At 35.7% G+C, this 72,089-nt stretch overlaps 2 protein-coding genes and 2 pseudogenes across 2 annotated transcripts; 3 read left to right on the forward strand and 1 right to left on the reverse strand.

The window, feature by feature from the left end:
• Positions 1 to 19,358: 19,358 nt before the first annotated feature.
• LOC131659782 (uncharacterized) lies at positions 19,359 to 25,478 on the reverse strand. Its single transcript, XM_058928922.1, has 3 exons — positions 25,420 to 25,478; positions 19,839 to 20,905; positions 19,359 to 19,732 (listed from the first exon to the last, which is right to left on the reverse strand). Exons 1-3 carry the CDS (start codon positions 25,476 to 25,478, stop codon positions 19,359 to 19,361), a joined length of 1,500 nt encoding a protein of 499 aa, XP_058784905.1.
• Positions 22,087 to 41,834, forward strand: LOC131593370 (putative disease resistance protein At3g14460). The gene is made up of 5 exons (XM_058865849.1): positions 22,087 to 22,222; positions 22,315 to 22,368; positions 24,978 to 25,030; positions 29,327 to 29,380; positions 38,097 to 41,834. Exon 5 carries the CDS (start codon positions 38,103 to 38,105, stop codon positions 41,463 to 41,465), a length of 3,363 nt encoding a protein of 1,120 aa, XP_058721832.1. The 5' UTR covers positions 22,087 to 22,222; positions 22,315 to 22,368; positions 24,978 to 25,030; positions 29,327 to 29,380; positions 38,097 to 38,102; the 3' UTR covers positions 41,466 to 41,834.
• Positions 41,835 to 44,023: 2,189 nt separating this feature from the next.
• LOC131659783 (putative disease resistance protein At3g14460) lies at positions 44,024 to 49,299 on the forward strand (annotated as a pseudogene).
• Positions 49,300 to 68,834: 19,535 nt separating this feature from the next.
• LOC131659785 (putative disease resistance RPP13-like protein 1) overlaps positions 68,835 to 72,089 on the forward strand; it is a 5,151-nt pseudogene continuing 1,896 nt past the window's right edge.

A 72,089-nucleotide genomic window follows, 5' to 3' on the forward strand; every position in this document is an offset into this window, starting at 1 on the left:
CTGTCAATGCGGCTACCTTTATGGTAGCCAATTTTGTCCGTATCATAGAGACCGATCATACACCTTTACTTATAGGAGGCTTGGTTACCATGATAGCAAATGCCGTCGGAATGAGACAACCACTTCTAGGATTAAACCCCTATGGCGGAATTCGACCTATGAATATCCGTTTCTATTTTAATACTCACCTTATAGGCGACCTTGGACTGCACGAGTTTGAATTGCTAATTAATCATAGAAATGTCCACCAATTTGTCTTGCCGTCTTAAACACAAACTACGTAGAGAGTCGATGAATATAAGTGAATGATCCATATAATACGAGAAAATAATTTTTCCTTCCTCTTATGTTTTACTGTTATAGGGAATGTACCAACTAAGTTAGGTGACCCTCACCCGGTCATTTAACCATACAATGACGGAACCTAAGGTATTTGATAAAAGAAACTTGTTGTTGGTTGGTTCGGAAGTACTCTGGTACTGAACTTGATAGGGAGGACTACGGTTCGATCCCCCGCAACCTGCAATTGAGTAAATAAAAGGAGTATACCACGTAATTGTGCCAGAACTCCATGCTTAAAAGGATCATAATCACTATCCGACTACTCTACTATGTGTGTGATAAGATAATGGGCTTAATGTGATTGCACGGGAATGAAAATGGGTAAAACAAGCGAAAAGGATAAGGTTGAGCTATAATGGCATGATTCGGATTGGTATGCATATGACGGAGTTGTCTAGTGTCGTTACTGTATTTTTGGTGTTGAGATTGATCTCATAATATTCTAACAATAACATTCCGTAACCAAGTACAACTCGAGCAGTGTCATGAGTTTGCATTTAATATGTATTGTCTAACTATTTTAATGATTACTTGCTTGAGGACAAGCAAAGGTTCAAGTATAGGGGAGTTTGATAACACGAAAATATATTGTATATTTGATTCAATTAACATAAATTATGTCTTTATTTTATATTTATTATATTATTTTATTTTAGTATTATGCTGGTATTTTCATTTTATTTCAGGTATTTAATTTTTCCCGAGTTCGATTAAAAAGAAGAGAAATAAAGTATTTTCGAAGAATTATTCGGTGAAGAAATGAAGAAATTCAAAATCCCGTATTGGAGACCCATTATTTGATAAGAAAAGAAGAAGAAGAAAAAAATAAATAAATAAATAAAGCAAGGTGGGGCGCCCACCCTTCCTACAAGGGCCCCCACCTTAGGGTCACATGCAGCAGAAGAAGAAGAAAGAAATGAAGTAGGGGGTGCCCACCCTTCCTACAAGGGCCCCCCGCCCCATAAGGGCACGTCACCAGCTAGAAGAAAAGAGACGTTTGTCCCTTGTGCTTGTGGCCCCTGTAGCAACCTGCCTAAAAATTATAGCTTAGAGAGTCGCCACCTATTCTGAAGGGCGAATAGGAAACCCTACGCAGTATAGAGATCAGGGTAAGATACTATATTCAGGTCGAGGGAAGGTGTTAGGCACCCTCAACCCTTTCCTATGGCTTTGAATCTAAGGTCAACAATTTTATGGCTAAGAGTATTAAGGTAAGGTTTATGCTTTCGAGGGTTAAATAATTAAGGGAAATAAATCGGGAAAAATGAGATTTAGAAGGAAGGGGACTCGCCTTGTTGCCAAGTGTCTACGTATCTCCTTAGGGAGAATCAGAGTCAACGTAGTTCGGGGCACAGGATTGTACGCCTTAGAATTGATTATAGAGATTGTGTGAAGTTGTTTTGAAATTGTTTTGAGGCTCTTCGAATTGCCTATCGCAGTTTGAATTTGATTTGAAAGGGCATTTTGAGTTGCCCAGGATAAAAATCCTTTAGTGTATTTTAGATGTTTCGGGCGTACAACCCTGATTTGGCACAATTAACCACAATGATCAATAGGTTTGATCACCATAGTTAAAAGATTGGGGTTTTGCACCATTACCAATTCAAATCGATTGATTCGATTATCACTAATAATGAATTAACGTATTTTATTATTTTATGAATTTGTATTTTTATACTGTTACCTCTCATAACCGATTAATACGGTTACAAATAATAACAAATTAAAAGGTATGATAATCATCATAACCAATAAGATGGTTAAAACCATTTAGCAAAATAATGTGTATTTTAATTTATAGGATTTGATTAATTAAATTAATCGATTATTAACCATCGCGACCAATAGATTTAGTCGGAACGAATAATAAATTGAATCCTAAAACCTTAGCCAGGTAATTAATGGGATTGAGCGAACCCTAATATCTCATGTCACCGTTTCTAGGGTTTTCGTGATTAAAATTAATTAAATAATTAAGTCGAATAATCGGGGAAGAAAATCGAGATGATCCTTAATTAATTACAATCCTAATCCTAATTTATAACTAATCCTAATCAAATAGGTTAATTAAATTAAATATAAATCATTAATCTTAATCTAAATAAATAATAAAACAAATAAATAAAAATGCATATATATATATATATATATACCTGGCAATATTCAAGTGTGGAGAGTCCTTGAGGATGTATGGTAACCCCTCAGCTTGCTGTACGTTAGATTAGGATTCTAGGAGATCTGATGGTGGAGCATTGAGCGTGCACAGTAGGCGTGAGAAGAAGCAAATCACAGGATTTGGGTTGAATAACACACAAAAAATAATGCTCCTGCCTGGGATCGAACCCTGGACAAGAGCCTCACCACATCTCACGTTTCACCACACAGGCTATACTTGCCATTTGTTTATTATACGCCTCAAAACCATTAAGTACAAAAGATATAATTAAATAGCAATTTCAAAAAGCAAGTCAAACCTGGGCCCCAGTATTCACATCGAGGTCCAATAGGAAGCAGAGAGAGAAATTTGAATGTTTGACCAGCCATTTAATGGCTTCCACGCGTGATCAGATGGAGAGAGAGAAAAGAGAGACTTTGACTGGCCAATAGGATTCGCCAATCGTGCCACGCGTGTCCCAGAACCTCATGCAGCCACCGGAACAGGGTTTCTGGTCTCCCTCTCCGGTGAGACCTTCATTTTCTCCGGCGAGAAGGGATTCGAAGCCTGCGAAATAGCCAAGAAACAAAGGCGAACTCCGCCCAGATCCACTAAACCGTGTGCCCCGATTTCAATGAGATGGTTAGTTTTCACAAATAATGACTGTAGCTATGAAAACGAACCTGCATAGGTTTTGTGCCCTAACCATGGCAAACACCCAAACACACTCGGAAACTCGCAAACGATGACATTAAAACGTTCCAAGCACCAATATAAGTGAATACATGTACATAAAAACGATTCAGAATGATCAGAATATAATTTTGAATCTCAAAAAGTTACCTCCGCCGGTGCAACTTAAAGAAGGCGTTTTGGTGTGCTCCGAGATTGAATAACGACTGGTATGGGCTCCTTAGACCTTCAGAAACTCCATGGGACGATTCAAAGTGGCTGCAACTCCTTGTGCGAGAACTTTCACAATGCCCTAGATCCTTGACTTTTTGAAAGTCTTAAAACCCTATCTTTGCAGCCTCCACCTCTCAACCTCGTCCTCCCCTCTTCTCCATGTTTTTTTAGAATATATATGATCTTTTTAGGGTTTCTAAATGGGCTCTTGGATCTCTTGTATCAAGTGAGAAAGAATTCTCTTAAAAAATCATGAAACTTTCTATATTGAGACCCTCCTTTTTTCTAACCAAATGCCATTGAATTTGGACCTCTTGAATTTGTTATTTGGGCCCCTTGGATGATCTAAAATGATTCATACATTTCAATCCATTTATTTGATATTTTTCTAAGTTTAATTTATATTTAAATGGATAAAAATCCATAATATAAAAAATCATGAAAGGGTGGGAAATCCTTGGGATCGAAGCTTGATAATTTCCATGGAGATACCTTGAGGCATATGGAACACCTTGAGACCCATCTGAGACCTTAGAAATTCAAACTCCTTTGATAAAGTGCAAAACCCTAGTCTTGGATATGAGAAAATGACTTGAGACAACCTTAGAGCCTTGAGTTATCAGAGATGTGATGAAGAACCTTTGATTGAATATAGGAGGGCAAATTTCGGGGTATGACAGCTGCCCCTGTTCAATCTTCTTAAACCTGAAGAGTCAGATAGGCACGTCTGCCTATCGTGGTCTAAAGGTAGAAGATGATTGAACACTGAAATGCCCTGGAATTTGCATTTATTGGGAAGGATGTTCTGCGGGAGATGGGCTTGAAGATGCCACCCAAGGTAAATACCATTTTTCGGCACATGAAGAAAATACTTTCTGGAAAGAAACAGATGCTTTGATTGTAGCATAGCCTAAAAAGGCAACCTGAATTTTATACAATGTTTATGATGCATGCGATGCATGATGCAGTGCACTTCTCAAAATAAATGAGAGCCATGTATGTATATGCGTAATGTATGAATGAGGTTGGTTAGTTGAAATGATGCATGATTGTTAGTTACGTTAATCGAAGTATGTTAGTAATTCTGAAAAGAAAGATAGCACCTTTGATTGTTTGTTGATGATGTTTTGGAAGATATCACTGCCGAGGGACTAACGTGATAAACCCAATTGAAGAACAGTTTAAAAATCTTGTGTGCCTGAAAAAGCTCCTAGAAAGGATGGAATACGCTTTAAAGAAGACTGCCTGAAAAGGACTGCACCAACAGGGTTATTTGCGAGGGTTATCGCAAAATTTACCTGCACCAACAGGGTTATTTGCGAGGGTTATCGCAAAATTTACCTGTGCCGACAGGGTTATTTGCGAGGGTTATCGCAAAATTTACCTGCACCAATAGGGTTATTTGCGAGGGTTATCGCAAAATTTACCTGCACCAATAGGGTTATTTGCGAGGGTTATCGCAAAATTTACCTGCACCAACAGGGTTATGTGCGAGGGTTATCGCAAAATTTACCTGTACCAACAGGGTTATTTGCGAGGGTCATCGCAAAATTTACCTGTACCAATAGGGTTATTTGCCCTGGTTCGGACAAATTTTACCTGCACCAAAGGAATTACCTGCCATGGTTCTGACAAGCGTACCTGCATAAAAGTAATCGTTTGCTATAGTTCTAGCAAACATACCTGCATGAAAGAGATTCACCTGTTTGGAGACTCACGACTCGAGGGTCGGAGAAAATACACCTTTCACAACACGAGGGTTGGAAATTAGGCTTTTGTGGCGTGATTTGAATTTTGATGTAATAGTCAGACGGGAACTGACTACCAAACGAGAATTGGATTTGATGGTTTTCCAGTATGAGAACTGGACTTTGTAATGATTTGGATTGCCAATAGAAATTGGGCTTTTTGTATATGCTAATGCTAATGTGTATGTATGTATGCTAATGCCGATGCAGCCCCGAGATTTTATCTCCTTAAACCTATTGAACTTGTTTAATCCATGCTTGCACCTACACCATGACTATGCTTATGTTGGCTTTGTAATGTGGATAATGCTTATGCATATACGTATGTTTTGTTGACTTAATGAGTGGAACGAAGTAATGTCTTCTGTAAGATTACCTGAAAAGGTCTTTTGAATGGATGTGAATGTTTGTCTTAAAGAAGACTATCTGAAATGATTTTTCGACATGGTAGCAATTTGTCTTTAGAGAAGACCACCTGTAAAGGTTCTTAGCGTAGATAGAAATTTGTCTTAAAGAAGATCACTTGAAAAAGTTCTTAGCAAGGGATGAAGAATTTCTTTAAAGATGACTACCTGAAAAGGTTGAAAGATGTCTTAAAGAAGACTACCTGAAGAGGTTCTTGAGAGGGATGACGAATTGTTTTTTTTTGAAAGGGACTACCTGAAAAGGTGCTTAGGACAAGAATGTCTCGAAGAAGGCTACCTGAAAAGGTGCTTAGAAAAGTAATGTCTTAAAGAAGACTACCTGAAAAGGAACTTAGAAAGAAGGGAACGTCTTGAAAAAGACTACCTGAAAAGGAACTTAGAAAAGTAACGTCTTGAAGAAGACTACCTGAAAAGGTATTTAGAAAAAGAATGTCTTGAAGAAGACTACCTCAAAAGGTACTTAGAAAAAGAATGTCCTGAAGAAGACTACCTGAAAAGGTACTTAGAGAAGGAATGTCTAAAAAAGACTACCTGAAAAGGTACTTAGAAAAAGGATGTCTTGAAGAAGACTACCTGAAAAGGTACTTAGAAACAGAATGTCCTGGAGAGGACTACCTAAAAAGGTTTTTTTTGGAAATGACGATGACTGTCTTAGAGAAGACTACCTAAAAAGGTATGGAGTAATGTATTGACCAATGTATGTAATGCATGATTTGTATGTATTTGTATGATGCTCCAATGGTAGGTTATTAATAACCAAAGCGTATATAGTTCGCTGGAGTTGCAGGTCTGTTTGTTAAGATGGGGTGTGATGCTAGCGCGATTTCCCAATACCTGTTTTGTTTGAGCTTGGAAGATCGTAGTTAGGAGAAGTATTTGTTCGATGTTGTAAAGTGCGAGAACGCCTTTTTTTATGCTGTGCGCCTTATGGATTTGATATCCATTGCCCCAATATTTTCATGGAAAAAGATGCTTATGAGGGAAGTGCCCCAGGAAATAGCCTCGTCGGATGCTTTGCCGTTTAGATTAAAGGGTGTGCCCTTGGTTTCCATGATATGGAGGACTATCCATAGTGTGTTATCCTTCTGAATTTGAATTCTTCCCATGTTTGACGTGCCCCTGTTTGAGATTGCTTCGAGATGTGCCCCGAGTCGATTGAACCTTAGGAAAAGTGCCCCTAGTGAATAGGATGTTTGATTGCATGCCCCTGTGATCTTTGAAATTTTTGCCCCTGTTTAGGAGAACCCTCTAGATGTGGTTCCCCCGACTCCAAGGTCTTTATTAGAAATGATCACCTTTGATTAAACCAATTTCGAGATTTCCTCAATGCTAAGTGTATACTCGTAAATGACGTTGTACCCTTCGAGAAGTAACTCCAACGCGATGCGTATGCAAGTTTTGAAATCGAAGTCCGTTATGAATTAAGACTGGATTGTTTTGAAAAGAATGCTTGAAGAAGCACATTGGTTAGAAATAGTTTTAACAAACATAGGAGTCAGTATAACAAATCCTGCTTAATATGCTTTCATAGTTAACCTTGCCTCAATTAGGACTTTTAACTGTTGTAACTTGGCCTGGTTCATGTTTTAAGAAACAATGGATATAAGGCTCGAAATTTTATTTAACCCACCCCTTTCTCCTTGATGTTCTCCAGATCCTAAAAATTCGCCTAATCCAATGGATGTGCCTTGTTTGTAAGAGAATCAATTTTGATGTTGAGCAGAAGCCTTTAACAAAGACCCAAGCGTTTGATAAAAAATATTGTAAAGATCCAAGCATTGTTGTGAAGTTTTGATGGTTTGGCAGTCATAAGATTATCATTTGTATTTCGCCTTTGTTTTTATCCCTTATTTTTGCATGAACCAACTCTCTTGAGTTTGATCCATCGGGATGCCCTAATTTTTGCCTAAGTCGTTCTTTTGTTTTCATGGAATTTTCCATTTTGACTTAGCGGGCGTTTTTCTCCTTTTTCTTTTGAATGCTCCTTTTGAAGTACTTGATCCTTGGATATTGCATGTTGTGACTGCCATGTCGATTTTTGATTTGTAAGCTTCGCCTTTAATACTTCCTCGATCTTGAATGATGTAATGAGGAAGAAGATTGTTGTGAATGTTATCTCCATTGCTTCCTCAATCTTAGATGAATGCGAGGAAGAAGATATGCTTGAACCTTTTATTTGCTTGATCCTTTGCTTGGATTGACTGATTCTCTTGACAACCAAAATACACCATTGAATTAATTGAAATCTACCCTGCCCCTGGTTAAAATCAAGGTTTTTTTTGAAAAGTAGAAAAAAACTCCAACTCCTGGCTCGAGGGGGTAACGAGGGATTAACATCCTTATATCTCCACTGTTTGGGAATTGAAGCAATGCCTGTACATCCTCGGCTCGGTCTTACCTTGAAAGCATATGTTTAGCTGGACTTAGTTATTTGTAATCGTCATTCTCCCTCAAGTTTGTCAATAACCCTAAAAATAGAAGTGTGTGACTGGAAAGTCATGGTAGTGAGTGAATGAATTGACTCCAAAACCTGCATGGTTGTCCCATTAGAATTACTAATCCGAAGGTACAACTTTTATCTTGAGTAACACTTAGCGGTCGTAAGGGTTGAAATTGTGAGCACGGTAAACACCTATTGATCCTAGGGATAATCTCCTTTGTAGATCCACTGACCTTGTTTCACTCCGTAGATTCTTAAACTTGTAGAAGTGAGGGCAACCTCGAATTTTCTTTGGACATGTCAAACCTGGCGGGAATAAATCGTTAGCGGTGGGTTTTCGTCGTATCGGAACTTCATGAGTTTCCTTTGACTGAACCTCTTTCGCTTTTCCTAAGGATAGTATCACCTATGACCCTTTTTTTTTCTTGGTGTGGGGCTGACATATGTCGAATTCCCTCCATCATGGTTATGCCTCTTTGTTCAGGATATTGCCCCAGTTGGACTAATCCTTGCCCCCAGGTTATCGTAGAGCGTCCTCAAAAGTTTGATATGTTCTAAGATGAACCCCTTTATAACTAGATACATCTTGAGTGTATCTATGAGGGAACTCTTTGTTGAACTAATCCTTGCTCGATGACAACCTTCATTGTATTCATAATCCTGTTATGACAAGGCATGGACATGCGGCTGGCATGGCGAAAGGCATCTTTTTTTTCTTTAGCAAGACTAAGATCTTTTATTCTCCTTGCTCCGTAGTCTAGGATCCTTTGATTTTTTGGGAGTTTCGGGAAACCGGCTAGCATGGTTGGTATGGCTGCGGGCGAAGATAGAAATGCAAATGTGAATGTATGAATGCATGAAAATGCAAATGCACGCGTAAGCGAGAGACTCCTTATATTGTAACTCCGCGTATGCAATGCAGACGTGTAACATATGATCCTAGGAATAGCCTTAGAGGCGACATTAGACCCTCTTGGAATCTTTACAGGGTAAATGTTATGACACGCTAAGGGAAATCCCTTGGATTCGAGAGTATGCAGAAGATAGAGGCTAGTGACTGTTCAAGACAGTCACTCAATCTCATGGCCATCGAGAGGCCAATCAACGTGTACCAATGAATTTGTCCCTCGCAGGAAGGTTCTCTATGCGGAACACAACCTATCTAAGGACGATATGGTCGAAGAGCAATCCCTACAGGCTAGGGATATGATGTGTAAATGGAGATCCAAACCCTACAAGTTAGAGGGTGCGCGGGACTGAGCATGGAGTGACCGTTCAGGACAGTCACTAGATTTCATAGCCATCGAGAGGCCAATCGAACGCATGCTAGTGAAGTTGTCCTTCGGGGAAGGACGCGTCGTTGCAAAAACACGTGAATGTAACAGAAAATCCCTATATGCTAGGGAGTACGTAGTAGCAAGCACGGGGTGACCGTTCACGACAATCACCGAATCGCATGGCCATCGAGAGGCCAATTAACGTATGCTAACAAAAATGTCCTTCGGGGAAGGACACGCAATTGCAAAATACAAAGATATAAAAGGAAACTCCCCACCGGTTAGGGAGTGCGTAGATGCGGGCGCGGAGTGACCGTTCATGACAGTCACTTAGTCTCGTGGCCATCAAGAAGCCAATCGACGTGCGTAGGCGAAGATGTCCTTCGCGGGAAGGACACGGTCTTTAGAAATTTGAGTCCCTACAGGCTAGGGACCACGTAGGGATACCTGCAAAATCCAAACGCATAGATATCCAAAGCAAATAAGTTGCAAACATATAATAAGCACATGAGCACGAAAGTCCTAGATTCATAGGTTCGACGTAGGGGGCTCTAGGGAGCCAACCTTTTTATGGGAGTGTTCTAGAAGGTCTCATGGGGTCGTTCGTAGCCTCCGAGACTTTTTGTCTCTTCGGATTTTAGAACAACTCATTTTATCCATGAGGTTCGAATTTTTGGGGTAGGTTCCCGGAGAGATCAGCTAAGTATCCAGTCCAGCCCTCCACAAAGTCAAGCTTCGTTTCGGACCTTTCCAAATACCTAACCCACTCCGAGTGGAGTTATCAGAGAGACTCGTAAGGCGATTCATGTCCCCTTTTGGTCTCAAAGTTAACTCTCACACTTAAGGTTTTAACACTACATAATATATCCAGCAGTATATAAAAATATAATAGTTAACAAAAATATAAATATATTCACATAGCCAGTTAAATATAAACATATTATAAATAATTAAATATTTTTAGACAAAAATGAATAAACAATTTTTAAGAAATAAAAAAAATAATTGTAAACCCTGAACAAGGCGCGTTAGCCAAACCCTACAAAGCTGCCAAACCTAAACCCTGCCAAAACCTAAAACCTATAGGAGCATAGTAATTCACCGAAATAGTTATCCCCAGCAGAGTCGCCAGCTGTAGCAACCTGCCTAAAAATTATAGCTTAGAGAGTCGCCACCTATTCTGAAGGGCGAATAGGAAACCCTACGCAGTATAGAGATCAGGGTAAGATACTATATTCAGGTCGAGGGAAGGTGTTAGGCACCCTCAACCCTTTCCTATGGCTTTGAATCTAAGGTCAACAATTTTATGGCTAAGAGTATTAAGGTAAGGTTTATGCTTTCGAGGGTTAAATAATTAAGGGAAATAAATCGGGAAAAATGAGATTTAGAAGGAAGGGGACTCGCCTTGTTGCCAAGTGCCTACGTATCTCCTTAGGGAGAATCAGAGTCAACGTAGTTCGGGGCACATGATTGTACGCCTTAGAATTGATTATAGAGATTGTGTGAAGTTGTTTTGAAATTGTTTTGAGGCTCTTCGAATTGCCTATCGCAGTTTGAATTTGATTTGAAAGGGCATTTTGAGTTGCCCAGGATAAAAATCCTTTAGTGTATTTTAGATGTTTCGGGCGTACAACCCTGATTTGGCACAATTAACCGCAATGATCAATAGGTTTGATCACCATAGTTAAAAGATTGGGGTTTTGCACCATTACCAATTCAAATCGATTGATTCGATTATCATTAATAATGAATTAACGTATTTTATTATTTTATGAATTTGTATTTATAGGATTTGATTAATTAAATTAATCGATTATTAACCATCGCGACCAATAGATTTAGTCGGAACGAATAATAAATTGAATCCTAAAACCTTAGCCAGGTAATTAATGGGATTGAGCGAACCCTAATATCTCATGTCACCGTTTCTAGGGTTTTTGTGATTAAAATTAATTAAATAATTAAGTCGAATAATCGGGGAAGAAAATCGAGATGATCCTTAATTAATTACAATCCTAATCCTAATTTATAACTAATCCTAATCAAATAGGTTAATTAAATTAAATATAAATCATTAATCTTAATCTAAATAAATAATAAAACAAATAAATAAAAATGCATATATATATATATATATATATATATATATATATATATATATATATATATATATATACCTGGCAATATTCAAGTGTGGAAAGTCCTTGAGGATGTATGGTAACCCCTCAGCTTGCTGTACGTTAGATTAGGATTCTAGGAGATCTGATGGTGGAGCATTGAGCGTGCACAGTAGGCGTGAGAAGAAGCAAATCACAGGATTTGGGTTGAATAACACACAAAAAATAATGCTCCTGCCTGGGATCGAACCCTGGACAAGAGCCTCACCACATCTCACGTTTCACCACACAGGCTATACTTGCCATTTGTTTATTATACGCCTCAAAACCATTAAGTACAAAAGATATAATTAAATAGCAATTTCAAAAAGCAAGTCAAACCTGGGCCCTAGTATTCACAGCGAGGTCCAATAGGAAGCAGAGAGAGAAATTTGAATGTTTGACCAGCCATTTAATGGCTTCCACGCGTGATCAGATGGAGAAAGAGAAAAGAGAGACTTTGACTGGCCAATAGGATTCGCCAATCGTGCCACGCGTGTCCCAGAACCTCATGCAGCCACCGGAACAGGGTTTCTGGTCTCCCTCTCCGGCGAGACCTTCATTTTCTCCGGCGAGAAGGGATTCGAAGCCTGCGAAATAGCCAAGAAACAAAGGCGAACTCCGCCCAGATCCACTAAACCGTGTGCCCCGATTTCAATGAGATGGTTAGTTTTCACAAATAATGACTGTAGCTATGAAAACGAACCTGCATAGGTTTTGTGCCCTAACCATGGCAAACACCCAAACACACTCGGAAACTCGCAAACGATGACATTAAAACGTTCCAAGCACCAATATAAGTGAATACATGTACATAAAAACGATTCAGAATGATCAGAATATAATTTTGAATCTCAAAAAGTTACCTCCGCCGGTGCAACTTAAAGAAGGCGTTTTGGTGTGCTCCGAGATTGAATAACGACTGGTATGGGCTCCTTAGACCTTCAGAAACTCCATGGGACGATTCAAAGTGGCTGCAACTCCTTGTGCGAGAACTTTCACAATGCCTTAGATCCTTGACTTTTTGAAAGTCTTAAAACCCTATCTTTGCAGCCTCCACCTCTCAACCTCGTCCTCCCCTCTTCTCCATGTTTTTTTAGAATATATATGATCTTTTTAGGGTTTCTAAATGGGCTCTTGGATCTCTTGTATCAAGTGAGAAAGAATTCTCTTAAAAAATCATGAAACTTTCTATATTGAGACCCTCCTTTTTTCTAACCAAATGCCATTGAATTTGGACCTCTTGAATTTGTTATTTGGGCCCCTTGGATGATCTAAAATGATTCATACATTTCAATCCATTTATTTGATATTTTTCTAAGTTTAATTTATATTTAAATGGATAAAAATCCATAATATAAAAAATCATGAAAGGGTGGGAAATCCTTGGGATCGAAGCTTGATAATTTCCATGGAGATACCTTGAGGCATATGGAACACCTTGAGACCCATCTGAGACCTTAGAAATTCAAACTCCTTTGATAAAGTGCAAAACCCTAGTCTTGGATATGAGAAAATGACTTGAGACAACCTTAAAGCCTTGAGTTATCAGAGATGTGATGAAGAACCTTTGATTGAATATAGGAGGGCAAATTTCGGGGTATGACAGCCCCCACCACAAGCGTAATTGTTTCCAGATTTCCAATTTTTTCTCACTCAGCAACGGAAGTTCACACGTTCAAAGCCACGGTTACTCTACCAAATTTCCGGAAGAACTATTCTTCAGTTATTCTTCAGGAAACCGTCCACTTCCCCTAAATTCTCTCCTTCAGCAGTTACGACCCTCACAGTATAAAAGGAAGCTGAATGAACATTTTGAGGGTCCGCCGTTTTTACCCAGATTTTTTATAACAGTTCAGAGCATTTTATTTTCAGTCTCAAATTTTCATTCTTGTTTCAGCGTTTGATTTCTACACTGGAAATCAAGTGCCCCTTAGTTTTCTTTTAAACTTCCAGAGTTAGTTTTAGGTTTTACTATTCGTCCTATTTTCTTTTTCTGCATTTGATTTGTTATCCGAGAAGAGAAGAAGCAAAAAGCCTACCGATCTGTGGAGGATTTGCATCTGATACTCAAAGTATATTTCAAGCTTCAATTTTATTTCCAGGTTTTAATTATTTACATGCTTTGCAATTTTAATTTTATATCTGAGAATATGTCTGAAATTTCGTCTGCTATTTATCGCTTTGAATCTGTTATAAATACCATGTCTGGCTAAATATATTAACTCCGGTATGTAACATTAAACCGAAGGGATTCGGTAACGAATTGGCACAATTTATTATATATTCAAATCTCTTTTCTGGTTCGATTCTTATTATTAATATTGAAATTGTTTTATTACGAGAGTAAATGACAGTATAGAGGTTTAAATTAATATGAACGAGAGTTTCAGATTTTAACTGGACAGTAAGAATGAAACGTTAATTTTGAATACAGCGAAAGCGCTTTAAGATTAATTGAACTCTATTTGTTTTCAAAAAGTATTTTTGGATATTTAAATGACACAACGAGAGCGATCATCTAGGTCCAAATATATAGTCGGAATCAATAAACACGAGAGTGTAAGACAAAGATTTTTAAACTAATAGTTTTCACTGAAAGAAGTTTTGTGACATTTGAAACAATGCCAATAAATTACCTAACCCCTGAAGTTAGATAAATTACATATCGGCATTTGCTTATAATTAATTTTAGACTCTTTTTAATTACTTCGCCCCTGTTTATTCGTCAACCGAATATTATTAGCCTTAGATTTACACCGTAACATTAGATAACGGTAGATTGATTTTTGGTTCTTTGGGTTCGATAATCTTTAAATCTACGCGATACGACTGTGCACTTGCAGTCACAAATCTATAGACATACTAAATCGTGATCAATAATAAACACAAAAGTCAATAAACATCAAAAACACTTAATAAAGGTTGAAAATAATAAAAAGGGAACGGAAGCTCTCGTCTCGCTTTCTTAAGGGAGTCACTTGAGTGGAAGTTCCCAACCCTAAAAAAACACCAACCAAGAGTCGCTCGAGTCTCGCTTGCTTAAGGGAGTCACTTGAAATGCTCGACATACTTTTCTTTCGCTTTTAAGAGCATATTACTTCCACTTCATTCCCAGCTTAAGTCTCCAAAGGTCGAGCAGTGGAGTGTGATGTAACTGTTCACTAAAAAATACACAACAAATAATAAAAAACATAGAAAATATTGAGCAGAACTACGGCACTCTGATTCTTCATAAGAGGATACGTAGGCATAGAGGCAACTCTAGAGAGCACAATAATTATTAAAAAAAACTCTAAGTTAATCATGCATTGCATTCCCTTTTAGTAGCAAGTAAGTAGTAATAGACACCCTTTAGATAGAAATAAACATAGGTGGATACCGTCGAGTACGACGGATGTGAGGGGTGCTAACACCTCCCCCTTGCATAACCGACTCCCGTACCATGTTCTCTGGTCGTAAGATCTTGTTCTTGGTCTTGTTAGGTTTTCTAATATTCCTTTCCCTCGATGGGATAAATATATTAGTGGCAACTCTGGTTCATTTTTCGCGGTACGGCATTCGTCACTCAAGAAAAATCAAAACAAGATATGTGAAATTTTGGTATCAGATATGTGATGTTGAAGGAGATGTCATGACATAATTATCTGAGAACTGAACATTATAAAAATAGTAAACAACGTAACAGAAAGTAAAGGACACCAGAAAGTGTTAATCTAGTTCGGTGTGCAACAACCCCTACTATAGGGGCTACCAAGCCAGGGATAAGTCCACTAAATAGTATCAATTCATAGACCCTCATCAAACAACCTGTTTACGATCCAATCACTTAATCACTACCCATGCTATACTTCTATCTAATACTCACCTAGGTATGAGGCCCTCCCCAAATCCCTTTCAATCACAACCAGTGATAAATGACAAATAATCAAATATAGAAGACACTCTTCAAAGACACATAACCATCTTTTGCTTAAAAGCTTATAGATGATTAACAAATTACAATTCACCTAAAATACTCCAACTCTAATATTAAAACAATATAAGAGAGAATTACAATTAACAACAGACTCACGACTAAACACGATAAACACACAGTCTTCAAAACTTGAGTTACGGCACAAGTTGGATTATGCAGTCTTTATAAAGTAGCAGCAGCGGCAAACTTGGGCTTCGGCCAAGAGCAAATTAGGTTTTAAGGTTTCCCATAATCCAATATTATTGGTACAGCTCGTGACAAGACTCCTCCTGAGTTTGCGCAGAAATTTCCTCCAAACGAACACCTTATAAAAAAATAACCTAAAACACAAACTACTAAAACACAGACTGTAACACAATACAATTTTAGCTAACAATGTTAAGACATCTGCTTTGACATCTTTTATAATCTGCTATGATATTTTTGTCACATGTCACAACATTCTTCATAACATTTCTTGATCAGAATGTTTTACCAAAATTGCTGCCAACACAGAAATAACATGTTTTCAACATGTATGAATAAAATGGATCAAATGAACTTGAGAATTCATGTATGTCAAAAATGGAGCAAAATTAATTTTATTTTTAATTATATATATATATATATATATATATATATATATATATATATATATATATATATACTTTTTTATTTTATTAAATAAATTATTTAATAGATGAATTGAATAAATAATGAGTTAATGGATACAATTGTCACTGTTCGAAAATAATGAAATTTAAAAGATTACTATAAAAAGATAGTTTTTTAAAGAATTAGGTGTAAAAAATAAATATTATATAAATAACTATGAACATAATTTAATCACTTTTTGCATAGTAACTAAAGAAAATATTGTGTGGAAAGTAAGCAAGTCTTACACGTTGCTTGCTTAAGTCAAAAGACAATACTATTTTATGGCACATGCAATTAACTTTAATAATTACTACTTCAATAGGACTTGCATTATGATTTGATTTCTATTACATTTCTTTGAGCTATCTTGGAATTACTATTGTTGTACCCGACTAGTGAATGACAGATGCAATTAGTTGTTCATAAAGTAACAATTTATATGTGTCGGTCAGTGCATTTCGTCTCTAAGGGTAATTTTTTTTTTGTAATAGTGAATAATTGTTTAGAGTGCATTTTTTAAAAGAATTTAAAAAATACAAAATTTTAATAACTCTTTTTTTTCTCTTCAAAAAGAGAGAGATTTTTAAAAAAAAATTTGGTATAAATTTTTTATATTAATTTAAATTAATTGTATTCTTAATTTTATATATATATATATATATATATATATATATATATATATATAAATATATATATATATATATATATATATATATATATATATATATATATATATATAATTTTATTAAATAAATTATTTAATAGATGAATTGAATAGATAATGAGTTAGTGGATAAAATTGTGACTAGAGTTTTGAATATACTGAAATTTAAAAGACTATATTAAAAATATACTTTTTATAGGATTAGTGTAAAAAATAAATAGAATATAAAAATCGATGAACATAATTTGGATTTTTTTTTTAATAACTAAGTTTAAAAAAAATACCTATCTAACCCATATATCAAAAAAGTTACTCCAATAATCATGTTTGGGGTGTTTTACACGTAGGCGTCATTTCATATGACGCCTCTTATTTTTTTTAAATCTTTTCAATTACCTGCGGATTTAGTGTTACCTGCGAATTTACCTGCGAATATACCTGCAGAATATTTATATATTTGGTTTACATATAAATCCGCAGGTAAATACGCATGTAAATCCGTAACTAAAACCGCAGGTAATTAAAAAAATTTGAAAAAAAATAGGAGGTGCCATATAGAATGGCGCTTACGTGGAAAACACGCTCAAACATGTCTATTGGGTTAATTATCTTGAAATATGGGTTAGTTATGTATATATTTTTTAAAACTTGATTATTTAAAAAAATAGCTTATAGTAGACCATAGGTCAGACTTAGACTTTGTTAGTTTGTCATAGGTCAGACTCAGGCCTTCTAAAGTCTAGTCTAGCCTAGTCTATTTCCACCCCTACTTTTGAGAAAATAAAATGCAATGAACAAGGTAGGAAGTTACTCCCTCCGTTCCTTTATAATTGTCACTTTTGTGAAAAAAAATTTGTTTCTTTTTAAGTGTCACATTTCAAAGTTCAAAAAAGTATTTTTGTTGTTTTGTCAAAATTACCCCTAATCATTATGATAAAGAGAGAAAAAGTTAAATAAAGTATTAAAAAGTTTAGGGTATTATTCGAAAAAGAATAATCATTACTTAAAAAATAATAATAATCATTGGTTGTCTTGGTATGTGGAAAAACTTAAAAAGTGACAATTATAAAGGAACGGAGCGAGTATTGAGTAAGTATCCTCTCCATTTCTCAAAAGAAATGGAAGTGTCAATTACTATAGTTTTGATTTATAAATGTATAATTAATGTCACTATTTTTTGAAATGTGTGCAAATATATCCTTTATTTACATCAAAACTATAGTAATGAAGAACTCTATTTCTTTTGAGAGGAAGGTTAACATGGTGAACTAAATTTTTTGGTTCATCTTGGTGAACTATTAAAATACATACTATAATAGATTAACAAGTTTTCTAACAAATTATACAATTAACCAATGGATTCTTTAATTACATTTGTATTTATTATAATTTACATAAAAAAGTTCATAAAATTAATCATTTTTTAAGATAAATAATAAATTATTAAAATATAAAAGTAAAAATGCTAAAAATCACTATCATTTCTCACTTGAAAAAAATATATTATCACTATGAAACCATCTTAACCCATCTATAGAACAATAAAGATGCGTTTCTTGAGGATCAACGAACAATCACTCATCAGTAAATTTTTTTAGTTCATTTACAACAAATTACTACAGTGAAATAAACTTGTTGATTTATTAATAACAATGAATGTGACCATATAGATTATAAAAACAACAATAAAGGTGGTCATATGAATTATGACAACAATGTGAAGATGTCGAACATTTTTTAATCTTGTTTGCTAAAACAAACTTATATTTTTAACACTACTTATTTTACTCCTATATCTAAAATATAGTTCGCTTTAAATAATAATGTGTAAGAAAATTATAATATTTAAAATTATTAATTAAATATTCAATGCATAAATTATGGTTAATTATTATAAAAAAAGTTTAAGAAAATTATTATTTTTAATTTTTCATTCAATTTTATACTTTAATCGATGTTTATATATTTAATATAAAATTACTTTTTAATTTTTACTAATATTAAATTTATAATAAAATTATAGTTATAATTTATAATAAATATTGGGGTCAAGTTATAAATATCTATTAGGGTAAAAGTATAAATACTTGATTTTATATAAATTACCTTATTAGTAGGTCATCCACAATCAATCATAACCATTAAATTTATTTATTATTAAATCAATAGTTATTATAGTAATTTACTATGGTGGGGATATAATTTACCATGCTATAAAGAGAAATTTTACTCGAAATTATTGTGTCGTGTGGAAAGTAAGCGAAGTCTTACCCGTTGCTACTTTATGGCAAATGCAATTAACTTTAATAATTATAATTAACTTTAGGGAAAAGCTAACATGTGTCCCAAGGACACAAGTTAATTAGATATTTATAAAAATATCTTTTTAAAACACGTACATTCAATGTATCGAAACTTTAAATATGACTTAACTTTTTCTAATTATAGTATCTTAACATGTGCCCTTAGGGCACATGTTAGCATGACCGTTAACTTTAATAATTACTACTTCAATAGGACTTGCACCAGGGGCGGATCCAGACAATATATATTGGTGGGGCTAAACATAAAAGAAACTACAAACTAAATCATATTAAAAATAAAAAAGTAATATTGTTTAATACAATAAATTACAATGAAAATCTTCTACTATCCATTTCTTGAAAATGAGCTAAAATAACATCATTGTTAATTGTTCCAAGAACATCTCTTTCTATAAAAGTTACAAGACGGTCATTTAACCATTGATCACTCATTTTGTTACATAATTGACTCTTCACAAACTTCATAGCTGAAAAAACACGCTCCACGCTTGCAGTTGCTACCGGCAAGACTAAAGCTAACTTCAAAAGCTTATAGACCATATCAAATGTTTTGCACTTATTTGTTTCCACAAGTTTTGCACAAAGATCTGAAAGTCCTTTTAACTTTGCAAAATTTGGGTCACATCTAACATTTCTAACATAATTTTGAAGTTGATGTCGTACCACCACTTCTGGCACATCTACAAAATCATTTGGATAAAGTTCAACCATCCTTAGTAGTTTTTTGCACATAATAAGCAGATGAATTCTCATTTTGGATTAAAGTTCTCAAACCACCAAACTTACCTCTCATATTGCTAGCTCCGTCATACCCTTGCCCCCTAATGCTAGATAAACTCAAGCCATTAATAGACAACAACTTCTCAAGTGCCTCCTTAAGTGACTTAGCACTTGTTTCTTTAACACTTACAATGCCAAGAAACCTTTCTTTTACCAAACCTTCACTACTAACATAGCGAATAACAACAGCCATTTGTTCTTTACCAGCAACATCACCAGATTCATCAATTAAAACAAAAAACACATCATCTGCAATATCACATATAATTTGTTGAGTTATTTCACATGCACAAGCAGCAGCAAGATCCTTTTGAATCTTAGGGGCAGTCATAAGGTTATTTCCCGGAGCACAATCTATTACACTAGCTATCTCTGGGTTAATTTCCTTTAATGTATCCACCAACTCAAGAAATGGCCCCTTAAATAAAGAGTTAAGGGACTCGTCACTCCCTCTAAATGGCATGCCACATCTCAAGAGAAACTTAGTAGCTATAAGGGATGTGTTTACACGAACACGATATTCAACATTCATTTGCTTAGTTTGATTAACAAACGCGGCTTTAATACTTTGGTTTGGGTTCATGAGAGCATAACCCATATGCACACAATTAACATGACTATTAGAAGAAGTAGCATGATTAGCCAATCTTTGAGCATGCTTCCAATCACCAAAACCGTCTCCCACGAAGTGATCCCCCCCATATTTAGAGACATTTTTAAACAAAAAACATGGCAAACAAAATGCTAGATCCTTAGATTCACTATAATCAATCCAGTCATACAAATCAAACCAATTTTTGCAAAATCGACGTCTTTGTTTACCTTGAACAGACCAAGGGTACACGAAATTGTGAGGAGGTTGATGACGACCTATTTTTAAATAAGCTTTTCTTACCTCATTTTGGATGTCAGGATGATAACTTGAAATTGGAAGTCTAATTCCTGGATCCGTTTCCAACAATTCATAATCAACAACTTTGATACTCTCATTTGGATGTTGAGTTTCCGATGCTTCTAGGTTAGCCGAAGAAGTAGCTTTGTCTCTAGAAAGTTCCGGAAAAAATTTCTTCATCCTGTAAAGACATCAATGAAACCATGTAAAATAGTTATTCATACTAATATTATAAATATAACATTAAAACTAATTGATTATGAAAGAAACTATTATGATAAATTGAGAAAATTGAATTTTTTTAACAAATTGGGGTTTTAGGGTTCAACCAATAAAGAAGAAAAAATAAGAGAAAAATTAAAATACTCACTTTGATTTCTAATACATTTCCTTGAGCTTTCTTGGAATAATGGAATTATACTATTGTTCATGACAGATTCAACTATTTGTTTATGGGCGGGGTTGTTGATAAAGTAACAACTTAGAAAAGATGTTCATAACTCATAAATGTATCTGTTAGTGCTCTGTTTCTTTGAGTTCTGTACTCCCTCCGTTTTATAATAAGTGTCTTATTTATATTTTTTTATGTCTCAAAATAAATATCTCTTTAGAATATCAATACAATATTTATTAATTTTTTCTACTACCATACCCCTATTTATTAACTTTCACGTTTTTCAAACACTCCACTTCTTATAATAAATAGGGATATTTTAATAAATAATATTAATCTTTTTATTAAAACCAACTCATTTAATCATTTTCTTAAGAACCGTGTAGAACTCAAATAGAACATTTATTATGAGACAGAGGGAGTACTAGTTAATAATTATTTATACGAATCTATTAATAAATAATTACTAAGTATTTTATATGAGAGACCATTCACCTTTTTAGGTTTATTGAATAATCAATATATCTGATATATATTGATTAAATACATTACTCCCTTCGTCTCACAATAAGTGTCATTTTTTCAATTTTTATTTGTCTCAAATTATTTGTCCATTTAGAATATCAATGTAATATTTATTATTTCTTTCCACTAACTTATCTTTATTTATTTTTATTTATTGTATTTTAATTCATTTAAGTACTCCACTACCTATTATTAATAAGGTTACTTTAATAAATAAGACTCATATTATCATTGAAATCAATATAATTAATTATTTTTTTAAAAAGTATGAAAATCTCAGAAGACACATATTATGAGACACGGAGAGAATAATTATTTAATATATCTAATATATAATACAATAGTTATTCTTTAAAATATTAAAGTTCATGGGTGGGTTGTTATTCTAGTATATAGAAGGTACCTCCCTTGCCACGACACATTTACATTTTCATTTGCATTCCTTTCTCAAATAACAAACAGAAGTTATAACTCCTTCTCCGTTCCTATCTCCGAATACTTTTACCACCTCTAACAGAAAAACCAACACCGTCCTCTTCTTCTCTCACTGCGGGAAGGCGTTTTCCGGTCACCTCATATGTATGTTTGTAAACTCTAATTTTTATTGGCAAATTTTGTGTTGCCTCTAATTTTATGAATTTAATTACATGTTTATATATTCATTCTCATAGGTTCTTTTTCATTGGAAGATTCTAGTCTCAGCTAGTTTATTCACACACTTTCAGGTAATAAATATATTTCTCTCCCTGTAAATATAATTTTTATTTTTCTTCTAGAAATTTTTTTGTATTTATTTCTGCAATTAATTTGAATATAAGTTAATTGATTTTAATTGCTTTATTTTTTACTTCTTTAATTTTCCTGGACATAATTTATTTTGGAATAATTTTGTATTCCAATGTGACAAAAGTACTTCTATTTTCAACCTTCTCATAAATATATTTTGTATCCATGAAACAAACTTTGCTTTACTCTCTTTCAATTTACACACTTAAATATTTCATTTAATATTTTACAGCAATTTATGTTATTTATAAAATTTTCCAAAAAATATTTTTCTTAAATATTTTTTAGTGCATTTAAAAAAATGAAATCCAAAAATATTTTTAACACAATTTTTTTTTTTTAACATGTGGTCTTTTTAATAAGGTTATATTAATAAAAGAAAACAGTACACAAAAATGAAGGGTGATTATACCAAAACCCACTCAATAACTAACAAATTTAAAGAAAGGCAAACCGAATTTATTCTTTCCAAAATTTGTCGTCAGAAATAAAGGAACGGAAGTAAAAAGAGTAGTATCAGTCAAAGTTAAGCCTAAATTAGCAAGGGCATCTGCACAGCTATTCCCTTCTCCAAAAATATGAGAAACAACAAAATTCTTCTGAGAGACTAAAAAATACAGTTAAACCATCTATTACGAATCACCAAGGTACACTATACGGAGTCTTGAAAGCTTTAACTACCGTCGTAGAGTCTGTTTCCAACCAAACATTGTGCCAATTCTTCTCATGAGTGAAATCAATTGCTTGCATAGCACCCGAGTGTTCGATAATGAGAGAATTCGAGACCCCTAAAAAGGAAGCAAACACCCCAAAAAACAACCGCCATTGTCCCTAGCAATCCCCCCATAGGCGGAGAGACCCGATGGGGAGGTGGAGGCACCATCACAATTCAACTTAACTTAATCCCTCGGAGGGGGCTGCCAAATAACCTCGAAAATGTTAAGAGCTCTCGGAGGCCTTATAATAACCTTAAATTTTTTGAGAATCTCAAAGCGTAGGCCCACTCTGCCGTTCCCCTTTCCCTAGCCAGTAACCTTCCATAGCCTTGATATTGAGACTGTGGCCTCTTTTCTTAGTGCTAAGGCTAAGCATTAAGAAAAGACTTTGAATATTGATGAACTCGTCTATATGCTTAACACTGGCAATTCATCTGCTCCTCCTCCTGTTGACAGTAGTAGTGCAGACCCTACTTAGACATGCCTCGATACGAGGTTGGTCCATGGCGAACGAGCAACTATTATAAAAAAAACAAGACTTTTCTTATTTTTTTATTCTATAATCTCTATAAAGCCCATCCAGAGTCTTAGGATGGGTTTTCAGGCGAGTTATCCAATCACCGTGCTCGGATATGGTCCCCCCAATTTCAAAGCTTGAGATAATATTGTGAGCGGCTTGGGAGTATACAGAATTGCAATTCCCTGCTCTATTTGACTGTTTGCAAGTTAATCGTATCAAGTTGTGTAACTCAGGTACTTGGAGTGATGATTCTTGGAGATGGATCATTTAGGGAGTCCTGTATTTTTGGGCCGATTCAGCCAATTTGAAATGGGAAGACCTTTGATTCATTCTTTCTAACATGCTGGACACACAATTTCCAAAAGGGTGTGATCTAAAAGGGTGTCATCATGGGCCACCAACTGGTCCAGTCTATTCAATTCAAAAATTACTTCAGTGATATTAAGATCCATCTTTCCAAATACCTCAGAATTCCACTAATATGCCTAACTTAATATAGAAAAGGGATTTTTTTTTATCAAAATACCAAACTTTTCCAACCTTTTTATCATAAGTTTATAAACAAAATTCCAATATAGCCGTGTTTGAAACAAATTAATTTTAGTACAGATGCACTCCGATTCAATTAATGTCATGGTGTCTTTTTTATTTATATTTTAGTTTTTTTTTTTTTTTTTTGATTTTTTTGTGTAAATTATTTTCTTATGAATTCAATTTTATAAAATATGAATTTTGTTAAAATATGCTTAAACTCATTTTTGCAAGGAAAAAAAACTACTACTTCCGTTATAAATTATAAGACGTTTTAGACCTTGTCTAATATAATTAATTTCATATGAAAAAGAGAAATTTTATATGACTTTACAATTATCTTTTATTTATTATATATATGATAATAAAATTTAAAAATATTAGTAAATGATTAGAAATTAAAATGCATAAATAATTTATAATTTAAGACAAATTTATTTTTCTTCAAAGTGTCTTATCATTTGGTACAGATGCAGTAAAATATATGTAAAAAACAAAATGACGCCATTTAATTCCCGTCAAATTAATTTGTATGAAGTATGGATACATTAAAGATTTTGTTTAGAAATTTGAATATGACAATATTTTTTAAATATTGAGTATTTTGATAAAAAAAAATTCTAGAAAAGTTGTTCAAACATGACGAGTGTATCATTGGACTTGACACTCCTTTTATTACGAGTGGTTGATGATAGTTTTTCACTATCTTTATATAAATTTACTTTCATATCTTGTATTACCTCTAATTTTCTAAATTGTACTCATATATTCAATCTCATAGGTTGTTTTTCATTCGAAGATTCTAGTTTCAGCTTGTTTTCTTACACACTCCAGGTAATATATTTCTCTCTTTCTAAATGTAATTTTCTTTTTAGTTAGCAATTTTTTTTTGTGCTTTTGTATTTTTTGAATAAGGTAATATATATAATAAAAAGAAACGGTATAGGAACAAGTTAGCCCCAAAATTACGAGAATCTAAAGAAAGATATACCTAACATATTCTTTACAAAATCATTCCGAATCCCCAACGGGATGGAATCTAAAATGATGGTAGAGCCAATGCCGAACGCTAAATTAGTCAAAAAAAATTGGCACATGAATTACCTTCTCTGTAGATGTGAGTGATAATTATGTGCGAAAAGTTAGTGTGAAGGACGCAAGAAAGCCAATGAGTCCTATAAACAAAAGGAATTAACTTATGGTTGGAAAAAGCTTTGACTCACATGATAGAATCGGTTTCAACCCAATGCTTTTGCCTAACCCTATCAATAGTTATCTCCATAGTACGGATCACCGCCCCAAATTCACCATGAACTGAAGAATTGCACTGAACATGCTCCACAAAGGCAAGGATAAAGTCTCCTCTATAATTACGATATATGCCTGCACCACCCGCTTTGGATGAATCATGTAAAAACGCTCAGTCACAATTGCACTTTATCCATCCAAAAGTTGGAGGATTCCAAATCACTTCAATAATAGAAGGAGCTAGCGCTTTAGGAGGGATGATGTTAACTTTAAACTCTTTGATGAAGGGGAAGTCCAACATGCTAATATAGGAGGCTTTGATCGATGAGTTTTCGGAAATTCGGACCTGCCTCAAAATCCAGGCAATGGCATAATCAGTGCTAGGCTTGTGGTTATTGTGCTTAGAAGCATTGCGGAGCTGCCAGATGACGCACAAAAGGTGCACAACAGCAACGCAATGAACTAGAGCTACTTGCGGGGATCTGTTTCTCGTACAAAACTCTAACTAACTAGCAATGGAAACGGGGGCAGAACTGATATGGGATTTTTTCACGAGCCAGACCCAAAGACATTTGGAGAAGGCACACTCAAATAAGAAGTGCTGAAACAATTATAAATTATTATGGAAAATAGGACAACGGGAAACTATCGAGAAACCAAGACCAATAAAGAAGTCATCTCTGTGGGAATTTTACCGTGCAACATCCGCCAAATAAGGATGGATCTACTTGGAGGAATGTTGATATGCCAAATAGCCTTGTACCAAGGAGGATCCGCGAGCGAGTTAGCTTTAAACTAGTAAGCCTTTTTCAGCTCCAAAATTCCCGAATTGCTATGCTTCCAGCCCATAATGTCTTCAGTATCGACGGATGGAGCCAGGATATTTTCCATCCTCAAAATCAAGAAAGGGAACCAGACAAACCACTCGGGAGGAATGCGCCACTGCCTGTTATCAGTCAGCTCTTAAACCTGGATGTGAGGATTGATATCTTTATTAACTAAGACATCAAGGCCTGTATCATTAATAAGAGGGTCACCGGACCACGAGTCCGTCCAAAAAAAACCTTAGTACCCGAGCCAAGAAGCCAACAAGAGTTGTTCAAAATATTAGAGTATTCGGCCTTAACGTTTGTCCAGATGGAGGAGAAAACATGATACCAGATGAAACCATAAGACTTGAGAACCCTCTTTCTAAGCAGGACAACCCAATCTTCATTGCTATTGAATAAATCAAACATCATCTTCAGATTTTTTGCCTCATTCAGCCAACTTAAAGACACCTAATCTCCCTTTCGAGAACGGTTGACAAGTATTCTTCCACGAAACCACACACTTTTTTCCTAGTAGTACAACTGAACCAGATGAAGTTTTTGCATGCCTTCTCTAAATCTTTAATAATTGTACTTGGCCAATTATAAATAGCAATAGTGTAAAGCGTCATGCTGTGAATGACGGATTTAATGAGGAGCAACCTACCGGCCAAGGATAGACATGAACCCTTCCAGCTAGCAAGTCTAGCCGTAATTTTATCCATAGTAGGAGCTATGTGGCAACGCTTGACCCGACCTTTAAAAAGAAGCGCACCAAGATGGTAGAACGGAAACACTCCCAGATGGAAACCTGTGTCGGAGAGGATACAAGCTTTAGCGCTGTTGGACATACGCCGGATGAAAATATAGGATTTTGCTAAGTTTACATGTTGTCCACAAGCTACAGAATACTTGTGGAAAATTTCCTTCAAATTGTTGACATTGAACAATCGACCGGTACAGAAAATCATTACGTCGTCAACATACATACTGTGAGAGGGATAAAACCACATTGCTCCTTTGTAATAAGGGAAGGCATTATCGACGAAAGTCTGCCGGCAATAATTTTAGTAATGATCTTGGATTTGAAATTGGAAAGAGCAATCGGCCGAAACATATTCATAGATTGAGCCTCCAACGTCTTAGGAATAAGGATACTTTTGCTGACATTGTAATTAGGTATGAAATTTCCATACTGAAAATATTGGATAACCGCTGCGCAAACATCATCTTTAATGATACTCCAAAAAGTTTGATAGAAGAAACCACCAAAACCGTTTGGTCCAGGCGCGCTTTGCTTGTTAAAACTGAAAACAACACTTCAAATTTTCTCATATGAAGGCATCACAGTTAGGAGATTATTCACATCATATGTAACCAATTTTGGGATGACATCACCAACGATGCTTTTGCGAAGTACCTGCAAAACAGAAAAGGTTAGTGAAATAAGAGACCACAAGATTAGCCATCACGTCTTTATATGTAATCGCTGTGACACCATCCATAAGCATATATATATATATATATATATATATATATATATATATATATATATATATATATATATATATATATATATAACGCTATTGGAAGTTTTCATCTTGGCAATCCTGTGGAAGAAAGTCGTATTACGATCTCCATCACGATGCCACTCCATATTCTCTTTTTCAGCCCAAAAAAACTCCTTCTGTTTGAGAGAATTATCCAAATCCAGCTAGGCAGATTTTTCATGATCACGCAACAACGGGGAAGCACCATGAATATTGATTTGATCTTGGATACCGATAAGAATGTTTTTCTTCTCCTGAACTCTATGATGAATATTACCAAACGCGTCCCAATTCCACATCTTCAACTTCGCCTTGAGATGTTGGAGCTTTTTAGACAGAATCCACATAGGGCACCCCACACACTCTAAAGACCAGCAATCTGTCACCAAATCTCTGCAGGAACTGTGCAGAGTCCACATGCCATAGAACCTGAATTAAGATTTAACTTTATTTTGGGAGAAAAAGCAATCAACCATAATGGGGGTGGTGGTCAGAGCGAAAACGGGGGAGGACAGTGGAAAAGGAAACGAAACAGTCATTGAGCCAAACTTGATTGCAAAAGGCACGATCCAGCTTTCTTTCAATGGAGGCAGTACCTACACGACCATTATACCAAGTAAAAAGATTACCTTTGTAGGGGAAATCCAACAGACCATTGTTGTCATCCCAGCTTTTAAAATCCGTTATAGGAATACGGTTAGGGACACAAGAACCCCTATGCTCATGCGCTCCAAGAATGGAATTGAAATTGCCAATGCAACACCACGTCAAGGAGTTAGAGTTGACAAAGGATAGATCTTTCCAAAGACTTCTACATTTAATGTGACACATAGAAGCATAGATAGCCGCAATACCTAAAGTTTTGCTATTGGAGTTGAAGGTAAAAGCAATATGCTGGTCAGAAATACTGTGAATCTGGTCATAATTATATTTAGGTAATGGATTGAATCAAATAAAAAAAACTAATTTATTTATATTAAAATCTATTAATTAATTTCTTTATAATAAATGAATTATTTTATGGTTTAAATGACCACCGACATAATTTTGCTACCTTTTTTACATAATAAATAAAGAAAATATTAACAATGTTAAAAAATGGAGGTTAAAAAGCATGTCCAAAAATATTATCTAAACACTATTTTAAAAAAATAAAATAAAAATTTAAGACGTGGTATTAAGACTTAGTTATTGGATATTGATATTCTAAAGACAAAAATTTATTTAAATTTTAAATTTATTTTAAATAAAATATTATAACAATTAATTGATAAATACACATATCAATTTTATTGTTAGTGTTGACCAAAATTATTTTTCTCCATTTTTTAAATTTCTTTCTTTTCCATTTTAAACTTCATTTTTGCAATACATTGTCGTGTCTCTGATTTTATATCAATATCTTTGTTTCAAGTAATCTATTTTTTATTGAAAAATCTCAATATCAATTTTAAATGTTGTACCTTATATTTGTGTTGCCTCTAATATTTTAAATCTTACTCTAATTTTTATATTCATCTTAGATTCTCTTTCATTAGAAGATCAAAAGTTCAGTTTGCTTGTCCACACATTTTCAGGTAATATTTGTCTGTAAATGTATCTTTGAGAAAAAGTTTTCAATTATTATTTGAATCTATAATTAAATTTAATTTCTTTTATTATTTTATTTTTGACTTCTTAAACTTATGGAAACAACACAAGTTTAGAAAATAAAGGAAATATATTAAAAATACAATTTAATTCTTGCACCCCATAAGACCAAGGTAGTGTAAAGTGTAAACCTACATTGATCTTGTCCCTCAATGCAAGAAATATATTTCTAGGGTAGGGTCTTGGTGAAAACATCAAATTTTTGTCGATCACCATGAATATGAGCAACTTCAACTGCTTGCTCATGACCTTTTCTCTAACAAAGAAGAGATCAATATTCATATGTTTAGCGTGCACATGGATGACGAGATTACGTGCCATTACAATTGTGCTTTGGTTATCACAGTAGATAATTGGTGAATGGAAAGAAACTTTTATCTTAGTCAGTAAGGTTTGAAGCCACAAAAGTATAGAGTTTATTAGAGCAAGATTGTGATACTCAACCTCATCACTTAAACAAGCAACTATTGTTTGTTTCTCGGACCACCATGCGTGAAGATTGGGACCTAAGTAGACAGCTTCCCCAGAGGTGGACATACGATCATCAACATTAGCTTCCCAATTAACATCGCAAAAGTCATGTAGAGGGAGAAGTTTGAGGCCACAAGCTAGATAGAGATGCAAACTCAAATGGACAATACCAACAAGATATCTTAAAATGCACTTAACTGCTTGCCAATGCATATCAAGGGGATGACACGTGAATTGGTAAACCTTGTTAACTGAGTAACTTAATTATGGTTTAGTTATGGTTGCATACTAAAGTGCTCCCTCTACTGACCTATGGAGTGTAGATTTGTGAAAGCTAGCGGAGCTAGTTTTGGTAAGTTTTGTAGTGAACACAATAAGTGTAAAAACTGGTGTTGCTTTTATCATATCAATTTAATGAAGTAGGTCACAAATGTATTTGTATTGACACAACAATAAAGAACCATTAGTAGAAGGTTTGACTTTAATCCCCTCAAAAAATCAAACATATCAATTGTTTCAAAGCAAAAACATTATGCAGTTTATAGGTGATAGATGCAAGGAGAGATGTGGAATTATCAGTGATGATTATATCATTAACATATACAAGAACTAGACCACACAACCATTAAGATTGTAGGTGAATAGAGAGAAGTCACACTTGTTGAGCATAAAGCCATAATCAATCAGATTTCGTTTGAGCCATTTAAACTATTGCATATGAGCTTGTTTTAGGTCATAGAAAGCCTTATGAAGATGAGATACCATAGTAATATCACCTTTTTGAGAAGCTAGTGGGCTGCTCCATGAACACTTACTCGTCTATAAATCCATTTAGAAAGGAATTGTATATATCCAATTATTGGATTGACAACTTATTGGTAAGAGCAATGGTGAAAATGAGCCTTATAGTGACTAGTTTAATAATTGGGAAGAAAGATTCATGAAAGTCAAATCCATGGAATACCCACTTGAAACCAATAAATTTCTTGTCAGATTGCAGTGGCACAAGAGACCAAAGTCTTATTTCTCTCAAGAGCATAATACTCTTCCTTCATGGAAGCCAAACACATAAAATTCTTCAAAGCTTGTTTCACAATTTTAGGTTAATAATGGACAAGAAAAATGGCAGGAGGAAGTTTATGAAGAGGAATACCACTTTTAATTTAGGATTTCATTAGATGGGTGTTGAATGGATTGATTTCTTAGATATGGACAATAGGGATAACATTAATATTTAGTGATCCATGGTTAAGTGGAGGATGTGCTGGTGGAAGAATTGTTATTGGAAGAGTTAGGTGAGGTTATTTATATATTAGTTGAAGTAGGTGAGAATAATGGTGTGAGTGAGGCTAAAATTGTTATCACATTTGAATTTGCTTATTTTTATAAGCAAAATGGATATCAAGATGTCACGAAAGTTGTGGAGAACATCTTGCTTATTATAATCATAATCACAATTCTTCTGGATTGTATTTGTGGTTTTTGAATTAAGGATTTCATTTGATATGCACATGTTAAGGATTTATTTCCTTATGTGTACAATCTTGTGATTGTTGGAGTAGAACTTTTTGAAATTAGGACCAAATTAGATTGGTTGAGATTTAATTTATTTCCTTATATGTTTGATTGGAAATCAAATTAAATCACAATTTGAATATACGTTTTCGGGAGTTTTCTTCAGCTACAAGTTTTCCAAATCCTATTCATGAGGTGCAACAGCTTGTCTCACTATTTAAGGAGTTCCATTCTATATCAGAAGACTTAGAGCTTTAGAGAAAATATTTACTCTTTAGGAGAGTTTAGTTGGAGTCTTGTTTTTGAAGGTTGTAATACTCTTTTCCTAGATACTAATTCAATAAGTTTGAGAACAAAGTATTTGTGTGTGTGTCATTGTTCTATCTTTCAATCATTCTTTAACTCAATAAACACTTGGGAGAGTGCTCGAGAGAAAGTGAGAGGTGTCGCTGATTCAGGAGGGGGCCTGAGAGAATTTTCACGGGTATTATTAGGAAAGCAACACTGAACAAAGAGAGTTCAGATAAGACCACATGTACTTCTGACTATTAGGAGTAGAGCTCTTTATATAGGGAGTCCTAAATAGAATTTTACAAGTAGTATTAGGAAAGCAGCATTGAACCATGAAGGTTCAACTAAGACCAATTGTACTTCTTACTATTACGAGTAAATTTTCTTCCATTGGGTTAACGCCCTTCAAACATAAGTGATTTTGCACCGAATTGGGTTACTAATTCTTGTGTTATTTATTTTTGTTTTAATTTTGTCTGCTACATAAGTATATTATCATACACATTGTGGCAAGCAATATGTTTGACATCTTTCTGCCCAAAGAATAGAATTACAAAAAGTATGATATAGAGGTCATTAGAGCTAATAGTAGGTATCTCGAAGGATGAGGAAGGATTAATAAGATTAGTGTTAATTGGTTTAGGTGATAAGGCGGAATGAGGTAAATGAGATGGGATTGGTGGTGCGAGTGAAGAGTTGGTTTGAGTGGGAATGGTAGTGAAATTTGTAGAGTGTGGGTTGACCAAAGATATAGATCCAATAGACACGGACTTAGGAACATTTTGGGATGAGGAAAGATTATGACCAAACAATTAAGCATAAAGAAAACTAGATTCATTAAATATGACATCTTTAGAAATATAAAGTTTGTCAGTTAGGGACAAACATTTCTATCTTTTATGGGAGGTGGAATAAATCAAACAAAAGACACTCATGAGAGTGAAATGACATTTGTGTGTGTTAAAAGGTCTCTAAGGAAATCATGCATAACCAAACACTTTGAGAAACTAGTAATAAGGATTTTTATGGAAAGAGTGACATAAGAGATATAATTATTTATAGAGATAGAAGGTAATATGTTAATGAGATACACAACAGTGAGAAAAGCATAGTCCCAATATTTAATAGGTAAATTGGCAAGACTAGAGAGAATTAAGCCAAAGTCTACTATATGTCTATGTTTGCATTCAACCACACCATTTTGGTGATGAGTGTGAGGACATATTAATCTTTTAACTATACCTAACTCATTTAGAAAAGAGGTTAAAGATCTAAATTATTTTCCCGAGTCAGTTTGAACGGGTTAAATTTTTAATACCTAATTGCAGTTATATCATAGTTTTAAAATGTTTTAAAATGGCTATGGCATCAGATTTCTTTTTCAACAAATAAATATAGGTAAACCTAGTGTCATCATCAACAAAAGAGATGTAATATTTGAATCATTTTGTAGATGTATTAGTTCAGGGTCTCCAAAGGTCAATAAATATCAGTTCAAGAGGAGTAGTGTAGGATGTGCATGAGGCTGTGGAGTGTAATATGTGGGATTTTCCCATACCACACTAAGGAATCAGACTTATTACATTAGGGTAACTAGTATCATGAAGCTTAAGACTAGGATCAATAACTCTAGATTGAGTAACTAGACAAGAGGCACGAAAGAGATGCTTGGAACTTGAGTATTGTGACTGGAACTTGAGTCTAGGAAACTCATAGAGTCCATCAATATCAACACTTCCATGTAAAAGCACTTGGTTATAAATTTCGTAGTATGGAGATTAGGGTGTCTTAACCTAAGTTGCCAAGGAAACTGAGCATTGTTAGGATTGAGATTTATTACATTGGGATAACCAGTATCATGAATCTTAAGATTAGAATCAACAACTATAGATTGACTAACTAGACAAGATGCAGGAAAGATATGCTTGGAACTTGAGTCATGTGACAGGAACTTGGGACTACTAAAGTCATAGAGTCCTTAACTACCAACACTTCCATGTATAAGTACTTGGTTAGTAACCTGAGATTTGACAACACAATAGTCAGAGTGAAACTCAAAGAAAATAGTTATGTAAAACAAGATGGCTATTGAAGACAAAATTATGAAGAACTAGAGGAGCTGATTTGCAGACTTTGGTTATTTCGTATAAAGAATTGATTAGGACCTTCATAAGGGACACATTGTTGGATATTCAGAGAGTTGTTTTGTGGCATGATAACTGGCTCTAGAGTCAGGAAACCAAGTGAAATGGTATTAGGGAGGATATTGGTGGTGTTGGTTAGCATTACATTAGGCTGCGTAAGGAGAAACCGTCTGAATGAAGGAAATGTTTGAGGACGATTTAGAGAAATGACCTTGATATCTGTTGTGAAAACGATGTCAATAACAAAATATAATAGGAATTAGGGAAGATAAGAAGAATACAAGAATTGGTTATAACTGCTATTCTTTCACTTTCTCTTAAAACAAGATTACAAGTTTACAAGAATAACAAATAACCTCTCTCACCCTAAATTAGGATTTGCAGCTTAGCAATGATGAGAGACTAGTATGCTATTTATAATAAAACCTAACATACTAACTAATGGGATTTTTCAGCAAGGCCCATTACACAAGCCAACTTAATAAACAAGCTAACTTAACAAATTAGGGTTTAAACACTAAACCTAATTTAACATGCTAACAACCCTAGCATCTTCGACACAAGCATGTGAACAACCTTCGACTTCATGCTTAATCCTGTCGAACTAAGAAACTACCCTTCGACCATACTAGAGTTCGATCCAATATCTCACAAATCTCCACTTTGGATCTAACTCTACAAATTCAAGGGAACAAACTAGCTTTCTTCATGCAGCTTTATCAACTGCATACAGTGGAAAAACTTGCAACTCGACAATGTCTTGGTGATCATATCAGCAACATTGTCTTCAGTCGAAACCTACAGCACTTGGACTTCTCCATGCTCGATTACTCCTCTGACGAAATGCAGCCTCACATCAATGTGCTTAGTTCGCTCATGATAGGCTGAATTCTTCGACAGGTGTATTGCACTCTGACTATCACATTTAACAGTGATACTTCGACCTTGAAGTTTCAGCTCCTTTGCAAAACCTTCAAGCCACAATGCTTCTTTCACAGCTTCAGTTAAGGCAATATACTCCGCTTCAGTGGTTGATAGAGCAACAACCTTCTGAAGTGTTGCTTTCCAACTAATTGCTGTGCCAAACATAGTGAAAACATATCCAGAAATAGATTTTCTGGAATCCATACAACCTGCATAATCAGAGTCGACATATCCTTCGATTACTGCTTTACTATCTTCACCTAAGGCTCCACCATAAATTACGACTCTATTCAGAGACCCATTTATGTACCTTAAAATCCACTTCAATGCTTGCCAGTGAGCCTTTCCAGGATTCGCCATGTACCTGCTTACAAGACTTACTGCGTATGCTATGTCGGGTCTAGTACAGACCATAGCATACATCAAAGAACCGACTATATTAGCATATGGGATGCTATTCATATAGGCTCTTTCGACATCAGTACTGGGACACTGATCAATACTCAGCTTGAATTGAGGGTTTGTTGGAGTCACAACTGGCTTCGAATTCGACATACCAAATTTTTCAAGAATCTTCCGTAGATATGCCTCTTGGGATAGACATAACTTCGACTTCTTTCTATCTCTTCGAATGTCAATTCCAAGAATCCTGGAAGCAGCTCCCAGATCCTTCATATCGAACTCCTTATTGAGTTCAGCCTTCACCCTCATCACATCTTCGACACTGTTGCTTGCTATGAGAATATCATCAACATAAAGCAACAAAATAACAAATGAATTACCAGGTCAAAATCTGAAGTAAACACAGTGGTCAAACTGACTTCTAATGAAACTTATGTGTGCCATGAACTTGTCGAATCTCCTATTCCATTGTCGAGGAGATTGTTTCAGCCCATATAAAGATCTTTTTAGCTTGCACACATATTCTTCCTTTCCCTTTTCGACATACCCTTCAGGTTGCCTCATCAGGATCGTTTCATCTAAATCACCATACAAGAACGCAGTCTTCACATCCATCTGTTCCAGTTCAAGGTCGAACTGTGCCACCATGGCAAGCAACATTCGAATGGACCTATGCTTCACAATAGGAGAGAACACATCATTAAAGTCGACACCTTCTTTCTGAGTGAAACCCCTTGCGACCAACCTTGCCTTGTATCTTTTCGACGTCACTCCTTCAATTCGTTCCTTAACTTTGAAAATCCATTTACAGCTGACTAACCTTGCCCCAGCAGGTTTCTTGATCAGTTCCCAAGTGTGATTATCATGAAGAGATTTCATCTCATCATCCATGGCCTTCAGCCATTCAGTCTTATTTTGACTCCTCATAACTTCCTTATAATCTCTAGGTTCTTCGTCTAGAACCTCACTTGCAGAGATTAAGGCATAAGCTATAAGATCTGCATACCCAAATCTCTGAGGTGCCTTGATGAATCTTCTCGACCTATCTCTTGACAATAGGTAGTCATTGACAGTTTCCTCATCCTCAGCATCTTCTGCTTCTTCTTCGACTTCATCTGGGATATGCAATTCAGCATCAACATGCTCCACCTCAACAGGAATCTCTACCTGTTCCAGCTCTTCGTCAGATGTTTCTGTACTTCGACCAACATCATCAGTTTTCTTAAAAGCCATTTCAGCTTCATTGAAAACTACATCTCGACTAGTGATACACCTCCTGTGAAAACGATGTCAATAACAAAATATAATAGGAATTAGGGAAGATAAGAAGAATACAAGAATTGGTTATAACTGCTATTCTTTCACTTTCTCTTAAAACAAGATTACAAGTTTACAAGAATAACAAATAACCTCTCTCACCCTAAATTAGGATTTGCAGCTTAGCAATGATGAGAGACTAGTATGCTATTTATAATAAAACCTAACATACTAACTAATGGGCTTTTTCAGCAAGGCCCATTACACAAGCCAACTTAATAAACAAGCTAACTTAACAAATTAGGGTTTAAACACTAAACCTAATTTAACATGCTAACAACCCTAGCATCTTCGACACAAGCATGTGAACAACCTTCGACTTCATGCTTAATCCTGTCGAACCAAGAAACTACCCTTCGACCATACTAGAGTTCGATCCAATATCTCACAATATCCTTATGAGCAAGGCCGGCCCTAGGCCAGGGCAATCAGGCCCACAGCCCAGGGCCTCTAAATCCGCCTCTAGCACCTCTACCACAAGAGGAGTTTCCACCAAAAGAGTAGTGAGAGGGAAAGCTTGAACCAACACCATTTCCTAAAGAAGAGGATTCTTTAGGAAAAAAAGTAATGTCAATCTCTAATTTGGATTGCATGAGATTTATATAGGCTACATCAAGTTGAACTTTCTTGTTAAACTCTGAAAGGCACATCTCATGCGCAATCAGTAAGACTTCAACTTCTTCAAGCTCTATTGACTCAAATTTGGGATCTAATGACTGAAATAACAGATCCATAATCTTTTCACTGTCCATATTTTAAGAGAGAATTAAGTTTTAAAAATCTAAAACTAAAAAATTATTGTAGTTATAATGTAAATTTAGATTCCTTGAACCGGTTGGTCTTTAACTAAAGTTTTGTGAGTGTATATTTGAGTCCAATCTTGTTACATTCTTTTCCACTGCCATATTGTGAGGAATAAGGATAAAAGGATACTATAATTTGCTTGATATGGTTATCTGCTGTTTGAGGTATGTTTGGTGTCCATTAAATTGGCTTCTTGGAAGTGGTTAGTTTTAAGTTGTAAAACCACACCTTCTTGTAATTTTTATGACTGGTTTACCTCTCCCTTGGAATGTTTCAGGTTGAGGTAGTTTTTTTCTTTGGTGGGTTAGAGTACCCCTTGTACTCTCCTTTTATACAATGAGTTATTGCCTAATAAAAAATTATATTAGATAATTTTAATAAATTGTCATGATTAAATAATTTTAACATTATTTGAAGTTAAATAAGAGTTGATCAGTCTTATGAAACCAGAGAAATAACTCTGTACTCTTGGTACTTTTTTCTTTTATTACGAATAAAAAACATTGATTTCTAAAAATAGAATAGTGGTGAAGAAATATACAAGTAACAATAATTTTGTTGTTTGCAATGGAGATAGTCTTCATATATAGTTCTTATCATAGCAGCATAATGTGCCATTAATGAAACAATCCATCATTTTTAATTTATGTTTAGAACTTTACACTTTATGTAATATGTATGTTTTAAATGTTTGACATTGATATTTCAACAATGTGTAGAAAATAGTTTTTGTTCCATTATGCTTAGCAGAAGCTAACGTATTACCAACTTACAGGTAGCCATGGCAGGATTGATGGTTGCAGGAGCTGTTCTTACCCCTATCATTCAATTTACTATTGAGAGTCTTGCCTCAAAATATTTCAAAGACCTCTTCAATAAACGGTTGCTGGAAAAACTTAAAATCACATTGAATTCTATCAACAAAGTCTTGGAAGATGCAGAGACAAAGCAGTACCAGAATGATGAGGTGAGGATTTGGCTTGACAATCTAAAGCATGAGGTATATGAAGTAGATCAGCTGTTGGATGAGATTGCTGCTAGTGCACGAAAAACGAGTAAGAGAAAGGTTAAATGCTTTAGCTCATTTTTTCCAAATCAGTTTAAATCTAGGATCAAAGACTTGCTCGATAAGCTAAAAGATCTTTTAAAGCATAGTGATGTTATGGGATTGAAAGAAGGAACAAGTGCTCGTAATGAAGTTGAAGTCGGTCCGAATTTTTCAAAAAGACCGCCAACGACGTCTTTGGTGGATGAATCTCTCATATGTGGTAGAAGGGTTGAAAAGGAGAAAATTGTCAGTTTCTTACTTTTAGACAATGGTAGTAGTAGCAACCACACACCAATACTCAGCATAATTGGTCTTGGTGGGATGGGTAAGACCACCCTTGCTCGGCTCGTCTACAATGACAACAAGGTGCAAAAGTGTTTTGAACTTAAAGCTTGGGTCTATGTTTCAAATCCATTTGATATTACCAGACTCACTAAAGAAATTCTCGAGCAATTTAATTCTTCACCAAATAGTGAAAGCTTGGAAATACTCCAACGCCAATTGCAACAGAAGGTAACAGGCAAGAAATGTTTGCTTGTTCTAGATGATATTTGGAACGCAAATGAGAAAAGTTGGAATCATTTACTAACTCCCTTTAACAAAGGATCTTCTGGAAGTAAAATTATTGTGACCACACGAAATAAGGACGATGCATTAGCCATGGAATCTGCCGAGTTATTTGAATTAGAAAAATTGGGGGAGACTGATTGTTGGAATTTATTTGTGACACATGCTTTTCGCAACAAAAACGTGAGTGAATATCCAGATTATGAATCAATTGGAAGGATGATTCTAGACGACAAGTGTGGAGGGTTGCCATTAGCCGTGGAATCAATGGGGAAGCTCTTGAGAAGAAAATTCTCTAAAAGTGAATGGGATAAAATATTAAAGACTGATATGTGGTGTCTATCAGAGAGAGACAGTGACATAAATCCAGTATTGAGACTGAGTTACCATAATCTTCCTTCCATTTCGAAGCGATGTTTTGCTTATTGTTCCATATTTCCCAGGGGTTATACGTTTCAAAAGAACAATTTAATCAATCTTTGGATGACATATGGTTTGTTGAACTCTTACAAAAGTGTCAAAAGTAAAGAAGAGTTGGGTAGTGAATCGTTTGAAGATCTTGAATCAATTTCATTTTTCCAAAGATCACTAGATTTTGATGGTTGTTTTGTCATGCATGATCTTGTCAATGATTTGGCAAAATCAGAGTCTCGAGACTTTTGCTTCCAAGTTAAAGGTGATAATGTGGAAGATATATCTGAAAGGACACGCCACATTTCATGTTCTCTTTATTTGAAAGCCGACGATGAGATATTAAAGCACATTTATAGAGCTAAGGGATTACACAGCTTGTTGGTAGAAACACCAAGAGATGGTGGTAAACGCTTCTTGATAAGCAACGATGTGCAATGTGATTTGTTTTCAAAGGTAAAACATTTGCGGATGTTGTCGTTTTGTGGTGTTAGAGATGAACACATAAAGTTACAACTAGGAGTACAGATAGGCAATTTAAAGTTTTTGCGCTATCTAGACGTGTCTTGGACAAGTATTCACATGTTGCCTGATTCTATTTGTGAGCTTTACAATTTAGAGACACTGATATTGGAAGGGTGTTTTAGTTTCATGGTACTTCCTAAAGATTTTTTCAAACTTGACCATTTACGCTATCTTAATCTGGAAGGAACTGCAATAAGGGAGATGCCAAAGAACATAAGGAAACTAAACCATCTACAAATGCTGACTAATTTTTGTGTGGGAGCTTCGAGTGGGTCTGATATTGAGGAGTTGGAAAATCTCAATCTTCTTCAAGGAAAACTTTGTCTTTCAAGATTAAACAATGTCACTGATCCAACACATGCCGTAAAGACCCGTTTGCAAGATAAGAAGTTTTTAGAAGAAATACATATGAAATATGATAGTTCAGTAGTGGAAAGCAATGTGTCTGTCTTGGACGCCCTTCAACCAAATAACAATCTGAAGAGGCTCACTATTGAGAACTACAATGGCAATATGTTTCCAAATTGGCTAAGTGGTTGTGATTTACCCAACTTAATATCTCTTAAACTGAAGAACTGTAATGGAATAAAGATCATCGACAATAACTCAACAAATGTCCCGTTCAAGTCCCTTGAAGTTTTGGAATTTGACTCCATGTACGAGTGGGAGGAATGGGTATGTATTGAAGGGTTTCCTCGGCTTAAAGAAATTTCTATAACTGATTGTCCCAAATTGAAAAGAGCACTCCCTCCACACCTTCCTTCATTACATAAATTGGTGATTAGTGGTTGCAAAATGCTGGACGTGTCAATTCCCAATTGTGATGAAATCAGAGTGTTGGAACTAAGGAATTGTAAGCGGATTTTGATAAATGAGTTGTCATCCAGCTTGAAAAGGTTTGTCCTTCGTGGAAATCAGTATGTTGAGTTCTCCATGGATCATTTAATCAACAATCCCTTTCTGGAATCGTTGGATTTGGATTTCAAGGACATTGTAGAATGTCCCTCATTTGATTTGTGCTGTTATAACTCTCTGTCCGAACTTTCAATAAGAAGATGGCAGTTCTCCTCCTTTCCTCTTTCACTACATTTGTTCACCAATCTTGATTTTCTCTTATTGTTAGATTGTCCAAGGCTGGAGTCTTTTCCTATGGGAGGTTTTCCTTCCAACTTGAGGTATCTTCCAATAGTTAAATGTCCAAAACTAACTGCTTCCAGAGAGGAGTTGGGTTTATTCCAACTCAAATCTCTGGCTCATTTCCGTGTTGCTGATGATTTTGAAAATGTGGAGTCCTTCCCTGAGCAGAATCTACTGCCACCAACTCTTAAGTCTCTTTATTTGAGTAGTTGTTCAAAGCTTAGAATATTGAACTACAAGGGATTTCTCCACCTCAAATCTCTTAGTTATATACAGATTAACAACTGCCCTGGTCTTGAGAGTTTGCCGGAGGAGGGTCTACCCAACTCCCTTGATACTTTGTTTATTGTAAATTGTCCATTAGTTAAGGAGAAGTACAAAAAGGAGGGAGGAGAGCGTTGGCATACAATTTGTCACATCCCTACTGTGTGGATTGACCATATTTTGCAGCAATAGTTTGAGCGGTAGAAATGAGATGTTTGTCACAGGCAAGTACAACCCATGTGTTCATTTTTTTTTCTTAATTTTTTATTTGGCACAATAATAACACTCTGTGTTTCATTTTGAACAGTGGCAAGTCTACCTGAAGCTCAAAGATCTTGCCGACCAAGACATGCCATTGTGATCAACATGAAGGGGCAATTCAAAAGTATGTGTAAATAAATAAAAATATGGATTTCAACTGTTTTCGATTATTGTGTGGTTAATAAGAGTTCGTATTTAACTTTGTTAATTTCTAGTTTCCCTTTTCTGTAGTGTATATTGTGTCTATCTACAAAACAGTAAGACTGGTTATTGTAATATTCTTATTTTGCTATGGATCATAATCTCAAGTTCTGCAAAACCTATTTATATACAAAGTCTCTGTCTACCATGATTTTATCAAAATTCCTTGTGGTTTATGCTTCATAACATTATGCATAGTTCTCTCATGTGACGATAAATCATGTCCTCAAAAATATATATCTTCGTCATCATCATCATCATATTTGCATAGATGCAACTTCTACAATCTCTAATTTTAGTGTTGCATTGACACAAATTATTCAAAACCATTTCATGCCATTCTTCATTTTGAATTTTGAATCAATCTATATATTTATAGCAAATGCTAGCACCACTAGTAGAAATGTTTTAGTTTTCTAAAATGTAGTAGCAGTGTTTCAGTTTGGCTGGAATGCAATTATGGAATCGACTTCAACCATTTATGATAGCTGCTGCAGGGCATATGTAGAATGAACTTTTCTGTGTTTTTGTGAACTGATTACTGATACAGCGACTTTTATTTGGTTATGTAAAGGATACTATGCTACTCTTTGTATTGATTACACTGTCTTATAAACACATTACCATACAATTCATACGTGGTACTGTAGTTTTAGGAACTCTTTATGTTTGGCAAGTTTAAATAGAAAAAGATCTTCACAGCATGCGGTTTATGTGAACATTCATAAAGAGACACAATAAATATAAGTATTTATGAATGAGGATGTCTTCTGAAGACACTGATATTTTGGAGGAATTTAGAGTTATATGTACAAAGTAGGATAGTAAAGTAGCAACAAAAATACTAGTATAAATTAGTATAAATTTTTAAAAGCTACAAGAAAATAGTAATAGTGTCATTTTTTTTAACAGCAATTATATAATAGAGTTTTAATTTTATTATAATATAGTCCTGATAGTTCATGGCGATAGAGCTTGGGTGATAGACTTGTTTAAGAAAACAATGATTTGGAGAGCAGATTATGGGGTCGATTTCAACCTGTACTGGAAGCTGCTGCAGGGCATGTGCAGAATGTATTTTCTGAGTGTTTGTGACCTGAGTACTAATACAGAAGCTGGTTTTTGGTTAGGCTATGTGTGGTCTCATTTTAAACAGGTTACCATACAATTCATACACGGTATCGGTAATTTTAGGTTGCACGATCTTTGTAAAAATTTGAAGGCTTCAATTCCAAAGGCTGATGATAATATAAGAGAGTAAAAGCTATTTTCATGTGATAGCATTTGTCATTGTTCATAGGTGAAAACAATAACGATTTTGAGAAATTGAGAGCTTTATGGGAAAAGGTAATAGGCAACATAAAATACTCACAGTACCATATTTGATTTTACAGAATACTTTGTGTTTAACAAGTTAAGCTATAACAACATGCTAGCTGCTACATCTGATATGTATGTTTAAATAAAAAAAGATCTTAACAGCATGCTGCTATTATCACATTTTTACATTCCAATGATTCAACAAGATTTTTTATCTCTTGTTATGAGTAAAAAGTTTAAAAGCAAGATTAATCTATTTATAATGTGTCACAATGGGAGTTTTTAAACTTTTTACTATTCTTTTTCTAGATTATTGGTTAGCATAATGTAGGTTGTTTTTCATTTTTTGAAATTGTATCTAGTTGCCCCGCGCACTTCCTCGTGCATGCAACACACTGGCTTATAAGGCCAACACACATAATATAGGAGAATTGTGAAATTTACTAAGTAACTTTTGCATTATCTCTACTTCTGATGGTATCCCTAATCTAATCTTCCAATAAAGCAATCCTTCCCTGACAGGGTATTGAGTTGGTTCAGTGGCTTGTGCGTATGTATCAATTAATTGCTTGTAATGCGGATCAACAACTAATTTAGCAGTTAATTCTTCTAGAAACAAGGAATGCAACTCAGACCATGCAAACATAAAAATTCGTGATATGCACCCGCAACTTTATTATCCTTTCCGGGCGTGTATTCAATTTGAAAGCCATACCCCAAAAAACTTATGTAGCCACGCTTGTTGTGCGGGTGTTTGAAGGGATTGATCCATCAGGTTTTTCAAACTTCGCTGGTCAGTTCTGATGATAAACTGGTTGCCTAACAAATACTGCCTGAATTTGGCCAACGCTTCGGTAATAGCCAATAATTCCCTTGTGTAGGCGGATTGCTTTTGCTTGCGAGGTGACACTTTCTTGGAGAAGTAGGCAATAAGATGGCCTTTTTATCCCAGTACAACTCCCACCCCTATGCCCGAGGCTTTAGTTTCTATAATAAATGGATGTGAGAAGTCCGGTAAACCTAACACTGGTGCTTCCGTCATGGCTGTTTTTAGTTTTCGGAAGGCTATGTCTGCATCAGGGGTCCATCTGAAACTGTCCTTCTTCAAAAGATCCATTAATGGAGCAGAAATGTTGGCATAGGCTTTGATAAACCTTCAACAGTTTGATATTGCTTAGTGTGAGCCATTCAAAAACTACTTGCACTTTGCTCATTTCCATCGAAACACCTCTACCTGAAACCTTGTGCCGTAAGTAATCCATTTTAGTAGCGCCAAAAGAGAATTTGGAAAACCTGGCATATAGCTGATGTTTTTACAATGTTTGTAAGACTGATTCTAAGTGCCATAAATGATCCCTCCATGATGCACTGTATATCAGTATATCATCAAAAAAACGAGAACAAACTTTTGGAGCGCATTTTGAAATATTTTATTCATTAAGCATTGGAATATTGCTGGTGCATATGTACGGGCCACATTTGAAGGTAACTCTCTCCAGTGATCTTCTGGGATATCTTGTGGTATTATTTGTATTGCAAAACACTCATCAATTGCATTTGTGTTATGCAACCTCTTGAAGTGATTCAATTGAGCTTGTGTTTCTTCCCTATTGTCTTCATCCTGCAGTGTGATAAACTGATTCTTCAGGAAGAATTTTAATTTCACAAAGTTGTGCATCGACATAAACTGTGCAAACCCTATTTATATTTTCAGGAACACTTTATGTTTAGCAAGTTTAAACTATAACAACATGCTGCTACATCTGATATATGTATTTACATAGAAAAAGATTTTCACATTCCAATGATTCAACAAGATTTGTTCCAGGTTACCGTTTAAAGAAAGAAAGATAGTTATTTTCTACAACATATTTGAAATGTAACTTTTGGTTAAAAGTTAAATTATGAAAAATTTGGAAGGCATGCAGGTCAGAGATAGCCATGTGTCACTATTCTATATTTCTTTGTAGTCAAGTTTTATGTACAAAATGTCACAAGAAAGACTGTGATTTATGTAAGTAAAACGAAATAACTTCCTATGCTTTAATTGAGCTTTATTTCAGTAGTACTTAGTACATAATATTTTTAAGGTAACCAACTAATTTTCTATTATGTTTTCCCTTTATTGTGTACATGAATTACACATGGTTTTCTTTTTCTGCATGCTTAAAAATTTAAGCTTTGTTGGACGTGTTTCTCTCTCTACACCGGTGATTCAAGTGATTCCGTTGTATTTAATGATGAGAGCTCCCATTCCAAGAGTTGTATGATTCAGAAAATCTAGAGAGGATTTATATGAGGAGATGACGTTAACAGGAAAATTCATATGATTGATTGGAAAACTTTGATGCTGCCTAAACATTTTGAAGGGCGCTCTATTCATAATTTATTGAATATGAATATGGCGAGTATGATGAAACTTGGTTGGCACGTTAGGTAGAATGATAATAGTCTGTGGTGCCAAATCCTTAAAGGCAAATATCGAAGAAACCATGATGAGGGAGAAGTGGTGATTGTCAAGCCCACTTATTATTTTCTTTGGAAAGGCATAGTCAAAGGTTGGGAACACATTGAGAGGTTTGGACAATAGGTGATGGTAGCAGAATTCATCTTCAATTTTGCATAGATGCAACTTCTACAATCTCTAATTTCAGTGTTACATTAACGCAAATTATTCAAAACCATTTCATGCCATTTTGAATCGATCTATATATTTATATAAAAATGTTTTAAATTGCTGATATCCTTTATAATAAGTTTCATGGATATTCATACATGTCATTGACTCATTGTTGATAGGTGAATTAGTTTCAAAGCTTGCTTATGTGAACATTCTTTAAACAGTAAATTAGCAACAAAAAAAATACTAAAAGTTGGTGTAATTTTTTAAACAGGATGTTTAGGAAGTTTAAACTTTAACAGCATTATGCTACATCTGATATGCTAGTGTAAGCAAAAGGCCCTGATATTTGTGTAAGCAAAAGGCCCTGATATTAATTTGGAGATTTCATCTCACATTCTAAAATCCTACAGAGTAATAGAATGTTGTGACTTATAAAGGCATCTTTCAAATAAAATTGTTTCAATAAAATTCATTGGAATCATGAAATATATTTCACTTTGAAAAATGTTGCTGGATGGTATGATAATCAAAATCAAAAGCATTCACTACTACGGAAAAGGGGTACCAAAGCGCTTTTTTTGTGCTACTAAAGCGCTGCCAAAACCAGCGCTGCCGTAGGTAACGACAGCGCTTTTGAAAGCGCTCTGGTAGCCCCCCCTATAAGAGCGCTTTTTCCAGAAAAGCGTTCTGGTAACCCCCCTATAGGGTGGATGAATCTAGCAAATATGGTAGACAGGGTGAAACGGAGGAAATTATCAGTTTCATACTTTCAGACAATGGTAGTAGTAGCAGCAACCAATTACCAATAATCAGCATAGTTGGTCTTGGTGGGATGGGTAAAACCACCCTTGCTCAGCTTGTCTACAAAGACCACAGGGTGTGTAAGAATTTTGATCTTAAAGCTTGGGTCTATGTTTCAGAATCATTTGATATCATTAGACTCACTAAAGCAATTCTCGAGTCATTTGGTTCTTCACCAAACACTGAAAACCTAGATCTACTCCAATGTCAACTGTAGGAAAAGATAACAGGAAATAAATGTTTGCTTGTTCTAGATGATATCTGTAAAGTAAACTGGGAAAGTTGTGAGAGGTTACTAAGTTTCTTTAACGAAGGATCTTCTGGAAGTAAGATTATTGCGACAACACGAAATAAGAAGAATGCATCAGCCATGAAATCTAAATTTTTTGAATTATTTGAATTGGGGGAAAGTGATTCTTGGAGTTTATTTGAAAGACACGCTTTTCCCAACAAAAAAGGGAGTGAATATCCAAATCTTGAACCAATTGGAAAGAGAATTGTAAGTAAGTGTGGAGGATTTCCATTAGCCGTGATAACCATGGGGAAACTCTTGAGAGAAAAATTCTCTCAATGTGAATGGATTGAAATATTGGAGGATGATATGTGGCGTTTATGAGAGAAAAAAACTGGCATAAATTCAGTATTGAGATTGGGTTACCATAATCTTCCTTCCAATTTGAAGCCTTGTTTTGCATATTGTTCCATATTTCCCAAGGGTTATAAGTTTGACAAGAACAATTTAATCAAACAGTGGATGACAAATGGTTTGCTGAATTTCTGCAAAAGTGACAAGAGTAAAGAAAAGCTGGATAGTGAATTATTCAATGTTCTTGAGACAATTTCATTTTTCCAAAAACCATTAGATTTTGATGGTCGTTTTATCATGCATGATCTTGTCAATGAGTTGGCAAAATCAGTGTCTCGCGAGTTTTGCTTACAAGTAGAGGATGGTAAGTTGCAAGACATAACTGAAAGGACACGCCACATTTGGTGCTCTCTTAAGTTGACAGATGGTGATAGAATGTTAAAGGAGATTTATTAAATTAAGGGATTACACAGCTTGTTGATACAACCACCACCGTTCAAGATAAGCAACAATGTGCAATGTGATATATTTTCAAAACTAAAATATTTACGGATGTTGTCATTTCCTGGTCATAAGTATTCAATCAGAGAGCTAAAGCTAGCAGAAGAAATCGGCAATTTAAAGTTTTTGCGCTATCTAGACTTGTCTTGGACAAGTATTGAAAGGTTGCCTGATTCTATTTGTAAGCTTTACAATTTAGAGTCATTGATATTGGAAGGGTGTTCTAATTTGACTGGATTTCCTTTAGATTTTTTCAAACTTCACCATTTATGTCATCTTAATCTAGAAGGAACTGCAATAAAGAAGATGCCAAAGAACCTAAGGAAACTAAACCATCTACAAACTTTGATTAAATTTGTTGTGGGAGGGCCGAGTGGGTCTGATATTGAGGAGTTAGAAAGTCTCAATCTTCTTCAAGGAAAACTTTGTCTTTCAGGATTGAACAATGTCACAAATCCAACACATGCCATAAAGACCCGTTTGCAAGATAAGAAGTTTTTAGAAAAAATACATATGCTATTTGATGGTTTAATAATGGAAAACAATGTGTCTGTGTCTGTCTTGGATGCCCTTCAACCAAATAACAATCTGAAGAGGCTCACCATTAAGAACTACAATGGCAATATGTTTCCAAATTGGCTAAGTGGTTGTGATTTACCTCACTTAATATCTCTTAAACTGCAGAACTGTAAAGGAATAAAGATCTTGGCAATAACTCAACAAATGTTCCGTTCAAGTTCCTTGAAGTTTTGAAATTTGACTCCATGTCTGAATGGGAGGAATGGTTATGTATTGTAGGGTTTCCTTTACTTAAAGAGCTTTATATAAGACGTTGTCCCAAATTGAAAGGGGCACTTCCTCAACACCTTCCTTCATTACAGAAATTGGTGATTAATGGTTGCGAAATGTTAGACGTTTCAATTCCCAATTGTGATAATATCATAGAGTTAACTATATTGAGATGTGGTCAGATTTTGATAAATGAGTTACCATCCAGCTTGAAAAAATTTGTCCTTAGAAAAAATCAGTATGTTGAGTTCTCCATGGATCATTTAATCAACAATCCCATTCTGGAAGAGTTGGAGTTGGATTTCAAGGACATTGTAAAATGTCCCTCTTTGAATTTGTGTTGTTATAATTCTCTTAATCGTCTTTCAATAAGAGGATGGCGGTCCTCCTCCTTGCCTATTTCACTACACTTGTTCACCAATCTTGATTCTCTCATATTGTTAGATTGTCCAAGGCTGGAGTCTTTTCCTATGGGAGGTTTGCCTTCCAACTTGGAGTCCCTTTATATACACAATTGCCCAAAACTAATTGCTTCCAGAGAGGAGTGGGGTTTATTCCAACTCAATTCTTTGGTTCATTTCCGTGTTGCTGATGATTTTGAAAATATGGAGTCGTTCCCCGAGCAGAATCTACTGCCACCAACTCTTAAATATCTTTATTTGAGTGGTTATTCAAAGCTTAGAATATTGAACTATAAGGGATTTCTCCACCTCAAATCTCTTAATACTATAGAGATTGATGACTGTCCTATTCTTGAGAGCTTGCCAGAGGAAAGTCTACCCAATTCCCTTAATGCTTTGAACATTCACAATTGTCCATTGCTTGAAGAGAAGTACAAAAAAGGAGGGAGGAGAGCGTTGGCATAAAATTAGTCTCATCCCAAGAGTGTTCATTGACAATTTCAAGCAGCATTAGGTTGATGAGCGGTAGAAATGAGGTGATTGTCACAGGAAAGTGTCAACAATTCTTGGCTTGATACTTTTCTCATTATTATTTCTCGTATATATAAAGGTTACAGGGCTATATCGGTAATTACACTAAATAATTACATTTAAACTAATTCCTATTCACATCCCCCCTCAAATTGATGCTGCTTGTCAATGAGCATCAATTTGCTAACAAGAAACTGATGACGTGGACGCGGAACAACCTTGGTAAGAATATCTGCAATCTGCAACTGAGTACTGACATGAGGAAGTGATATCATTCTGTCATCATAAGCGTCACGGATTGAGTGACAATCAACTTCAATATGTTTGGTGCGTTCATGAAAAACAGGATTCGCAACAATTTGGATGGCACTTGTATTGTCAGCATAAAGTGAAGTTGGCTCTATTTGAGGAAATCCAAGTTCAGCCAAAAGACCACGAAGCCAAATTATCTCAGAACAAGCAGCAGACATGGCACGATACTCAGATTCAGTAGAAGATTTAGAGACTCTTGCTTGTTTCTTACTTTTCCATGAGATCAATGAAGAGCCAAGAAACATGCACCAACCAGTGACAGATCGTCAAGTATCAGGGCACCCTGCCCAATCAGCATCACTATAAGCACTCAATTTAGGAGGAACTCCAGTAGGAAAGAATAAACCACGATGAGAGCTTCCCTTCAAGTAACGAATTATACGACAAACTGCTGCCAAGTGAAGGTGGTGAGGAGAGTGCATGAATTGACTTACTTGTTGAACAACAAATGATATGTCAGGGCGAGTAATAGTTAAGTAATTAAGGCTACCCACGAGTTGACAATACAATAAGGGATCATGCAACAGATCACCATCATCACGATGATATTTAACATTAACCTCAAGAGGAGTATCCACTGGATTAGCCGGTTGCAGACCAGCCATAGAAATTAAATCTGCGGTATACTTGTGTTGATGGAGGAATATGCCCTTGGATGTAGAATGAACCTCAAGACCAAGAAAATAATGCAAATTACCAAGATCTTTCATATGAAACGCTGCTTGTAACTGCTGTTTAAGGCTTTGAATGGAAGCATGATCAGAACCAGTAATAATCATATCATCAACATACAGAAGAAGTAGGACAATTCCAGTAGATGTTCTATGAATAAATAGAGAAGAATCGTACTGACTCTGAGTAAAGGAAAACCCAAGTAGAATGGAGCGAAATTTTTCATACCATGCTCTAGGCGCTTGTTTCAAACCATATAAGGAGCGTTTGAGCTTGCACACACCCTTATATGACGGAAATAAACCTTGAGGAGGAGTCATATAAATATCTTCCTCCAGGTCACCATGAAGAAAAGCATTTTTCACATCTAATTGATGAAGAGCCCACCCGTTAGAAGCAGCTATAGAGAGTACCGTACGAACAGATGTCATTTTGGCAACCGATGCAAATGTCTCATCATAATCAATTCCATATTCCTGCTTGTTTCCTAAGGCAACCAAGCGAGCCTTGAAACGGTTGAGGGACCCATCAGAATTCAATTTCACAGAATACACCCATTTGCAGCCAATGGGTTTAACATCAGGAGGACAAGAGACAATATCCCATGTGAAATTCTCTTGAAGAGCTTGAAGTTCCTCATTCATTGCTTTTATCCAACGTACATCTTTAACAGCCTGTGAATAGCAAGTAGGAATAGACATGCTAGAGAGTGTGGCAGTCAGAGAAGTATGAGAGGAATCATACCTGTCTGGTGAATATCTATCTGGTGCTCGAGATATTCGACCAGAATGTCGTGGTTCAACCGTTACAGGATCAGGTGGCGGTTCAGCGTCGGGAAGGGGTGTGGGAACCAGCTATTTGTGTTTTCTGACATATACATGACCTGGTTTATAGCGTTCTATAGATTGAGGCATAATAGAAAACTTAGGAAGAGTAACAATATCATTCATGACAGGAGAAACACATGGAAACATAAACTGATTATCAAAAAATGTCAAATTCCTAGAAATGCGAAAACGATGGTTAGTGACATCATAACACACAAATCCCTTATGAGAGTGACTATACCCCATAAACGCACATTGAACATACTGCGCTCCAAGCTTATGCCTTTCAAATGGAGGTAAGTGAACAAAACAAACACATCCAAAAGTATGTAAATCATTATAATTAGGCTGAATTTTAAAAAGACGAAAAAAAGGAGAATCGAGATCAATAACCGTAGAAGGAAGACGATTGATCAAGAAGACAGCTGTGGAAAGAGCCTCCACCCAAAATCGGGGTGGTACAGAAGCTTGAAGAAATAAAGTGCGGGTCACATCAAGCAAATGACGATTCTTGCATTCTGCCATCCCATTTTGTTGGGGGGTATTGGGACAAGATCGTTGAGACAAAATGCCTTTTTGTTGAAGAAATTCTTGAAACTCACGAGACATGTACTCACCACCAGAATCAGAGCGAAATTTTTTAACATTTTCATGAAATTGAGTTTCAACATATGTTAGAAATTTCTTAAACATAGAAAACACTTCAGATTTAGACCGAAGAAAATATATCCAAGTAAAACGACTATAATCATCAATAAATGTGACAAAATATTTATAGCGAGCATGAGAAACTACAGGAGACATACCCCATACATCACTATGAATCATTTCAAAACAAGAGGAAGCCCGATAAGCACCAGCCGGAAAAGGAAGTGTTTTACTTTTAGCTAATTTGCAAACAGAACATGAAAGAGAGGCATTAGAAACAACATTTTTATTTCCCAACAAACCATTTTTAAATAAATGAGATAAAACAGCAGAGTTAGGATGACCCAATTTTCTATGCCAGTCCTCATAAGAATTCAAGACATTATTACAAGCAAGAGATAAATGACTAGAAATAAACTGAAGTGGAAACAGTCTTCCCATTTTAGGCCCCTTCGCAACCACCTTCCCCGACACCTGTTCCTGCACAAGGCAACCATCACGAGAAAAATTTACATTACAATTATTATCAACCAATTGACCAACAGATAATAAATTGGAAGCAAGTCCAGGTGATACAAACACATCCCGAAAATCAGAGTTGAGGTCACCAACATTAGTGATAGAGAGAGCATTACCATCCGCAATTTGAATTTTCTGATTACCATGGTAAGAATGTAAATTGGGCAAGTATTCAGAAGAGGCTGTCATGTGATTGGAAGCACCAGAATCAAGAAACCACAGGCAGGAAACATTCGAAGACTTACCCTGAATTCCCAACGTTGAAAGAGCGGAAAGTACCATCTGTTGGATTGTTTCAGGTTGGAGAGCACCACCATTAGATGGATTGGTGATGGAAGGACCAACTACAGAGCTTGTACTAGCAGGAAATGCTTGCACCGACCGTTGTGCTGATCGTGGAGGACGAGTGGGACAATCAGAGATAATATGGCCCCGCTGCTTGCAATAATTACAAAACTTCTTACTGCAACTCTGAGCAAAATGTCCAAATTGTTTGCAAGAGAAACATTGGACATGTCGAATATCACGACCTTTACCTCTACCATGAGGAGCATATGCAAACATAGAAGACTCAGAAATGACAACATCATGAGACATGGATCTTTGAGTAGCAAGACGTTGTTCCTCTCTGAGAAGTTCGCCGACACATGTATCTAAAGAAGGAACAGGATTCCTATTCAGCAAGGCACCTCTGACAACCTCAAATTCTGCACGAAGCTTCATGAGAAATTGATCTCGCCTACTAGTATTATAGACCTCTTGGACATCCGCGAGAGAACTCTTGGGTACCTCAGCATGTATAATCGCAGAGTGTTCTGTCCACAAATTCAAAAAACCAGAATAATATTCTTGAACAGACAGATTGCCTTGTTTGTAATTGGCAATGTCTAGCTCCAACTGAAAACGTTTGGCCGCATTATCTAGGTTATAGATACGCTTCAAGTAGTTCCACATTTCTTGAACAGTTGAAAAAGATCGCAAATTATTAATCATGTGAGGATCAATAGTACCGAGAATCCAAGTGATAATCTGAGCATCTTCTATTTCCCATGCATCTAAGTCAGTTGTCTCTAACGGTGCCAAAGAGACATCGTCCAAGTGACTCCATAATCCTTTCCCTTTGACATACATCCGAAATTGAAATTCCCAAACAAGATAATTCTTTCCGGTAAAACGAACACAAATATGATCTCTCTCTTTTTCAGAAGTCATAATATCAGAGATGACTTGAGAACAATTTTGTTAACGTAACAATTTTGTTAACGTGAAACAAGAAACACCAACAGAACACTGAAGAATACTTGCCGACACCAAATCAACACCCCAATTCAGGATACTCACCGACACCAAATCAAAACCCTAATTCAGGATACTCGCCGACACCAAATCAAAACCCTAATTCAGAATACTTGCCGACACCAAATCAAAACCCTAATTCAGAATACTTGCCGACACCGATACGAGAACACGATCAAAGCAAACACGATTTGAAAACAAGGAGGAATAACAAAATTGTAACTTATGAGCACTACCAGAAACACGATTGTAAGCACCAGAGATTAGAATCGCAATCTTGGAAGAGATTACCGAGAACCGAGATGATTTCAATTACCGAGAAACGAGATCTACCGAGATGATTTCAAGAGCGACCCAGTGGGGTGTCGCTGAATAAAGCCAAGATTAACCTAAGACTCACAGGTTTGATCGAAAACCTACTGATACCATGTCAATAATTCTTGGCTTCATACTTTTCTCATTATTATTTCTCGTATATATAAAGGTTACAGGGCTATATCGGTAATTACACTAAATAAATACATTTAAACTAATTCCTATTCACAGGCTTCAATGTTGATTCACTGAATTGAGAGCTAGAAATGACATGTTTGTCAGAGGCAAGTACAATCCATGTGTTCATTTTTTCTTAACTTTTGTATTAGGCACAATAATAAAACACTATGTATTTGATGCTGAACAGTGGCAAGTCTATGTGACCCGACCCAATTGGCTGACGTTTCCGGATGGAATCAGGCTTATGTTACTTATATAGACGTTTCATGTTTTTTTTTTCATTATGAAACTTACTAGTTATGGTGGAGTTGGAATATTTATGTGGCATTTGCATGTATGCTGATTACAGACACTGATGGTGGAGTTGGAATTTAGTCCGCTCATAGAATGATCCTTTTTAATGTTAACTGACCAGTTTTAACTTTTGTTGTTAAAGCAAAATTGAACTAACAGTCCATTTTCAAAGAAGCCACTGCATAATATAATTCAATTATACCTAATCATCTATCTTTCACAAAAATTATTAACTTTTTGGTAATCATCACATACACTACTGTTTGTTGATAAATCAACTAAAACAAGTTTCCGTCATACGTCTGCTGAAAAACCAGTGTGTAAAGAAAATATATCTTGGCTGCAATTATATATTTATTGCATTTAAATCCTACTGAGTCTTAGAATATGATGTGGCTTTTTGAATGATGAAATATACTTTGGTTTGAAATAATTTAAAATGATGACATAATAATTAAAACCATTGAGATTTGAGACAGCTCTATATCAAGAACATAAGTTACAGATTTATCATGGAAGTCAAAGGCATGATATGTATCAGACTGTCACATTCATGAGATTTTCATTCAAAGATAGCATTAGATCTACAGAAATGTAATCTATAGAAGTAAATTAACAGAGAAAAGGCACATGTACAATGTTATGAAAAACGTTGTCCCTATTATTCACATCTATAATTTTTAACATGAGCCTAGTTAACCATATTTTGAGAAATGTATCTATATTGACTTATGGTGTTGTTGGCTATATGCTCTCTATATTCCAAAAAATACATTTCATTTTGGTTTGTCTTCAAATCATCTATTTCTGCTATATTGGCTGAGGATTGCTTTAAAATTCCCTTTCAAAAATGACCACATTATGAATTTGATTGTTGTGTTTTGCATTGGTTTGTCTCCAATTATGCAGCATATACAAATCCTGATCCTGGAAAGCTTAAATCTTCAGTACGTATCACTACATTTCTCAGTTTTCACCTTGTGCCTAGAGATTCTTGAATCATATTTAATTTGGAAAAAAACTAACAAAAGCTAGTTAAAGGATCCCCTATGGATTTACAACATCAAATTGTTATCTTGAGCCAAAACTATTAGAGCAATCCCTTTTTATTCACATCCTCATGAGCCAAAGCATGTTGTCTCTTATCTATTCTAATCCTTTTCTTGTTTAAATATTCCATGTTTTTGTAAACTAGAATCTTGAATTTTTGCAGTTGTTAATATTATGTCCAATACATTTGCAATGGTTGCAAAAATCATGCAGATTTTCATGATCCACTTCCATACAAAAAGAAAAGCCAAATCTCTCTACTAAAACCTTATGCCTTAATTGTTTTGTGAGATCCATGTCAACTTTAAATGGTCATAAGCTCGACTGTGCATATGTTTGATTGCAGCCTTTTCCGCATAAGGTATACCAATTTCTAGCTATGGTGAGTAGAGTTTTATGTCTTCGGTATTCTTGAGAAAATCCATAGATTACAATACAAACTCGAGCACAAGATTATTGTTGAATGTTTGGGTTGAATACTTTAGTAAAATTGTTCAAGATACGCAAGTAAAGTTTGACAAGACGACGCAATAAAAAATAGTTTTTGGTTGTTTGTAAGCAGCATATGCTCAAGATTTTTTTCTAAATATTTCTATTGATGGGTTAGATAAAAATATATCACCTATAAAGTACCGTATTGTACTTAGATATTGTAGCATGATTCCCTTACTTTGTGTGTTTAAGAGATTTTCCTTTTTATTGTCGTAAGACACGCTTGGATCCATTTGGAAAACACGTATTTTGTTATAGGGAGAATATAGAAATCAAATATCGGTTTGACCTTGTTATGAATTTCTTGTTTGATATATTTCAACAGGCTAGAGTATCTGTGAAGAAAGAAGTGCATATGAATTTTTTTATCGAACCTCAAGACACGAGATGGACACTTAGCTCCAGGGGCGACGCCAGCATCCAACGACCTAGGGCAGCTGCCCGGGCTCTTCCTTCTCTCGACTGAATCTCGAAATCTCATCGCATTGGTCTCTCTCTCATTCAAGAAATCAAAATATCAAAGCCAATCGTTTCTCTCTCACTCAGAAACAGTGATGTGATCGTGTTTAGAAGAATCGTCGCGACTTCTATTCTTCTTCTTTCACTTTTAAGCTCAATTTTCGATGAAGAATTATTGTTGTGATGTTATTCATTATTGTTGCAAGTTGGAGTTTATGAATTTGTGAAGAATTGTTGCTGAATTTATCGTTTCGTGCTATGCATACCAAGTGTTCAGTGAAATGCCTGAACCATGTTCTTTTGTTTTTCTGTCTTGAAATCACTTTTAAGGTACGAGTTACTGTTATCGGTAATTATGAGTTGAAAAATCAAAAGATAGGAACTTTGCTTTACTATTTTAAATGAATATCCAGAAAGTTTTGTTTTTGGAATGGGCGCTGAAAGTTGTAACCTCAAAAATAAATAGTTTGGTTTTCGATATCGAGGCGTGAAAATTCGAGTGTGGTTGAGAAAACTATAGGTGTTGATATAAGTTTCTGCAACAATGATAGTAGAGAGATGGAATCAAGTGCATCTGAGGAGTATCTTGAGTTTCCAATGGATCCATCAAGTGTGGACAGTTTTTCCTCCTATACCAGATGCAAGAGTATAGCATTTATGAATGGCTGCTTCAAATGTGAGTGCCTTTTTTAATTGTATTACAATTTGTTTTTTTAATTGTTAGTTGGGAATCTTGAAAGAGACTTGTTCAATAAGTCCATTTATGTTTTATGTAAATCAAATATATTTCTGGTTTCCTACATTTCAATGATATGTATATAAGTGTTTATTTGGATTGACACTATATTTGGCAATGATGTGTCACTGTCATGTAAGGAAAATTTACATTTTGAATCTTCAACAATGTTGATGTTCTATATGGAAAACATAATAGCTATATAGCATAATTCACATTTTAGACAACAAGGGCAAGCTTAGAGTTAAAACACATGTGGAAAACAGAATAGTTCCAAATATATTATTTGTTAGTTATTACTTACCATAAGTATTATCAGGGGTCTCTGTAGAACACAACTTCCATTGTTTCAAATATGAGCTTTTTAAACTTGCAGCATGCTTACTTGCATGCTCCTCCATTATCGGAATATCTGAACCGTCGACCAATATTAGACATAAGTTTTTGCCCAGGCTTTATAACTTTCCTGGCTTCGCCACTGTTAGCTCGACACATGTTCTAGTATATGGTTGGGTATGAGAAAAATATGCATGGATGTTTTACCGTATGCAGAACAACTTTCAAAACCACTTAAAGTAAAGTAGTCAAAAATGAAAAAATGTATTCAGCGAATCAACATGATTTTATACCATTTGCATTTGACACTTTTACCTTCTTAGTACTAGAGGCAGTTGATCGCTTAGAGAGTCCAAATCATTATGCATAGTAAAGTTGTGTCTGATAAGGCTATATATACATGAATTTTTTAATAGGATTGAATTTGTCATTTAAAAAAGATAAACAACACAATATATATATATATATATATATATATATATATATATATATATATATATATATATATATATATATATATATATATATATATATATATATATATATATATATATATATATATATACTGCCTCCGTTTTAAAATAACTATCGTCTCAAATAAAATTTGTTTCAAAATGAATGTTGTCGTGACGGAAAAATTGAGATTAAGCTATTTATTAACTTAACTCGCAAAAGCAAAAATCGCCACTGAACTTTATTGTTTTCAAAAGAAAGGGAAAATATAGATAAAATCCAACAAAAGAAAAGATCTAAATACGGTGGTTGGTTATGCAAGGGGAAGATATTAACACTCTCACATCTATTGTACTCCATAAGAACCTTTTGAAAATCTGTGTTTTTAGGCTAAAGAGTTAAAGTCTGCAAAAGATTGATGAGATGAGAAAAAAAGTTGTTTTTATTTTTGTGTGCTCGGCAAAACATTGTATCTTGTGCCTACATACCCCTTATGTGCAATAGAAAAGTCAGAGCATTTGTAGTTCTGCTAAAAAAGAAACACAGAGGTTTGTTTTGTTTAAATTTAATGGAAAAGACATTTTGTCACCTTCGAGTGGTAAACACCAATTGCCATCCAAAAGTATGAGTAAGTGTATATTTGCATCATCTTGATATGGAGAATTTTACTTAGATTTAATCAGCAAGCTGTTGAAACAAGAAATGTCATTAGAAAGAGGGGTTTGAATAGTGACCTCTTTTTGTTTATTTTAAAATTGAGTTTTAGAATAAATTAAAAACAAGCAAGTAAATGAGAGTAAAGTAATTAACACAAAATCCTTTATCCTGATTCATCAATTTGTGGTTAGTCTAGTCCTCACACAGTGAGATTTTTTTATTCTTCACACTCTACCCTTGAGAAGGATATATGTGGAAATTTTCTCTAAGCCTCAAAAGGCTTTTACAATTACTAAAGTATTATTTACTTTAGATTTGATTACACTTCACTTTTCAAGATTTTTTAACACTTGATAATATACTAGAAGTATCAATGTTTGATAAATTTGTTTACTCACTATATGACACTATGTGACAGTGAAAAGCCTTTTTTTAAAATTTAACTTTTAAGCTAATTTGAAATAATGAGGCTGATCAAAGTTTGAGTATATGATGTAGTTGATATTTCCTTTAATAAAAATTGATGATCTTTGCAGTATGGTGAAGAGAGTATTTATAACTCATTTGAGAAATTCCGGTAGAGAGAGCTTTATTATTAGTTGTCTTTTGAGGAGATGAATTAATGGATGTAATGACTCCTTAAAATGTTTGAATTGATTTCTTTAAGTGGATGTCCAAGTGTTTCCTGTTCTTTTGAATAATGAATCTTCAAGAGTGTGTTTGGGAGTTTGGAGAGGAGGGGATGAAAGGGTTTTGGAAAATAGGAAGAATTGGGTGAAAAAACTAAAAGGATTTTGTGTAAGAGGGTTTTGAAGGGTTTGATTTTATTCATAACACCAAAAGCCCCATAAAATAGGGAACTAAAAAATTGTATTGAAGGGTTTTGGAGGGTTTATTGAAGAGTAATTCAATATTCAGAAGATGAGCATAGATGAGCATCAGAAGTTCTGATGTGGGCTAATCTTTTAATGGTTACTCAGAAGATAGTGTTGACCAAAAATTCTACCTTTTGGGTCCCATTAGTTTAGTTGTTTAAAGGAGATATAGTTACATAAGTATTCATGTATAAAGCATGAGATATTAAGATTTCTTGAGTTAATTTAATATAATCGATGTGTTAAATATCATGTACTGTATAATAAAAGAATTAATTAATAAATAAAAACTAAACAAAAAGTAAGTTATTAAACTATCAAAACTAAGTAATGTTGCTAAAAGCCAACCTTTCATTGATCGGTGGAATTTGAAGTACATCACCTCTTCACTAAACGCCAATCTTTTATTGATTTGGAGGAGTTTGAATTTGATCACCTCTTCACCAAAAGTCAATCTTTAATTGATTTAGAGGTATTTGAAGTTGATCTACACTCCACCAAAAGCTAACATTTCACTAATTAGGAGTTTAGAAGAGTATCTCGGTTGGATTGTTAATATTTTAAAGGTGTTGCTAACTAGTGTTCTAAAGCCACTCTTTTAGTAATTTTTATTAAAAAATTAACCATAAACCCTAAACCCTAAACCCTAATGGTATGTGTCAGAACCATATGGTATGTGTCAGAACACATAGACACAATGTTTCAGAGCATATTCTATCATCAGAATGTCTGAACATTCTTCCTTCTTGCTTCTGATTCTGAAGCTTCATAGCACTCAGCCTGCTTCAAGAATCCAAGAGCTTGCTTCTCTTTAGAATTGCTTCTCTTCATGATCCTTATGATTTTGCTTCTGGTGTTGAGCCTTTAGATTGTCTTCAATCCTGCAAAAACACTTAGAAACACAAATCTTGCAAATTCTGTTAGTGGTGTAGGGACTTTCTTCCCCGGTAACTGATAAAATTAATCAGATCATTTATCACCATTTTCTCCCCCTTTTTGTCATAACATCAAAAACATAAAAGATTCAGATGAAAAACATAAAGAAACACATGGAAGAAAAAGATAATTTTCATTTAAGCACAGAAGGACAGAAGTACCGAAGTACAAGAAGAACAGATGCACATAACAGATGCAACAAAGCACAAAACAAAACAACAAAGACTCAATCTAAGATGGCCCTAGTCTTGACAAGATCTTAGCCAGCATCTCTTGAACCACATTGTTGTATCCATCTTGCCTCTCCATGAAAGCTCTAAACTCAGCATTGACTGAGCTTTGCTCATCCTGTTTCTTTTGAATATCTTCCAGAGTCCTTGCAAGACGGGAAGATTCATCAGAAGAAGCTTCACAGCTTCTATCCACAGGGATGACATTGTGATCTGCTGCTTCCATTGAGAGATCATTTGCAGGAATTTCCTCAACAGGAACTGTTTCAGCAACATGATCTTCTGCATCTGCGTCTTCCATAGAAGCATCTTCATATTCTGCAGCCGGGATCTCAGAATCTCCATTCTCAAGAGCTTGAAGAATGGCAGCTAGATTCTTGGGAGCAGAAGGACCTTCAACTTATGGTGGGTCTACAACTTCTGGAATGACCAAGCTTGGGTCTTCCTTAGAAGGGTTTTCCCTCAGAAAATCAAACAGGGTCTTGAAGTCTCCAAGCAGAACAGGATATTGAGGTATCCACACCACAATCTCCCTGCAAGGGTTAGCTTCCAATGCAGCAGCCAGTCTTGCTTTCTCCATATCATCCATAAACTGCTTTTCTTCCAAAACATATCTTCCACCGAGACGAGCAAACCAGAAGTCTTCATAGTTTCTCAGAATTCCACGAGGCCGTGGAGCAGCTTCTACACAGGCTTCCTGAAGTTCTATAAAAAGAGCGTCTTATTCTCTGCGTAAGATTCTCCAGAACTTCCGCATAGCGACGTCATTGAGACCAGAACTTTCAGCAATTCTGACAGTATCAAAAACCTTCTGAAGATTCCTCTTTACCATTTCAAAAGATACACCAATAGGGTACAAACGGCGGGATTTTATATAGGTTTTTGAAAAGGCAGGGTTAGGAATGGAATAGGTTTGAGGCTCTCTATCCAACTTATAGGAAGATTCTGCTTCATCATCAGAATCTAACACTACCAATTCAGCTTCAGGACGAGGCTTGGGAGTGTAATTGCAGTCACGGAGCAATTGCTCATGTGATGCAGAATCTGGACAATCAGAACCATCTTGGTTGTTTTGAGAGGTGGAAGGAAAAGGTTCATAGTTGGCATGGGGAGGTGGTTGAGAGATGGAGATATTTATGTGTGGTGGAAAGAGAGTTTGAATGGGTGGTATATCCAGAACATGATCATCGGCAGCTTGGTCAGAAACAAGGTTAGTTGAGGGTGAAGGAGAAGGGATGGAGGCATCTGGAATTGGTGAAGGAGGAGGAGAATTTGGTTTGGTTGCAGGAGAAGATGGAGGTGTAAGAACACGGACAGTTATAGGTGATTCTGGTGTGGCTTTTTCTGGTTCAGGGATAGGGGCAACCGCTATTGGTGCAACTTCTGAAATATCAGCCGAAGTAGAATCAGGTTCAGAAATACATACACCTTTGGATGCTTTCTGAAGATCTTTGACCACAGCTTCGACCTTCTTCTGCTTCTTATTCTTCGGCTCTTCAACAATCTTTGTTTTGCCTCTAGAAATTTCTTTCCTTCTGACGCTTGCCAGATCTTCCTGTTGATTCACAGTCTTTTGAGCAACATTCTCTTCATCAGAACTTTGAAGAATCATCTTCCTTTTTCTGGTAAATCTTTTCTCAACAACTTCAACAATCTCAGCATTGTTATTTGACTTCTTCTTCTTTTTCTCGGCTTCCTTCTTTTTCTTCTCAAAATCAGCAGAAACAGCCTTAACAATCTTTGCAATGGTTTCTTCAGGAACCACTTCTTTCTCAGTGGTAGCAGCAGCTTTCTGAACAAACTTCACCTGATTGATGGAAGGATGATCAAACTTTCTTTTGGTCCTTTCTTCCTTCTCGCGATTCACCTTAATAGGAGCACCTTTGTCTTGATCTTTAAAACTTTTATTCTCTTTTTGTGACTTCAGATACTTAGATCTGACTTCTGGTACCTCACTATTGAAGAAGGTTTCAAACTCAGCTAGAACAGGTTCTCTTCATATTTTTGTTCCAGCAAGAGGTTGAGGAATTTTGATGACAGAGTCAATTACATTCATCTTCTTTAGAGTGAAGGCACTCAGGCAGCTCCCAGAGGTGACAACAAGGTCTTTAATAATACCTTCAGATTCCAGGCTCTCAACAATCTTTGAATGCACCAGAAGGTTTGTGATAATTCTACCAAAAGGAATGATTGTACCACCTTTTTCTCTAAAGGCGTTTCTGGAATCCTTCACAGCTTTCCACATATGGTTGAAGATAATGTAGATATCATCAACCTTCTTCTCGGTGGCAATGCAATACAAAATGTATTTCTGCTCGTTGTTAACGAAGTCAGAAGCATGTGTCCCTTTCCTGTGATAGAAACATCCAAGAAGAATCTTGGTCCAGATTTTGTAGAGATCCTTCATGTCCTTGACACTCTTTGTCTCATTTATATCTAAGTAAAGAGTAGATAACACAGTCATCCAATCAACTCTTTTATCGATTTCAAAAGCTCCTTCAGGCTCTCTCATATCGAACATCATTCTCAGAATGTTCTCAGTTACTACCACAAACTTTCCATGGACGAAGGACAAGATAGATTTTGGGGCGACAACTGCATGTATCCAGAATTCTTTGACAAGATCTGGGTAGACTGGTCCACAGAACTCTGCGAACAACGAAGTCCATCCTTGAAAGATTATATCTTCTTTGAGATGAAATTGATGTTCTTCAATGTTGTCAAAGTCAACCATGAGTTCACACAGAACTTCCAATTCATCCTTAGGAATGGAGCATGCAACAACTGGAGTAAGTTGCATATTTTCTTCTTGAAGATGGAGAGTAACAGATGTATCATCAATTTGAGATGAAGAGGCAGCCATTGAAGCAGAATGAGCAAATGACGAACAAAAAAATTGGGTTTTCGGTTAGGGTTTAGAAGAGACTAAGAATTTTTCAAAAGGGAGTATGCAAGAAGAAAGAGAGACATGGAGCGAAAAAGGAATAGGAGATAATTTGAAAAGAATATATAGAGAAGGATTTGAAAAGAAAATAATAAAAAAATGAAAATGAACAGTTCCAGAATCAAAAGAAATCAATTTCATTAAATGATGAGTGACGTAAGGAGAGAGAACGTGGTAAAAGAAATGATTTAGAACAGTTACCTAGGTCGGCGTCTTTTCAACTACACGCTTTGTACCAACCGTACATACACGTGTTCATCATCAGAAAGTAGATGACAGTTGTATATTGAATAGACTTTACGCCTACTGATTCTGAACACTGCTTCTGATTTGATCAATTTTCTCTTCTAGAATCACTTCTTCTGAAGTGTGCTAATGTAAATCTGAATGATCTTCTGATCCATTACTTTTGATATACATAGTTTCTGGAGATTTGCTTCTTGGTTCTGCAGCTTCTGATATGACAAATTATATCTGCAAAATTCTTAGGCTGCTTTGGTTCTTCAAAAACCAAGTTTATCATCAAACCAGATATTGATTGATTCTTCTACAATCAATGTTTCAATATTGTATATTCTGTAGCTTTTAGAGCATTCAGAATAACCAAGAATGAAACACCATTGCTTTAGAAACAACTAAACAGATGGTTCCAGAACTAATAAACTTGCTCTTCTGATCTCCTTCAAATTTAACTTCTTCAGCAGATTTAAGTACCAGGACTTGGAAAACAGTCCTTCTTCCCTTCAAGTGTTGAGAACATCTTGAGTCCAGGTGACATGACATGTTGAATGTTGTCTTCTTTGTCACCAAGAGAATCTGCAATAGAAATAGTCTTTTCCTTTGGTACCCATAATTTCTTGGGTCCTTTCTTGTTAGTTCACCTCAAGTTCTGATTGAACTTGGGTTTAGCATTAAAAGACATAGGAGGAACAATATGATATTCTTTAAATTTGTCAGCATGATATTTCTTAGGATGTGTCACATGCTTCTCGGTGTGAACAGTGTTAAACTTCTGTGCATGTGAAGTAAGCCTAATATCATGAGCATGACCATATTTGAATTGGTTATACAGAGGCTTGTATGATATTTTCATATCATCCACAGATTCAAGCTTGTATGGGGTTTCACCCTCATAACCAATGCCTACTCTATTGTTTCCAGATACAGCATATATCAGAGAAGCAAGTTGACTTCTGCCAATACTTCTAGATAAGAACTTTCTGAAGCTCAAGTCATATTCCTTCAGAATATGATTCATGCTAGGAATGGCTTTTTCTGTTTCAGAAGGAGATCCACTATTTTTGGATAGATTTAAAATTTTTTCCTTCAGTTCAGAATTTTCCAATTCCAGCTTCTTAGTTTCAAATTCAAATTGCTTCTTCAGCTTTTTGTATTTGATACTAAGATGAGCTTTGAGTTCCAGAAGTTCTGTTAAACTGGAAACTAACTCTTTTCTAGAAAGTTCAGAAAATACCTCTTCAGAATCTGATTCTGATGTAGATTCTGATCCGTCATCTTCTGTCGCCATCAGCGCACAGTTAGCCTGCTCATCTTCCGAGTCTGATTCATCTTCTGACTCATCCCAGGTTGCCATAAGACTTCTCTTCTTATGAAACTTCTTCTTGGGATTTTCCTTCTGAAGTTTTGGACATTCATTCTTGTAGTGTCCAGGCTCATTGCATTCATAGCACATGACCTTCTTCTTGTCATATCTTCTGTCATCAGAAGATTCTCCACGTTCAAATTTCTTTGAACTTCTGAAGCCTCTGAACTTCCTTTGCTTGCTCTTCCAGAGTTGGTTTACCCTTCTGGAGATCATGGACAATTCATCTTCTTCTTCAGATTCTGATTCTTCAGGATCTTCTTCTCTAGCCTGAAAAGCATTAGTGCATTTTTTGATATTTGATTTTAATGCAATAGACTTACCTTTCTTTTGAGGCTCATTTGCATCCAGCTCTATTTCATGGCTTCTCAAGGCACTGATAAGCTCTTCCAAAGAAACTTCATTCAGATTCTTGGCAATCTTGAATGCAGTCACCATCGGACCCCATCTTCTGGGTAAGCTTCTGATAATCTTCTTCACATGGTCAGCCTTGGTGTAGCCTTTGTCAAGAACTCTTAATCCAGCAGTAAGAGTTTGAAATCTTGAAAACATCTTTTCAATGTCTTCATCATCCTCCATCTTGAAGGCTTCATACTTCTGGATTAGTGCAAGAGCTTTGGTCTCCTTGACTTGAGCATTTCCTTCATGAGTCATTTTCAAGGACTCTTATATGTCATAGGCCGTTTCCCTGTTAGATATCTTCTCATACTCAGCATGAGAGATAGCATTCAGCAAAACAGCTCTGCATTTATGATGGTTCTTGAAATGCTTCTTCTGATCATCATTCATTTCTTGCCTTGTAAGCCTTACGCCACTAGCATTCACTGGATGTTTGTAACCATCCATCAGAAGATCCCATAATTCACCATCTAGACCAAGAAAGTAACTTTCCAGTTTATCTTTCCAGTATTCAAAGTTTTCACCATCAAATACTGGTGGTCTAGTATAACCATTGTTACCATTTCCATTGTACTGCTCAGTGGAGCCAGATGTAGATGTAAGTTCTTCACCAGCCATCTTTTACTGAAGCGTTTTTCTCTTCCTGAATCTTTTCTAAACACGGTTAAGTGCTTGCACCTTAGAACCGGCGCTCTGATGCCAATTGAAGGATAGAAAAACACTTAGAAAGGGGGGGTTTGAATAAGTGTAGTCTTAAAAACTTGAACGATAAAAATAAATTGCACAGTTATTTTTATCCTGGTTGGTTGTTAACTAAACTACTCCAGTCCACCCCCACGGAGTGATTTACCTCACCTGAGGATTTAATCCACTAATCGCACGGATTACAATGGTTTTCCACTTAGCCCACGACTAAGTCTTCTAGAGTATTATGATCACAACTTGATCACTCCAGGAACAACTGCTTAGATACCCTCTAAGACTTCTCTAGAGTATTCTGATCAACACGATCACTCTAGTTACAACTGCTTAGATAACCTCTAAGACTTCCTAGAGTATTCTGATTAACACGATCACTCTAGTTCCTTACAACTTAATGTAATCAAATAAGAGTATTATAAATGCTTCTGAAAAGCTATAATCACAACTGTGATATTTCTCTTAAGTTTAAGCTTAATCTCACTAATATATTACAACAGCAATGTAGTGAGCTTTGATGAAGATGAAGTTTCTGAGCTTTTGATATGAACAGCGTTTCAGCAAGTTTTTCAGAGTTGGTTCGTTCAGAATTATTCAGAATTCGTAACCTTGCTTCTCATCAGAACTTCATACTTATAGGCGTTTGAGAAGATGAACGTTGGGAGCATTTAATGCTTTGTGTGTTCCGTACAGCATTGCATTTAATGTTTCACGCTTTTGTCAACTACCTCGAGCCTTGTTCACGCTGTGTCTACTGACGTTGCCTTTAATAGCTTTCAACGTTCCTTTTGTCAGTCAGCGTAGCCTGCCACCTGTACTTTCTTCTGATCTGATGTTTGTGAATACAACGTTTGAATATCATCAGAGTCAAACAGCTTGGTGCAAAGCATCTTCTTGTCTTCTGACCTTGAAGTGCTTCTGAGCGTGATACCATGAGAACTTCAGTGCTTCTGCTTCTGATCTCAAGTTCTTCTGATGCTTTCATAGACCCATGTTCTGATTCTGCCTTGACCATCTTCTGATGTCTTGCCAGACCATGTTCTGATGTTGCATGCTGAACCTTCTGAGTCAAAGCTTCTGAGCGCTGATTTGTGCATACTCTTTATATATTTCCTGAAAATAAAATTGCAATGTATTAGAGTACCACATTATCTCACACAAAATTCATATCCTTGTTATCATCAAAACTAAGAATATTGATCAGAACAAATCTTGTTCTAACACAAGTAACTAAGCATAAATGCATCATATAGTAACATTCCTGAGGCATTTCAAACATTTGAAGCAACTTAGGTCGACCTACCTTGCATCTGAGTCGACCTACAGAAGAAAACTTTCAGCAGAAACCAAAAATGCTCAGTTACGTTGACCTACCCACATTTTAGGTCGACCTAAATTAATCCTTTTTCTCACTACTTCTGTCAGGTCGACCCAGTCTTCATTTAGGTCGACCTACTGCTGTTATATTTCCCAAAATTAGGTCTGTTGCTCGACCCGACCCATCCCAATACATATCCAATCTTTCCTCTTTTCATTCCCACTCATTCTCACAACATTGTGTACGGCCAACCCTAATTCCTCAAGCTCAAAGGTTGTCAAAAATCATCCCTCTCACACAAATCATCAACAAGAATGCCTCCAAAATCAAGAAAGGGAAAGGAAGTTGCTGCTAGTTCATCTTCTCAACCGGTAAGTGCTCTTGTTCATCCTGACTGTAGGGAAAATTTTGAGAAGTGGCAAATGAAACGCAATATTGTCCGGCAATTTATCTATAATCCCCATGTTGTTAAACGTATGCATATCCCCGAGGTCGCAAATCTGATTGAACACCAAAACATTCATCCCTTAGTGCAATGTGATACTCCGTACTGTGAAAATACTGTTAGGGATTTCTATGCAGGATTTAAAAAGGGGGATTGTTGTAATTTCCGATTCAAGATGGGTTCTAAGTCGCATGTTGTTGACAAACGGGTGTGGATGAGCATTTTTGGTCTCAAAATTGTAGGCGACGAATACTGTATGGAAGACGGGGATGTACCGGGAAACTATGACCATGTGGCCTACATGAAATCTATCCTCAAAGACCCTTCCGTCTTTGATAAACCAAATGAGGCAATCACAGCCGGTCACCTAAAGCGAGATCCTAGGCTTCTAAATTGGGTCATATCAAGAATCATTCGACCAAGAGCTGGAGGGTATTCAAGAATTGAGCAAAATGAGGTCATACTCATGTATCTGCTGCAAAACAGAACGCGTGTGCATTGGCCTCACTATCTAGCTGCTAAGTTTCATGAGGTCCAACAAAAGACTACCGCTCAATGTTATGGATCAATAATTCAAACAATTGTCAATCATTTTGGAATGAGGCTTGATCATTTGCAATGAGGCTTGATCATTTGCCCTACATTCGCATGCAACAATCTCAAGACTTCTCACAGACAACATTGACTCTTATGGGGTACCATTGGGATCCAAATAGGCAAACCTACTATCTCATCCAGAAAGGAACCGGGAAAGTCATTTACAATTACGATGATCCCACGGAGTTTGGTCACAATGCAGGAAATGAAGAAGAAGGACTTGATCAAGACAATGCCCATGATGATGATCACCCCATGGAAGATGCTCCACAAGATACGGATGCAAATTGGGCATATGTTCCTCCTCCACAAGAAGATATCCCTTGGGGATACACAGCTCCGCCCCCACCGGATCAAACCAACATTATATCCATGTTAGAGAATATGCAACTCCTCCAACAACAGCACTTCGACACACAGCAGCTCCAATTCCAGCAAATGCAACAGCTTCAACAAGATCGTTATGACGAACAACAGCGTCAATATCAATCACTCTATGGCTTGGTTCAGGACCACAAAATGGACTTTGAAACATTTGCATCCAACTCAACTCTAAGACAAAATCAATTTGAGGAAACGACATTGAATCGTCATGCCAAAATAAGCCAAAGCTTCAATACTCTCAATCTTTCTGTACTTGACCTGCTGGAACAAGTTAAAGAAGACCGCCCTCACACATTTCAAAGAGGAAAGGGAAGAAGGGGCAGGCGTTAGGATGTATTCTCTATCATACCATCATGACATTGCATTTCATTTCTTTATCATCATGCTGAAACTATTATATGTTATCTTGCTGTCTCTGTTTATTTTTTTTGTCTTTCATTGCTTGGATCATTGTGACTGTTAAAACTATTTTGTATGTTTACTTATTATGCTATGTCTACCTGTCTTTATCCATTATACTATACATTGCTTGTGTTATATCTATTATATCTCGCTCCTTGCTTCTCTATCCCGTTGTTGTCTTTCTTTTGATGTTGTCAAAGGGGGAGAAAGGTGCTAAGAGTAAGGGGGAGCTTGAGCAAAGGTGCTAAGAGTACGGGGGAGCTTGAGCTCAGTATAAAGAAGCTTCAACCTACACACACAAGTCCGGGGGAGCTATAGATACGTGTTGACGAAGCTTTTACAACCGGTTTGCCATCATCAAAAAGGGGGAGTATGTGAATACAAGATCACACTCACAAAAGTGTTTTTGATCCATGGCAAACTCCTCAAGCAAACAAGCAACAAGACACAAGCAGAAGAACGCAAAGAAAAGTATGCATTGGTCACTCAAAACAGAGCAGGTCGACCTACCATGTATCTAGGTCGACTCAATACAAGCAAAACATGAATAACTCAGAAAAGCATCAGCCAGGTCGACCTACTATCAACTCAGGTCGACCTAAAATGGAGAAAATTATACACACTTCTGCTAGGCTGACCTACACAACAACTAGGTCGACCTAAACTGAAGAGAAGTTCCCAAAACAAGATTCTGGTCGACCTACTCCCCCGACAGGCCGACCTAACTGGAAACAAATTATTCTCAAAGCAAATGCACTTCTGCTAGGTCGACCTAAGCACCACAAGAGGTCGACCTAATTGATCAAATATGCCAAAATTTCTGGTCTTCTTTGCTCCAACATATAAGCTCTCATAAATATTGTCCAAGGTTCATTATTATAGTTTTCAACACCAACGACTGAAAGATACACAAAGTCTTCTCATCTTCGTTCTTCATCATCTCCAACACAATTACACATAATCATTCTTGCGTTGAGGGTTAGTGATCGAGTTCGATAACGTCCATGGAACGGAATTGAAGATTCCTAGTGGATGAAGATTTGTGGGGTTTTTGGTGAATAAAATCCGAGGGTTTTGTCCTCCAAGATAGGTGATTCTTGGGGGTTTTTATCAAGAGGTTTCATCAAGGATCCATCTGAGTGTGAGGATTGAAGAACAAGGGTTCAAGGCAATTCAAGACACTGCAGAAAAGGGATCGAGTGAAGCTCTTGGATCACCTTGATCTGGCTCAAGATTAAGGGGGAAGAAGATTCAAAGGATCGACAATTTCGGTTTATTGTTTATCGCTTTGCTTTCTTCTTTGTATAAACTGCTTTCAACATAAATGGAAGATTTCCCAATTTCAATTTGGAATTGGGGGCAGACGTAGTCGTAGCGAGGACAATCGACGAACTGCCTGAACAAATATCGTGTTCTTGTCGCTTTTATCCTTTCATTTACGTTCTGTTCATATTTGGTCATAATTGCAAAATTGATTAACGATTCAAGTGTTAAAATTGTGAATTAAGGTTCTGCATAAACATCACAATTCACCACATCTTGAATCATCATCAATTTGAACATTATCACCAAGTGTTTGTCTTTTTGCTTATTTCATTATTACTGCATTGCAAACCAAAGTTTGTCAATTTAGAAGTTAATTGATTTTCAGCTGTGACACGTATTAATTCGATAACATATCACTTCATCGTTAATCTCAATTATCTTGTGGTTTTGTCACATATACGACCCTTGCAATAACGGTCCGGAATAGACGCATGTCGATTCAGAACCGCTTTCGCTTTAGTTCGAAATAATTCCGAAAAACTCTGTGAGATCTATTCACCCCCCTCTAGATCCTCAGGCCAATGTCTAACACGTGAAATGTATAAAGGTGTCTCATCCATTTTCTTGGTGATGTTAAGCATGCTATGTATGAAGCTGACCAACTGTGGGATGAGATTGCCACTGATGCACCGTTGAAGAAGATGAGAGCTGAATCTCAACCATCCAGCAGCAGTATTCTCAACTTCATTCCAACTTTTACTAATCCATTTAAATCTAGGCTCAAAGAACTGATAGAGAGCCTAGATTCTCTTGCAGAGCAGAAGGATAAGTTGCAACTGAAAAAAAGAGTGTGTGCTTATAATGGAGATGGACTCAATCCGGAACTTTCAGAAAGACTACCAACTACATATTTGGTGGATGCATCCCGGATATATGGTAGAGATTATGATAAAGATGAAATGATCAAATTTTTACTTTCAGAGAATGGCAGTGATAACCAGGTACCTGTAATTAGCATAGTGGGTCTTGGGTAAGACCACTTTTGCTAAGCTTGTGTACAATGACCATGCTATAGAGGAACATTTTGACTTAAAGCTTGGGTCTATGTCTTAGAGCCTTTGGATGTTGTTGGACTCACCAAAGAAATTCTCAAGTCATTTCATTCTTCATTAGATGATGAATTTGTTTTCAATCTAGTCCAACAGCGTCTGCAGCAGGTACTATCTGGCAAAAAATATCTGCTTGTTTTGGATGATATTTAGAACAAAAATGAGGAAAATATTGAGCAGTTACTACTTCCCTTTAACCATGGATCTTCTGGAAGTAAGATTATCGTGACAACACGTGACAAGGAAGTGGCTAATGTCTTGAAATCCACCAAGTTATTTGATTTGCAAAAATTGGAGAAAAACGATTGTTGGAGTTTATTTGTGACACATGCGTTTCGTGGAAAAAATG

This window comes from Vicia villosa, linkage group LG3 (genome assembly GCF_029867415.1).
Source record: "Vicia villosa cultivar HV-30 ecotype Madison, WI linkage group LG3, Vvil1.0, whole genome shotgun sequence".
In the NCBI taxonomy this organism is placed as follows: Eukaryota; Viridiplantae; Streptophyta; class Magnoliopsida; order Fabales; family Fabaceae; genus Vicia; species Vicia villosa.

Bases quoted from the DNA above. Each gene is read 5' to 3' on its own strand.
- LOC131659782 (XM_058928922.1), bottom strand. From the start codon at position 25,478: ATGGAGATAACTATTGATAGGGTTAGGCAAAAGCATTGGGTTGAAACC. The intron at 20,906-25,419 runs GTGAGTCAAAGC...ATGTCTTTACAG, and splicing joins GTTGAAACCGATTCTATCAT to GATGAAGAAATTTTTTCCGG. The intron at 19,733-19,838 runs GTAAGTTTGGTG...ATGATTTTGTAG, and splicing joins CGGAGCTAGCAATATGAGAG to ATGTGCCAGAAGTGGTGGTA.
- LOC131593370 (XM_058865849.1), top strand. From the start codon at position 38,103: ATGGCAGGATTGATGGTTGCAGGAGCTGTTCTTACCCCTATCATTCAA.